This window comes from Marmota flaviventris, chromosome 3 (genome assembly GCF_047511675.1).
Source record: "Marmota flaviventris isolate mMarFla1 chromosome 3, mMarFla1.hap1, whole genome shotgun sequence".
NCBI lineage: Eukaryota > Metazoa > Chordata > Mammalia > Rodentia > Sciuridae > Marmota > Marmota flaviventris.
Window position 1 is genome coordinate 150,373,359 of NC_092500.1, and position 72,089 is coordinate 150,445,447.

The following is a 72,089-nucleotide window of genomic DNA, read 5'->3' on the forward strand; positions in this document are numbered from 1 at the left end:
TGAACTTGAGAAGAGTTTGTTTGATGAACATAGCTGCACCATTGTTTGAGGCATATATATTTATGATTGTTATGTCTTGTTGGTGTATGGCTCCCTTGAACAGTATGTAATGTCCATCTTTATCCCTTTTGATAAACTTTGGCTTGAAGTCTACTTTATTTGATATGAATATGGAAATCCCTGCTTGCTTCTGAAGTCCATGTGAGTAGTATGATTTTTTCCAACCTTTCCCCTTCAGTCTGTGTATGTCTTTTCCTATCAGATGAGTCTCCTGTAGGCAACATATTGTTGGATCTTTCTTTTTAATCCAATCTGCTAGTCTAGGTCTTTTGATTCGTGAGTTTAAGTCATTAACATTTAGGGTTACTATTGAGACATGGTTTGTATTTCCAGCCATATTTGTTTATTTCTGTTATTTAACTTGACTTGGTTTTCCTCTTTGATTGGTTTTTCCTTTAGTGTTCTACCTCCCTCTGCTTGTTTTCATTGTTGTTTTGCATTTCCTCTTCATGAAATATTTTGCCAAGTATGTTTTGTAGTGCCAGTTTTCTAGCTATAAATTCTCTTAACTTTTTGGTTTTTGTGGAAGGTTTTTATTTAATCTTCAAATCTGAAGCTTAATTTTGCTGGATACAAGATTCTTGTTTGGCACTCATTATCTTTCAGAGCTTGAAATATGTTGTTCCAGGATCTTCTAGCTTTCAGGGTCTGTGTTGAAAAATCTGCCATTATCCTAATTGGTTTACCCCTATATATAATCTGATTCCTTTCTCTTGTAGCTTTTAAAATTCTCTTCTTATTCTGCATGATGGGCATTTTCATTATAATGTGCCTTGGTGTGGATCTGTTATGGTTTTGTACATTTCACATCCTGTAAGCCTCCTGTATTTTGTTTTCCAATTCATTCTTCATGTTTGGAAATTTTTCTGATATGAATACCATTGAATAGATTCTTCATTCTTTTGGTTTGGAACTCTGTGCCTTCCTTTACCCCAATAACTCTTAAGTTTGGTCGTTTTATACTATCCCATATTTTTAAATGTTCTTCTCATGGTTTCTTTCCATCTTCACTATGTGGTCTACATTCTTTTCAAGATTATATATTTTGTTTTCATTGTCAGAGGTCATGTCTTCCAAGTGGTCTAATCTGTTAGTAATGCTTTCAATTGAACTTTTAATTTAGTTTATTGTTTCTTTCATTTCAAGAATTTCTATTTAGAACCTCTATCTCCCTGTTGAAGTAGTCTTTTGCTTCCTGTATTTGCTTGTGTAGTTCTTTATTTAAATAATCTTTTGCTTCCTGTATTTGCTCTCTTATATCATTCTTTAATTCAGAGAACATTTTAATTATGTACATCCTGAAATCCTTCTCTGTAATTTCTTCTGCTGTGCTGGCCATGGATTCTAATAATGTAGTATCTTGATTTATTTGAGGCACTTTATTCCTTTGTCTATTCATCTTGTTTGTGTGTCTTTTCTTCTAGCTCTGTGGATCTGAGGTGTTACCATTTTATCCTATAGGCTTATAGAGCCCCTGCAGGGTTCCAATAAATTTCCTTTGAGGGGAAGAAGAATGTTAACAGATCCTAATAAAAACAATGTACAACTTTAAGCCAAAGAGTAATCTATGAAGATATTTACAGTTTGGTTACAATATACAAAAATGGTGAGTGCAATTATTATCTACAATATAATCAGTAGGTTTGCAAAAGAGCTTACAGTTTCTGATGGTGGACAAAGAACAGGGGTGAGGTGTAGGATGAAATGTTGAGGGGGTAGAAGAGGAGGATATAGAGTTGTTGTATCTTAGGAAGTGTGAAAGAGGAATCTAAAGAAGAAGGTTAGTAGCAGGAGAAGAGAGAGGAAATAACTTTGTGTAGACAAGTAAGTGCGAAGACAGTGGAGTACATAAAACAAACATACATAAACATTAAGGAAAAAAAAAGTTAAAAATGTGAAAATAGGAGGAAAAAAAGAATATATAAGTCAACTATAATATACCATTCAGACATCCCAGTTGTAAGTATCCTAATTCATGCAAAGTACTTGGTTTCACTTATGTTGGGGCTGTGAGGGTGGGATAATAGAGCGGGAGAAGAAAAAAAAATCTTGAAGTAAGAAAAAAAGATTGTTATGGTTGGAGATTAGTATCTTTCCTGCTTCCCTTCTCATCCAATAGGTGGGGTTGTGTGTTGTTACCTGTTATATCACCCTCAGGATGGTGAAGGTTACTAGGGTGGGAGGGTTGGTCTTGGATGCAGGGCACCTGGAAGTTGGGTATGGAACCATCTGGTCCCCAATGGGAGACTACACCCCAAGGATCTCCTTTGGGGCCTGTTCATGTGATGTGGGTGCCTGGTCTTATCTCCTTATCTCAGCTGAAGAGGAGACAGTTCCTGGTCTCTAAATTAGTCTCTAAACTGTATCTCACTCACTCTCTCCACTTTATACTTCCTAATCAGGAATATTTCTCTCTGGATGTCTTGTGGGTTGTGCTTTGGGGATTGCGTACCTGTCTTGGAGAGCTGTTTTATATTGGGCAGTCACTGTGCTGGGTTAGTGGCTGTGGGGAGTGGGGAGTTGGGAACTATGGTACCTGCTCAGCTGTTATTCCAAACTGGGAGTTGCCCCCACTAAAGATGGCAATGAAGGTGATCCAAGATGGAGGCAGCTCCATTCAGCTATAGGGTGTCACCTGGGATGCAGGGAGCTGAGCTATGGTGTTGAGTGATGTGTTCATAGATGACCTCAGTGGCGTGCAGTATTGTGGCTTTCAGCTGTCTTCAGAGCTTGTTCAATGTCACCAGGTGCAGGTAGGCTACTGTGAATAGGGGACTATGGCATTGGCTGCAGAGTCCCATGATGGAGGTGACTGGGGGAGCCCCACATTGGTAGATGGTGTCCACATGGGAATGGCAGCTGGAGTTCCTACATGTGGGTAGTGGTGGGGTGTGCAGCATCCAGAATTTCTGTGTGGATGTTTGGCCAGGAGCCCTGCTCAGATGCTAATGCGAGTGATCCATCTAGGGCAACTGGGAGTCATGCATGGGCCAGTAGTTGTGAGTCCTTGTCTGACACTAAGGCCTGTATCCCTGTGCAGACATTTAAGCTGTGATCCCTGTGCTGGAGCCGCTGGGGGGGGTGGTTCTCTATCACTCACAGAGAAGCAATATTCCCACTACTTTAGTTCCAGGTTACAGAGCAACACACAATGCTGCCTCCCTCTGGCCCACCATCTTGGATCCCCCCACAATATCTTCTTTCACTATTGAACTCATCCTGAAATTTTAAATTTTCATTTCATTTAGGTTAAAATATTTTTCAGTTGTAAAAATTTTATTTGTCTGTAAGAAATAGTTTTCTTAGAGTCACAGCCCATCCATTACTTAGTGAAATTATTCACAATTTTATGAATGGACAGTCTTCAATATTTTTCAAACATTTTATGAAGAATTTTTTTCTTAGAACATCACAATATAGAGCATTATTGAAAAAATAAAGTCTGGTAAATATATTATATGCTATATAGATTGAGTACATGTATGAGACACTACAGTTAATGTTTTTAATAAACATTCTAGTTTTCTAGTTATAATATTTTGTTTATGAGGAAATGAGAAATCTGAGGCTCAAAGATGTTATATTATGTCCTAAACTCACATATTTAATTTTTGATAGCAATAATATTTAAATTTCAGGCAAGAGGGCAATATGTTCAAAAAAAAACACAAAAATAGACAACTATATTTTTAAAAATTTATGTTTATAATTTTTCTATGGTATATTAATGCTTTTTTGGTTCAAATTTTAGTAAACATAGTTAACCTGCCAATAACAGAAATGAACAAGTAAACTTTACTTTTAAACCTATATAACTGATAACTTTGCAACTTTTATTAAATTATGGTTATTCAAATAATAGTACAGGATCTCTATTAAATAATTTAGTGAAAATGATATTAGTGAATGACTTTTCTGTGATGTTCCTATCAAGGTATTTTAACTCTGATTGGGAGCTTTGCAAGACATGACAAATTACAGTGGTATCAATGAGAAGGGATTTACTCTACTAAATTAACAAAATTCATAATATTGAATTTACAGTACTAGACATGATTTTATATAGTTTATTATTGAGTATGCTCCAGTTCACATTTCAGCTAACTTTATTTTAGGAGCTGTATGACTCACAAGCTTTTCAGCTGCTATTGGCCAGGTTAATTAAGAAATTTTATGTCCTTTAAAACCAGTTAAGAAAAATACTCCCAGAGTATGTTACTGTTTACATAACTATATAACAATTTATATGAGAACAAAATATAGTTAATACTTTTGTTAAGATGTAGGCTTAATTAAAATAAGCACTTAAAATGATAAATAATATTAATATTTGTATCATTTCTAATCATATATTCAAATTTCATTGACATTTATAAACCATGGCAATGCAGATGTTATAAGAGATATAATTTCCAAAGACACAGGAGATATTTATGTTTTAATCTTCATTTCACAAACTCATTTTTTCCATTCTAAGTTTTCTGAGGAATCTCCATACTGCTTTTTATAGTGGTTGTACCAATTTGCAGTCCCATCAGCAATGTATGAGTGTACCTTTTCCCCCCATACCATCGCCAACATTGTTCCCTGTATTCTTGATGATTGCCTTTCTGAATGGAGTGAGATGAAATCTTAGTGTAGTTTTGATTTGTATTTCTCTAATTGCTAGAGATCTTAAACACTTTTAGCCCATTTGTTGATTGGGTGATTTATTTTTTTGGTGTTAAGTTTTTTGAGTTCTTTATATATCCCAGAGATTAATGTTTTATCAGAAGTGCATGTGGTAAATATTTTCTCCCAATCTGTAGGCTCTCTCCTCATATTATTAATTGTTTCCTTTGCTGAGGAGAGGCTTTTTAATTTAAATCTATCACATTTCTTGATTCTTGATTTTACTTCTTGTGCTTTAGGGGTCTTGCTAAGGAAGTCAGATCTTTGGCTGACATGGTGAATATTTAGGCCTAATTTTTCTTCTATTAGTCTCTGTTATAGGGCCTAAATCTTTCATCCACCATGAGTTGATTTTTGTGCAGGGTGAGAGATAGAGATTTAATTTCATTTTGCTAAATGTGGATTTCCAGTTTTGCCAGCACCATTTGCTGAATACGCTATCTTTTCTCCAGTAAATGTTTTTGGCACCTTTCTCTAATATGAGATAATTGTATTTGTGTGGGTTTGTCTCTGTGTCTTCTATTCTGTTTCTTTCATCTACATGTCTATTTTGGTGTCAATACCATGCCATTTTTGTTACTATAGCTCTATAGTATAGTTTAAGGACTGGTATTCCTTGCTTGTATAATTATATCAAAATAGATCTACTATGCATAACTAAAAAGTAGCAATAAAAAATTCAGAATAACTTTTGGAAGTAGTATGTCTATCACCAACGTGAACTTTAACCCTAACCCTAACCTCTCAGTGTTTCTCACTATCATTATTCTTTTGATCCCACATTGTCACGAAAATCATTTCTCCCCAAACTTGCCTCCCAGAAAACTTAGTTCATGGACTTTAAAAATGTATCTCAATTCATTTTGTTTAATTCCATTCAAATCTACTTCTGAATTGGAAACCCTTTTAGGTCACAGCATTTTATTCAGTTTTGTATGTGTTGTATTAGCTATAGTTATTGTTAACTGGTGTTTTTTTTTTTTAAGATATTTTAGGACTAGAACAAAGAAAAATAAATGCAGTAAGAGCAATTAGTTTAGGAAGACCTAAGTAAATGTGAAGTATTTTACAAACTAATAGGATTGGAGGTCATAGTATTATTTAGAGATATATAACGGAAGTAAAGTTGTTAGAACTTGACAACCAACTGAGATAAAGGAATAAAACCTGTTTGATGTCTTGGCTATAGCAGAACCAAATGAAAGGTGTAGATCATTGTTTTTTTTGGGACAAAGAACATTAAGGGTTTTGGGATACGTTTGGAAATAAGTAGAAAAGACACACTGAATTAAATTATTCATTTTTTTTCAGTGTATTTCATTAGGATCTTTCAGATTCTGAGGAACAGAAGTAAACTTTGGAAGGCTTAGGTGTTATGATTTTATTCTAAGGATGTGATAGGAGTCAAGGAAAACTGTCTATAGGGCCACATGGGCACCCAGTCTCTTTCTCTCAATAGCAAGTCTTTGCTCTTCCCATTAATGCTATTACACTTCTGTAATAACTCCATTATTTTTTGCCATTGCTTACACTGTTCTTGCCACTACTGAATTCCTTTCTCTTCTTTTGTCCATTGTTTCTGTGTAATTTCATGGTTTATGAATGCTCATGATTTTTGCTATTGATTCTACAATCTCAGGATAACTTCCTTTGGCCTGTACTCTGGTGAGTCTTTAGAGCTGGTTCTTGTCCCAACTATTGACTTATTCTTTGATTCATTCAGCAATAATTTTCTAGCTTTCTTTCATTCCACAAATATTAAGGCTCAGTCATTTTTGTTGGATTTTACACAAACATTGTTCTTCATGAATAAACATTTATGTTTCAGAAATACCTTTAGTTATGTAGGACAATATGATTTTTGAAATCTCCAATTTTCTAAAATTTGTATGGTAGCATAAAATGGTTTTATTGAGGTGGGGTGTGGGAATGGGAATCTTCCTTTAAAAAAATATCTATTGAGAGCCTGCTGTATGCCAACCTATAAAGAACTGAGATACAGGAACAAGAAAATGTGAATTTACAATTGGTTAGGCAAGTCAGAAATATAAGTAATTATACTACAGTAACGAAAATTCTAAAATCAATTTACAAACTAACATCTCAGAAAGTACAAAAGAAGGAGTGATTATGTGCATACAGGGAAAAGGCAGCAATTACCAAAGTGGTGATATTTGAGCTTCTGCTAGTGAATAGAAGGAAGGAGGGACATTAGCGGCAAAGGCAACATCTGTTCCTGTAGATTCTTTGCAATTCTCTTTTGTTATTGCTTTTGCTGATATAAATTGTTACTTCTTTATGGGACCAATTATCCTTTCACATGATAAAGAAGAAAGCAGTTTTAGAGATAAATAATATTAAAATGACAGATAAATGTCATAACCTTATATGCCACTTTTAAAGTATTCATTATATTCTGAAGAAGATGTAGTTATTGTAGGTGGCAAAAACACACAATTTCTCCAGATGGAAATATCAGTTAACTATATCATTTTAACATACTCATAAGCAGCTGAAAATTTAAGCTTCTTGACCACTTCCTAGTGTTACACCAGTAAATATGAAGAGAAATAATTTTTTTCATAGATGTTGCTATTCTAGGACATGTATAAACTCTAGTGAATTTATAAATTTTAGAAGAATATTCATAATTTGAAACCATTCTGTGGGTCCAGTTGACCAGGTTATAAAAGTGTTATTTCTGGAGTCTACTATTTCCAAAGTCTCCTTTTATAAAATTTAGGACTTGTCAGTTATTTGTCTTGTTAAAATTTGATAAAGTGGGGAAAAATCATTATTGAGGGCTTCTTTACAAAGTGGATTTATGTTAAGATTAGTATCTTAAATAATAGAGTTGAGCATAGGATAAACCATTGTCTACAAAAAACCAAATCTGATTCAAGAAGGAATTTTACAAGGAACATAAGAGTCTTTTAAAAGTTCCATGACAGTTAAGTGAAGAACTTCAATATTCCCTGAGAGCTTCCTGTTTCTTCTCTTCTGAGACAAGTTTTCAAATAATCCAGCTGTTCTCCCTCCTATCACATAAATGTCACATAAGTTTCAGAAATGAGAGGAGGCCTATTAGAAACATTTACTGAAGCCTTTGCCATATGTGATCTTGTATTGCAAGGAAAAATGTCTTTTATATCTTCTGGGATCCTAGACTTCCATCTGGATTCTTCATGTTTAGCTGTGCTAGAATTTTAGTGTCTAGAAGAAAAATTTTCCTATTTAACATTGAAAGAAACCACTATGAATGAGAAGCCAGTATTATTAAAGGTAAAACTAACTCTCATAACACATGAACCACAAATTATCATTAATTTAAAATGAGAAGTATGTTTCACATATACACGAACTCCAAATGAATGCACGATGGCCAGCAACTCTCCTTTTGCAGTGATTCTAGGATCCAGGCTTCCTTAAAATTTTGGCAACACCATATTCAACTAGTAGCTTCCTGGGTAGTCATGCTTGTTGCATAAGCCAGTGAAGGGGAGACACCATGGAGACTCAGATAAGAGATTTTTTAAAAATTCATTCTAGAAGTAATGCATATATATCATTTTCTCCCACATTCTATTGGCTAGAATTCAGTAACATGACCACTTGACACTGTGAAAGAAGCTGGGGAAAATATCATGAAACTATGTACTTTGAAAGAGGAAATGGAGGGGATCCAACATGGCGGCGAGAGGGGAGGCACCGCTTTCAGTACCTCCTCAACAACGGGGTCAGAGAGACGCATGGATACGCTTAGATTCGACCTGCTGAGAAACTCCTAGCAAAATTCCACTAAAGAGAGACCGGCCGGGAATCGGTAGGATTTTTGGAGGTGACAGTTTGCGCTAGACAAGTGAATCTCCCCCACACAGCGCAGAGGTCCAGACCCGCCAGCCGCTGCCCGCGCGACTTGGCGACTGTCGGCTGCCTGCACGCGGCCCCCGCGTCAGGGCGGATAGCCTCCGAGGCACAGCACAGCAGGAGAGGTGCAGGGACTCTAGGAAGAGGTCTCTCGCCAAGCCTTCGTGAAATAGCGAACCGGGAGCTGAAACCAACCAGAGACAGACCAGTCCCACCCCTCCCTTCGGACACTCCGGCAAGGAGCCTGGGGCCCGCCATAGCAGAGGTGACATCACCAGAGTTCCGCCAACAGAATTCATTCCCAGGGGAATCCACGTTAGCAGGTGTGTGACTCCCACCCCCTCCAGATACAAGCAGCCAGGAAACCTCGGGAATCTCCCCGGGGGCGTGTCTGTAGGGAAGCAGAGGGGATTCCAGATCCCCACCTCCCCTTAACACCAGCGGCAACACCCAAGATCTTAGCCGCCAGTTTCTGGGGGCGTGCCCACCAAAGGGGTCCGGAAAAATTAAACTGTTGGTTCCCAGATCACCCCACCACAGCACTGGGGCTTAGATGAATGACAGAGAGGGTGTTCATCGTTCGGGATATAGGACACGCGGTGGGGCTGCAAGTGTAATCAGATCCTTGGGGAACCGCCTCTGGTGAACAGGATCTGGCTGGCTGGCTGGGAGGAGGAACAGGGGGAGGGGCCGGATAAGTGAAAGGGCTCTGGACTAACAGGATTGAGAGACTCCCAGGAGCCACCCTACAGGGATTTCTGTCAGCACATAGAGGGCAGAAGCTCGGCTCAGAGGGCACAGCTCCGCCTATTGGAAGAGAAGAAAATGGGATTCAGCCATAGAACAGGGGATGCCAGCATGGCAGAGATCTGATGTCATTGGAGAGCGGCCTAGGAGAGAACTTCATCGGTGCCAGCGGCGACGGAATCAGTTGGTCCCCTGGTAGGGAGGGTGAGTCACAGATACCCGAGTCTCTCTCGCTTTGTCGTCGAGCCAGAGGGGAGGAGCGGGGCCACCGCCCGCGCCCGCAAGGTAGGCAGACCTACGACCAACCTGCAGATCAGGCCCAGCGGTCTGCAGGCGTGGTAGGAGGGGCAGGGCAGAGCCACCGCCTGCGCCGGCAAGGTAAGCAGACCTGCGACAGACCGGCAGATCAGGCCCAGCGGCCTGCCAGCGTGGTACACACTTCACCCCAACTGGAGTAGGGGCAGGGCAGAGCCGCCTTCGCCCGTGCCCAGATCAGGCCCAGCGGCCCGCCTGTGAGGTGGTCAAGTGACCCCAATTGGAGTGGGGGCGGAGCGGAACTGACACCTGTGCCCGCAAGGTGGGCAGACCAGCGACCAACCTGCAGATCAGGCCTAGCGGTCCCCGGGCGTGGTAGGAGGGGCAGGGCAGAGCCTTCGCCCCCACCTGCAAAGTAGGCAGACCTGCGACAGAACGGCGGATCAGGCCCAGGGGTCCGCAGGCGTGGTAGACACCTCACACCAATTGGAGGAGGGGCAGAGCAGAGCCCCCACCCGCACCTGCAAGGGAGACTTTTCAACTATACAAGAGCAATATAAATATATAGGGGGGGGGAAATTTCAAAAACACAACAGTTTCACCAAGAAGAAAGAAACGCAAGCAGTATGAAAAGACAAGGAAAGAAAGGACTACAAGCAATGCAGGTCAACTCAACTTTAGAAGAGGTAACAGCTGCAGCAGATGGAATGTCAGATAAAGAATTCAGGATATATATGCTTCAGATGATCTGGAGTATCAAGGAAGACATTAGACAGCAAAATCAGACAATGAAAGATCACTTCGACAAGGAATTACACAAACAAATCCAGGAAGCAAAGGATCAACTATACAGGGAGATAGAGGTTATAAAAAACAAACAAACAGAAATCCTAGAAATGCAGGAAGCAATAAACCAACTTAAAAACTCAATTGAGAATACTACCAGCAGAGTAGAACACTTAGAAGATAGAACATCAGACAATGAAGATAAAGTATTTCAACTTGAAAAGAACATAGACAGCTCAGCAAGACTGTTAAGAAACCATGAGCAGAACATCCAAGAAATATGGGATAACATAAAGAGACCAAATTTAAGAGTCATTGGGATACAGGAAGGTATAGAACTCCATACCAAAGGAATGAGCAATTTATTCAATGAAATAATACGAGAAAACTTCCCAGACTTGAAGAATGAGACAGAATCCCAAATTGTAGAAGCCTACAGGACGCCGAATGTGCAAAATTATAAGAGATCCACACCTAGACACATTATAATGAAGATGCCCAACATACAGAATAAGGAGAGAATTTTAAAAGCTACAAGAGAAAGGAAGCAGATTACATTTAGGGGCAAGCCAATCAGGATAACAGCTGATCTTTCAACACAGACTCTGAAAGCTAGAAGATCCTGAAATAACATATTTCAAACACTGAAAGAAAATGGGTTCCAACCAAGAATTGTGTATCCAGCGAAATTAAGCTTCAGGATGGACGATGAAATTAAAACCTTCCACGACAAACAAAAGTTAAAAGAATATGCAGCTAGAAAACCATCTCTTCAAAACATCCTCGGCAAAACATTACAGGAAGAGGAAATGGAAAATAACAATGAAAACCAACAGTGGGAGGTAGGACAGTAAAGGGGGGGGGGGATAACCAAAGAGGAAAACAAACCATGTTTAGTAACATAAATAAACAAATATGGCTGGAACAACAACCCATATCTCAATAATAACCCTAAATGTTAATGGCTTAAACTCACCAATTAAGAGGCACAGGCTAGTAGAATGGATCACAAAACAAGACCCAACAATATGCTGCCTATAGGAGATGCATTTGATAGGAAAAGACATACATAGGCTGAAGGTGAAAGGTTGGGAAAAATCATATCACTCATATGGACTTTGGAAACAAGCAGGAGTGTCCATACTCATATCAAATAAAATAGATTTCAAGCCAAAGTTAATCAAAAGGGATAAAGAGGGACACTACATACTGCTTAAGGGAACCATACACCAACAAGACATAACAATCATAAATATATATGCCCCAAACAATGGTGCAGCTATGTTCATCAAACAAACTCTTCTCAAGTTCAAGAGTCTAATAGACCACCATACAATAATCATGGGAGACTTCAACACACCTCTCTCGCCACTGGACAGATCTTCCAAACAAAAGTTGAATAAGGAAACTATAGAACTCAATAACACAATTAATAACCTAGACTTAATTGACATATATAGAATATACCACCCAACATCAAGCAGTTACACTTTTTTCTCAGCAGCACATGGATCCTTCTCAAAAATAGATCATATATTATGTCACAGGGCAACTCTTAGACAATATAAAGGAGTAGAGATAATACCATGCATCCTATCTGATCATAATGGAATGAAACTGAAAATCAACGATAAAAGAAGGAAAGAAAAAGCATACATCACTTGGAGAATGAACAATAGGTTACTGAATGATCAATGGGTTATAGAAGACATCAAGGAGGAAATTAAAAAATTCTTAGAGATTAATGAAAACACAGACACAACATATCGGAATCTATGGGACACATTGAAAGCAGTTCTAAGAGGAAAATTCATTGCTTGGAGTTCATTCCTTAAAAAAAGAAAAAACCAACAAATAAATGATCTCATACTTCATCTCAAAATCCTAGAAAAAGAAGAGCAAAACAACAGCAAAAGAAGTAGAAGGCAAGAAATAATTAAAATCAGAGCTGAAATTAATGAAATCGAAACAAAAGAAACAATTGAAAAAATTGACAAAATTAAAAGTTGCTTCTTTGAAAAAATAAACAAAATCGACAGACCCTTAGCCATGCTAGCGAAGAGAAGAAGAGAGAGAACTCAAATTACTAGCATACGGGATGAAAAAGGCAATATCACAACAGACACTTCAGAAATACAGAAGATAATCAAAAATTATTTTGAATCCTTATACTCCAATAAATTAGAAGATAGTGAAGGCATAGATAAATTTCTTAAGTCATATGATCTGCCTAGATTGAGTCAGGAGGATATAGACAACCTAAACAGACCAATATCAATCGAGGAAATAGAAGAAACCATCAAAAGACTACCAACTAAGAAAAGCCCAGGACCGGAATGGTATACAGCAGAATTTTACAAAACCTTTAAAGAGGAACTAACACCAATACTTTTCAAGCTACTTCAGGAAATAGAAAAAGAGGGAGAACTTCCAAATTCATTCTACGAGGCCAACATCACCCTGATACCTAAACCAGACAAAGACACTTCAAAGAAAGAAAACTTCAGACCAATATCTCTAATGAATCTAGATGCAAAAATCCTCAATAAAATTCTGGCGAATCGGATACAAAAACTTATCAAAAAAATTGTGCACCATGATCAAGTAGGATTCATCCCTGGGATGCAAGACTGGTTCAATATACGGAAATCAATAAATGTTATTCACCACATCAATAGACTTAAAAATAAGAACCATATGATCATCTCGATAGATGCGGAAAAAGCATTCGACAAAGTACAGCATCCCTTTATGTTCAAAACTCTAGAAAAACTAGGGATAACAGGAACATACCTCAATATTGTAAAAGCAATCTATGCTAAGCCTCAGGCTAGCATCATTCTGAATGGAGAAAAATTGAAGGCATTCCCTCTAAAATCTGGAACAAGACAGGGATGCCCTCTTTCACCACTTCTGTTCAACATAGTTCTCGAAACGCTGGCCAGAGCAATTAGACAGACGAAAGAAATTAAAGGCATAAAAATAGGAAAAGAAGAACTTAAATTATCACTATTTGCAGACGATATGATTCTATACCTAGCAGACCCAAAAGGCTCTACAAAGAAACTATTAGAGCTAATAAATGAATTCAGCAAAGTGGCAGGATATAAAATCAACACGCATAAATCAAAGGCATTCCTGTATATCAGCGACAAATCCTCTGAAATGGAAATGAGGACAACCACTCCATTCACAATATCTTCAAAAAAAATAAAATACTTGGGAATCAACCTAACAAAAGAGGTGAAAGACTTATACAATGAAAACTACAGAACCCTAAAGAGAGAAATAGATGAAGATCTTAGAAGATGGAAAAATATACCCTGTTCATGGATAGGCAGAACTAACATCATCAAAATGGCGATATTGCCAAAAGTTCTCTATAGGTTTAATGCAATGCCAATCAAAATCCCAACAGCATTTCTTGTAGAAATAGAGAAAGCAATCATGAAATTCATATGGAAAAATAAAAGACCCAGAATAGCAAAAACAATGCTAAGCAGGAAGTGTGAATCAGGCGGTATAGCGATACCAGACTTCAAACTATATTACAGAGCAATAGTAACAAAAACAGCATGGTACTGGTACCAAAACAGGCGGCTGGACCAATGGTACAGAATAGAGAACACAGAAACCAATCCACAAAACTACAACTATCTTATATTTGATAAAGGGGCTAAAAGCATGCAATGGAGGAAGGATAGCATCTTCAACAAATGGTGCTGGGAAAACTGGAAATCCATATGCAACAAAATGAAACTGAATCCCTTTCTCTCGCCATGCACAAAAGTAAATTCAAAATGGATCAAGGAGCTTGATATCAAATCAGAGACACGCCGTCTGATAGAAGAAAAAGTTGGCTACGATCTACATACTGTGGGGTCGGGCTCCAAATTCCTCAATAGGACACCCATAGCACAAAAGTTAATAACTAGAATCAACAAATGGGACTTACTCAAACTAAAAAGTTTTTTCTCAGCTAAAGAAACAATAAGAGAGGTAAATAGAGAGCCTACATCCTGGGAACAAATCTTTACTCCTCACACTTCAGATAGAGCCCTAATATCCAGAGTATACAAAGAACTCCAAAAATTAGACAATAAGATAACAAACAACCCGATCAACAAATGGGCCAAGGACCTGAACAGACACTTCTCAGAGGAGGACATACAATCAATCAACAAGTACATGAAAAAATGCTCACCATCTCTAGCCGTCAGAGAAATGCAAATCAAAACCACCCTAAGATACCATCTCACTCCAGTAAGATTGGCAGCCATTATGAAGTCAAACAACAACAAGTGCTGGCGAGGATGTGGGGAAAAGGGTACACTTGTACATTGCTGGTGGGACTGCAAATTGGTGCAGCCAATTTGGAAAGCAGTATGGAGATTTCTTGGAAAGCTGGGAATGGAGCCACCATTTGACCCAGCTATTCCCCTTCTTGGTCTATTCCCTAAAGACCTAAAAAGAGCATGCTACAGGGACACTGCTACATCGATGTTCATAGCAGCTCAATTCACAATAGCAAGACTGTGGAACCAACCCAGATGCCCTTCAATAGACGAATGGATTAAAAAAATGTGGCATTTATACATATGGAGTATTACTCTGCATTAAAAAATGACAAAGTCATAGAATTTGCAGGGAAATGGATGGCACTAGAGCAGATTATGCTAAGTGAAGCTAGCCAATCCCTAAAAAACAAATGCCAAATGTCTTCTTTGATATAAGGAGAGTAACTAAGAACAGAGTAGGGACGAAGAGCATGAGAAGAAGATTAACATTAAACAGAGATGAGAGGTGGGAGGGAAAGGGAGAGAAAAGGGAAATTGCATGGAAATGGAAGGAGACCCTCAGGGTTATACAAAAGAACATACAAGAGGAAATGAGGGGAAAGGGAAAAATAATACAAGGGGGAGAAATGAAGGTCAGTAGAGGGGGTAGAGAGAGAAGAGGGGAGGGGAGGGGAGGGGAGGGGGGATAGTATAGGATAGGAAAGGTAGCAGAACACAACAGTCACTAGTATGGCAATATGTAAATCAATGGATGTGTAATTGATGTTATTCTGCAATCTGTATATGGGCTAAAAATGGGAGTTCATAACCCACTTGAAGCAAAGTGTGAAAGATGATATATCAAGAACTATGTAATGTTTAGAACAACCAACAATAAAAAAAATGAAATAAAATAAATAAATAAATAACCACTTTATTGATATATATTGACATAAATTTCACCCTTCTAAAGTGGATAAATTAGTATTATATATAAGCATATGCACAGTTGTGTAGCCATGATTACTATCTGTTATCTTTTTTTACAATATTCCCTTCATCCTGAAAAAAAATTCCATTATTCTTCACTATCCTATTTCCCCATCTCCTAACAACCAATAAACTTTCAGTGTAATTTAAAAAAAAAAAAGAAAAGAAAGAGGAAATGGATTTGGTGATCATTTTTCTAGTATTTTTCATAGTTTCCTGTTAGGTTCTTTACTGTTTAAATAATTTTACTAATGTACAACCAAAAAATCATTTGGAAAAAAATCTTTATATCTCCTTGCACTTTAGATTAACTTTTAAAGTTTTAAAAATGTCATTTCCTTAGTTTTATTGAAAACAATGAGTTGGAACAACTTTAGTTTCAAAGGGTATAATTCCCATGAATAGTCATTCACCTTCTCAACCCATACGATTATTTTAAGTAAAATTAATGATGGGTGAGAGATTCACTCATCTATTAATTCATTAGTTCATTGTTTCAGCAAATATTTATTGAATAAGTGCCTACTTTGCATCATGACTTATTCTGGAATATTTAGACATATAAGTGACAACAGGAGATAAAGACCTATTCCTCACTGAATTTACATTAAGCTGGAAGAGACAGAGAGTTAAAAGAACAAAAAAAAAGTTCTAATGAATGAAATAGTTATAAGTTGTAAAGGAAAATACATGAAATAGAAAAAGGAAAAATAGAAAAGGATGGAGTTCAAGAATGTACTTTTTGATGGGGGATAGTTATATTTTTAGACTCATACATTTTATGGAACAGTTACTTAAAGGAGAGACTTCTTGGGGAAGAGAGTTCCAAAATCAGAGATCAGTTTATGGAAAGCCCTTGAAGTGTGATCCAGGCTGGAATGTTTGACAAATGGCAACAAAGCAATGTGGTTGGAGAAGAGTAGAAAAATAGAGATAGTAAGAGAAGAAGGAGATCGGAGAATAAATGGTAGAGATGTTTTGAAAGAGATTGAGAAACCAAAATGCAAATTATTTCTTTAAAACTAGGTCTTTCAAAATGAAATAATTACATCATAGAGATTGCTATGAATTGGATATGAGATACCCTCCAAAAGCTCCTGTATTAATGCAGGAATATTTGGAGGTGAAATGATTGGATTGTGAATGCCTGTAACATAATCAAACCATCCTAGTTTGAATGGGTGATAATCATAGGCAAGTGGGGCATGGCTGGAGGAGGAAGATCACTGAGGGGATGCTCAGGAAGAGTGCATCTTCCCTATTGCACCTACCCCTCCCACTCAACTCTTGCTTCTACCAAGAGCTGAGCACTTTTCTTCAGCATTCTTCACCCATGATGTGGTACCTCACTTTGGACCCAGAGCATTGGAGCCAATCATGTATGGACTGAGACCTCTGAAACCATAAGCCTCAAATAAACATTTCTCCTTTAATTAGTTCTTGTCAGGTATTTTAGTCACAGCTCTGAAAAAAACTAGAACAGAGACAGCTATGCTCCCATGCTTATTTCAAGACTATTCACAAGAGCCAAGATATGGAATCAGCAAAGGTGTGTATCAATAGATATAAATAAGAAGAAAATATATAATGGAACACTGCTTAGCCATACAAAGTTTGACATCCTGTCATCTGTAGCATCATGGATGGACCTGGAGATCATAGTGTTAAGTGAAATAAGCTAGGTACTTGAAGACAACTATCATATGATTTGACTCATATGTAGAATTTTAAAAAACTGAACTCATAAAAGTAGAGGACAGAATAGTGGTTATCAGTAGTTGAGGATGGTAGGAGGGAGTCGAGGGTCAAGAGAGATTGCTTAAAGTCAATAAGTCACAGTTAGATAGAAGAAAGTACCAGTGTCCTTTTACTCCAAGGTAGATTATAGTTAACAATATTGTATTATATAACTCAAGAGACAGAAGAAAGGATTTCAAGGTTCTCATCACAAAGATAAATGATTGAGATGATGAATAACATAAGTTTTCTGAGTTAATCAATGCACAATGTTTAAATGTAAATGTGAGGGGGGGAAACCCCATATCTTTCATAGTAGTTGAATAAACTCTGTATCATAGAGGTAATTTAAATAAAATTGAATATTGTCTTTAATTGAACCATCTCTATGTTTAGCATGTTTAAGAAATAAATATGTTAGTGCATTATTCACCTTCTTCTTTTGATATGTGTATTTCATTCTCAGGGAAGATGACTAGTGTTTACAATCTTTGAATGATTCTATGGAGAAGTGATGAACAGAGCTTCAGATCTAGTGTCTGGAAGTCAGTCTCAGTTCTTCTTTCCTAACCTAGACTTCAACAGGCTCCCCTGTATTTGTAGTTTTAGGGAGGTAGGAAAGGATATCTACTCTTCTGATCCTTTGCTAGTGATAGATAGCCTCTGTTTGGAACTTTATAAGAATCTAAGCCTGGAGTTTACTGATAAAGGTGAGCCTAGGAGGAGTTTATTTTTTTACTCTTGCTTATAAATTTGAGGGGAGAATCCTCAGATATTCTCCTTTTGATTCAAATCTGTTTTCATGCTGACCCTCTTACTACCTACCATCAATCTTTCTGTCTCTAAATGGAGAAAGAAAAGGAGGAGGAGTGGGAGGAAGGGAAGAAAGGGAAGGAGAAAAAGGGGCAGGAGTAGAATGATGCTTTAAAACAATCAGTGTCACTTTTCTCATGTCTTCTAAGCTCAGAGCAAAGAAATGAGTATACAGATGTTCTTACAATACCCTGAACAGACTAGTAAAACCTGAATAAACATGGTATCGCTTGAACCAGAAAATTCCCAAGTTAGACACTTTTTGTAAATGACAAGTTTAGTTTAGCATACAGAATCAAAATAGAATTCCTTACAGATATATTTTGAACTTTAGAATGTTTTCCACATGGATAAATAAAATTTTAACATAGCTGCAGGATACATTGAAAAGAAATGAACTTGTGATTTGGTCATTGAGCTCAATGTAGAGAGAAAATATTAATTTGGGGGATGTAGCTGGTTTAAAGGTTAGGGAAATTGTATTGGGTCTTCAATAATCTGTTTTTCCTTTCTTTATTTATCAGGCAAGTTGTGATTTGGTCAGTTAAATGCAGTAATAAATTCCTGCAAATCTTTGTATCTCTAATATTTGCCTTGACTCTGGCATATTGTATGTGAATTTAAACTTCCAGTTAATATTGTGCTATTTAGATTCCAGCCTCACTGTATTTTCTTTTGATTTGCAATAGAAAGTTTAGCATAATTTTTTTTTCTGTGAAGTACTATTTTTAACATGTTGCACAGATGATTTTCCTGTGCTTAATTCACCCCTTCTCCTGAAAGATATCCTTTTTAATAGTGATGATAGCCAAATACATTTCCATGAAATATTTTGTTAATCTGTCCTCATTTGTTTTTATTAGAATGGTTTTTGTTTTTCATTCTTTTGCATTTCCCTTCAGGACTGTATCTGCTTTCATAATTTTATTAACTTTATTTTCATTGTTGAAAGATTTGACTCATTCAGGTAAGATATATTTTCAAGGTTTTTTTCTTGAATGTAATATTTCAGATTAGTAAAATTACCTCAAAGTGAATCAATATTATGGGCAAAGAGATTTCCAAAATAACCCTAGAGACAATATATCACTCCAAAAATTTAAAATTAATGCCATTTATCTTTACTGACAGAGCAGTTGTGGGAAAACCTAAAAGGGTAAATAATAGTTTGAAATGACTATATTAGAAATACCCTGTCATTATGACTAATGTACAGATTCCTGTTCAGTACATATGGGATCATCCTGAAGGAAGGTAACATTTCCAGTGGAATTCTGACAATTTAAACAATTATACTGTATGAGAAAGGTTAAGGGAACTTATGAGTTTTAATTTTTAGGGAATTTGATTTCATTGTTGGCAGGGAGTTAAATATAGGACCAATTATAAAGTTGGTTTTCTTATGATAAAGTTTTGATATTAGGGTTGTAACTAACAACTTATTTTCTTCCTTCATCCACTAGCTTAAGTATGTCTTGAATGCTGACATACTGTTTGAGTGAACCTTTCAAACAAGGTAGAAGTTTGATTAGTGTAATTATTCTAAAGACATTTTTATATTTATTCATATTTCCTCAGTATTGATCAACTATATTTTCTCTATAGGATACTTTAATTTGAATTAATTTGTATATGTGTATATGTATACTTATTTGTATGTATGTATATAAAGATATGTAAGTGCATACATTTTATTGGTTAATTTACATGTACATAGAAATATACATAGGAAAAAATTTAACGTCAGGGTCTGGGGTTGCGGCTTATGGTAAAGCGCTTGCCTTGCACGTGTGAGGTAGTAGGTTCAATCAGCACCACATAAAAATAAAATAAAGGTATTGTGTTCACCTACAACTAAAAAAGTACTTTAAAATTTAATTTCAAAATCTTTTTACTATTCAAATCTATTGAAAAGAAATAGTACCATTAAATTTTATTGAAGTAAGTTTGAAAAGGAACTAGTGGCTTAATAGTTTCCAGAAACCATTCTATACTAATGCACAAACTGAAAGAAACACCAAATACATTCTGTAATGGAAGATAAAAGTGAGCAAAAGGTTTGTGTCCTAAAAAAGATAAATGTTAGAGTAAAGCAAAATTTTTTGCAGATGTAGATGTTATGCCAGAAAAAGGAAGGTGAATTGTGTAGAGAAACTCTCTAGGGAGAAATAGAATCCTTGTGAAAGAAACTGAAGCATGAAACAAAGTCAATAGGTTAATAAAATTTGAATATTTATGAATTGCTACTCTATTGAGATAAATTTGAGTAGGAAGTTGCCACAGTGATCCCTTTTTCTTTATTGTTTCATCAAATTTTATCTTGAAATAGAGATTCCCAAGAAAGTGCAAAGATGGTCTAGAGAGGTTCCTGGTTGCTCTTCAACCAGTTTCTCCCAATGGTTATATCTTACATAACTATAGTGCACCATAAATCCCAGAATATTGATATTGGTACATTGTGTGCATATAGTTTTATTTCATTTTATCACATGTAAGTTTGTGTATACACCATCTTAGTAAAGATACACAACTATTCTATCACAAAATTTCCCTTATGAACCCCTTCACAGTCACACTTAGCCCCTTTCCCCTTCAACCATCACCCCTTCCCCCTGACTACTATTTTATTTTCCATCTGTATAATTTTGTCACTGAGAATGTTATATAAGTTGAATAATACAGTATGTGATGTTTGAGATTCTCCTTTTTTCTCCATTCATCATTATGTCATTGCCATTCAAATTATTGCATATATTAATACTTTTTAACTATTTCATAGTATCCCATAGTATGCATGTATCACAGTATGACATTCACCTATTATAGGCATTTTTGATGGTTCCATTTTTGAATATTACAAAGAAAGCTTCTTTGAACAATTGTGTGCAAACTTTTATGGGAATATATATTTTGATTTCTCTATAATAAGTACTTTTCTTTATATCCTTTTGCCTTTTTCCATTGTTAGTATAAATATCTTACGTATTTCTGCACATCATTGAGACTCATGCCAATCAGAGTTATAAATTTTCTTTCAATCACTAGAAAAAACAAAGGTTAAAACTAAAAATGAGAGTAGAGAAAAGCATGGTGGTTACTAGAGCCTAGAAGGATGTGGAGTAGGAGTGTGGATGGGATAGATGTTAGTAAGTACATGGATACAGTTGAATATGAGGAATGACTTCTCATGTTCTGTAGCACAGTAGGATAACGTATGATTGACAACAACTTAATCAAGTATTTCATAATGGCTAGAAGAAAGGGCTTTGAATGTTTCCAACACAAAGAAGTGACAAATGTCCAAAGTGATGAATACTCCAGTTTCCTCCATCTAATGATTACACACTATACATGTATTGAAATATCACACTAACATAAATATGTACAATTACTATGTCAATTAAAAGTCTTTTAAAGGCTGGAGTTGAGTCTCAGTGATGGAGTGCCTCCTAGCTTGCATGAGGTACTGGGTTCAATCCTCAGCATCACATAAATATAAAAAGTAAAGATATTAGTCCACCTAAAACTAAAAAAATAAATAAGTTTAAAGAAGTGTTTTAAAACAGGCAAGTTTATTGCATTTGCCTATAATTTTACCGTTTCTGTTGTTCTTTATTCCTTATATCCTATGATTTATTTCTTTAGTGTTTATGTTCTATTGCAAGAAATTCCTTAGCCATTCTTTAAGGATCGTCCACCTGGCAACAAATAACTATAAGCTTTTCTTCATCTGAGAATCTCTTTATTTCCCCCTAATTTCTGAAGGATAATTTTGCTTGATGTGGAATTTCACTTTCTTAAAACATGTCATGTCACTTCCTCCTGACATCCATGGTTTCTGAGGAGCAATCTACTATCATTCGAGTTTTTGTCTCAATTGTTTGCTGGTATTTTTTACGTGGGAACAAGGAGAAAGTATCACAGAGAAAAATAATTGAGGCCTGGAAGAGTGAAATATAGAAGGAGGGAAAGCCAATTCCAGGATACATTTTTGTTTGCTAATTCCTGTGGGTAAGTGGAATTCAATATTAGCTTCCTTAGGAGTTTTGTAGAATGTCAACTTGAGGAATGAAGGGTGGGTCCTTTATCCACTGACTTTTGTCTCTCATTGGCCACAAAACTGCTCCAGCAGTTCTTATGTGTCTCATAATTTCAGATTGATACATGCATGAGTACCAAGACGTTTCATGCCCAAGGTAGATAGCGAGGCATACTCAAAATAACCACTGTGACATACAAGAAGCTGTTTCCTACTGTGATAATTGGAGTAAAGTCCAGACTTGGAAAATATGTGGCTGGGCAGAGGATATCTTCAACTTAGATCTTTATTCACTTAAGGGATCCTATGATTGCCAATTCCTTCAAACTAATTTGGCTACTGGGAATTTTTCCAATGATTATAATGCATTTCTCTCTCAGTTTTTATGGGGGATTGTTTTCAGGACCACTCCTCCTAATTCCCACAGATACCAAAATACAAGTATATGCAAGTCCCTTATATCAAATGGCGTAGTATTTATATATTATATATGAACATCCTCTTGTATGCTTTAAGTTATCTCTAGATTCCTTCCAATACCTAATAGAAAGTAAATTCTATGCAAGTTGTTATGTTATATTGTTTAGGGAATAATCACAAGAAAAATATTTGTAGATATTCAATTCAGAAGCAGTCATAATAGGCCTAACTACATTTGCAATCTGGGATTGGCTGTATTCAGAGATGAAGAACCACCAACACAGAGAGCTTACTGTACTATGGTAATCATTCCTCAGATCACAGTTATCCTTGCTGCTCTCTCCTTTCAAAGAATTTTCATATTTTAATCATGCCCTGCAAGAGGACAATTTAGTTTAGGTATCCTTGGATCCCGACACCCTTCATCTGGTTAAGTTTCTGGTGATTCACCCTCTTTCTGGGTCAGGCTGCTTCCTTTTATTCACAAAGCAAATATCTCATTTCATTTTCTTCCTGGAAAGTTTCAGCTTCCTTCTTGTGTAGATTCTATAAGATGAAAGACTTAAAAATCACTTTTGTATTCATACAAGTCTTACAAAGTAGTGAGACTAAATTCCAAATTAATAACTCAATGTATTTGAACAATTGCTCAGGAATAACTTTTTTTTCTTTGGAAATGTTGAGTTTTAATTCTGTGGAAATACTTCTCTTTTTAATACTTCTATTTCTCTTTTTAATGTGTGGAGTTCATGTTGTAGGAATTATACTTGTGACTATTTATTTATCAAGGATTTAGTTCTTCCACATCTGGAAAGATCCAAATAATCTATTGGCAAGTGATTTTTCTCTTGAGGCCATTTTCAGTATTGAACAACTGGCTAAGATTTATGATAGATGAATTATTAGATCATAGCTAGAGTGAATATTGTAATGTGCTATTTTTAGAAGTAACATCATTAAAATGTAACTATGATTGAATTCTTTTGTTGGCTATCATTTTTTTTTCATAGATTTATTTAGGCAAGAAAATATCTCTCAACTTTCTTTTCAATACATGAAGGTGACTGGTAATCTGATTTGTCAAAGATTGTTTTGGTTTATTCTGATCTCAGTATAATAATTAATAGGTTTTCCTTTCACATAAGTCACATGGTCATCCAAATCATCATCATTCTTGACTATTGAATCCAAGTCTTTGTCCTATTAGAATTTTAAGTGTTTTGTATGTTTTTGTAGAGATCTAAATTGTTTATAAAACAGAGTTTGAATGCAAGATGTCTTTGAGAATTTTTCTCAGTTTTGTTTGCCAGGATTTTTCTGGCTTCCTAAAAGTCTTTATCAAACCAGGAGTACAGATGGTCAGTTCTTTGGTTGCACAGAGACAGGAGTCAAAGCTTGTTTCTGTATGACTACAATCTGTCAAAACTTAACCAGAACAGGAAGCTTTCCCAAAAGACTGCACGAACAGAATGTTACCAATTCTTAAACTCTCCAAAGATTACACCATATGATAGAATTCTGTTCACTTAAATATAATTTTCCCTATAATATCACAATTTTAGTTATGTATACAGCATAATACTGGTAAGAAAGCTTAAAAAGGAAATGATCATTCTCATTCTAGTTCTCAAACACAGGAATGTACTCATTTGTGTCTAATAAGGAAAGTTGACTCCTTATTTAGAGATACAATTGAAGATTTCCTTAGATATTAATCAAGATTATTGCCTGCCTCAGTCCGGCTGCAGCAGAATAATCAGGGGGGTGACGAACAACTTGTGTAGATTGATACAGCAGGAGTGGGAGCCGTTTATTGCAGGACAGGAGCAGTATTTATACATTCCACACAGCTTATCTAATTAGCATAAACTAGATACATCAGTCAACCAATAAGGAATCTCCACACTTAATGGCTCATGGTGTTACTTCACAAACCACTCCCTCTGGCATTTTGCCAGGCACCATCCAGACTTGTTTACAGACTAACATTTCTCTGGCAAAATGCCAGGAGCCATCCTGACTTGTTTACAGACTCTAACAATTGCCTGTATGCATATATATTTTTATGATGAAACTTATGTAGGTTTTATAAACAGGCTAAATAGTGAATTTGGTAAATGTCATCAGAAAAGGAATAGGAAGAAATGGACTAAATTTATTCGCTTTGAAATACCTTAAATCCATTATTTTCTAAAAAAAAATATTTTTTTTAAGTATTCAATGCACACCCTCATATGGATTTGAATCCAGAAGCACTTACATTAAAGTTTTGACATCAGGTAAGAGGAGAACATTTTGTGGTCAATATTTAAGTGTTTTGTATTTTAGTTAGGGCTGAATTGCAAAGGGTATTTTGATATGTGAGCATTTTACACAAACACAAACTCTATTCTGGAAAGGGATCCAAATCCAAGCAACTTTAAGTTTAGTTTTCTTAATAATACACTTTTTGCCACTGTATTCCATTTGAAGCTTTGTCTTTATAGAAAGTGTATCACTTTAGGGCTGGGGATGTGGCTCAAGCGGTAACGCACTCGCCTGGCATGCATGGGGCGCTAGGTTCGATCCTCAGCACCACATAAAATAAAATAAAAGATGTTGTGTCTGCCGAAAACTGAAAAATAAATATTAAAAATTTCTCTCTCTCTCTCTCCTCTCTCTCTAAAAAAAAGAAAGTGTATCACTTTAGTTAAATTCAACATAGCAAGCTGAGTGTCTAATATTTATACCTAAAACCATTTATCTATAAAATGAAACACAGAATTTAAATTGAGAATTAAGTATACAGGATCATCATACAGGAGAACACTATAACAAATTACTCTCTCTATAGTACCGATATCTTTCATTCTTTCCTTTTTAAAGACTTATCTCCTATTAGAACATGCTTTGTGCTGGATACATTGAATTTTAACTTAGGAATGTATTAGGGAATTCAGAGAATCCAGTAAAAGAAAACAATATGTTTGTCCTGTAAGGCTCCTGAAGTACTTTGGAGACTTGGAGAACTGCCAACTTGGGAGAAATTTGAACAGTTAGTTTCTGGAGCAGTGATTGTATTTTGGACCATCAATTGCCACAGAGAGTATGACTGGAAATAATGCATTTGTTTTAGAATAGCCAGGGGATAATGGATGGGTTGAGGAAGAGAAAGGGGACAGCTAGCCTCTGGTGCTGTCATTACTTTGCTCCATAATGAAGTCCTCCTTGCTGAGCATCACTGTCATTTCAAATATCCTGCCAGGCATTAGAATCTCTCTTGTCACTCTACTGACACAGCAGTTCATAGTCATTGTTTAGAGGCTTTCTTGTGCCAATCTTTATTTGGTGCAAAGTAAAATTGAGATGACTCTATAGGGATGGAGAATTACTTTTTTATCCCTGCCTGTAACATGGAGCAATTTTATTTGTATCCTTCCTGTTTTAAAGATTTTAGAAAAATTATTCTTAATTTAAAATTTTTATTCTTCCATCCCTCTCTTCCTTCCTCTGTCCCTCCCTCTACCTCTCTACCTCTCTACCTCTGATATACCTGCATCCATCCAGTGGGCTGGTTTTCATGATGTTTGAGATAACAGCTATGACAGAACTACTGCTCTCTCTATATTTCCTTTGTTCCTGGGCTAAATTTATAAAACTTCACTACTTTCTTTAGGATGATGATAATATCTGTTGAGTGATTATTCTATAAAAAGATATCTTTGGATAGTTGTATATTAATTAAATCATTTTGCTCTCACATTGCTCTCAGTTAGAAACTGATATTATTCTGGTTTTTACAGGTGCTGAAATTGAGATAAAGAAAGATTAAGTACATGCTAATGTCACTCAGGACAGAGCCATGATGTAATCTTCTCCAAGAACCACTCAACTCTGATGTGAATAGAATTTAGGCTTTGTTGTACATAAACATATCAGGATATGTTTTAAAATCTCTGATCCCAAACTATGATTTAAAAAAAAAGATGGAGTTATGGATTAGGAAAGAACTGCATCTCACTAGGAATCTCTGATCATAGTTGTTAACATAAAGATATAACAGATTTTAGCAACATGAAAACTAAGTGCTTTAGGGAAATATAGAATAATTACTCTATTTTTAAATTTCATTTTAACTCTCTCAGTCTGACATTTAGAGTCCAATTAATTATCCTTACTCAGAATTTTTGTTCAAATTTGTTGATATCATTAAAATATTTCAAATATAAGCAGTTATAAGGAACTTCAAGAATTTTATGTAATTATTTAAAAATCTCAAGAAAGAATCTATATGGTCATTTGATGTCCATGTGCTTTTGAAAAAAATCTAATAGTTTTTTGCTCTAGAAAAGAAGGATCCATTTCATTTCATGCCACTGTAGATTCCTCCCCTAAAGTATAAGCATATGATAGTTATGTTATTTTATCTTTATTACATAATTTTTGAAAACACATTTTATTCTGGTTATTTTAGAACATATCTATTTCTTCATTCTCATTGTACCCTTCTGAAATTCTCTCTTCTTCCAAAACTATCTCCTTGATTCTGTTATTCCTTTATTTTCACAAAAGCAAGTCGATAAAATGTATACTGTTTGTAACTACCCTATATCCATGCTTCATGTATAGATTGATCTTAAAAGTGGGAAAAAATAAAGTATTATCTATATGACTGACTTTTAAAATATTGCTTTCTTCAGAGCTAAGTAATGGTACATGTTTTCTTCCTTTTAAGTCTCATGTCTTCACTACTGGGCTACATGGATCAAGGTCAAAATAGTCTTCTTATATTCATTCAAATTATCATCATAAAATTATATTTTAATTATATTAGTACCATGAGTTTCTTATATGGCTTTTATTTTTCTTTGAGTTTCACATGGTGACTTGCTTATATTTTATCATTATACTATTTCTTAGTATAAGAAGTATTGTCTTTTGGAGTTTTCCTTCACATACCTATTTCTTTTTAAAATTTTACTTCCTTGGGATTCCTATTTATAAACTGGGAAAATAAGATTCTTGCTGGTTATTGTATGAATGCTATCCTGGAGCTTTCTACCACTTGCTCTTCTTTCCTTAATATTATATCCTTTTCATCTTTGGTTTTCTCATCATTTTTGCTGAAGTATATTTTAAATTATTTATAGCAAGAGTTAAATTTTATTATTGTGTGTTTGAAATGCTTGTGCTTTGCTTTCACATTTGATTAGAATTCTGGCAGCCCATAGGATGGATGTTCAATTAAAATTCAGTTACCCTTGGAACTTTGAAGGGAATTGCCCACTGTTGCTGATGACAAGTTTAATGGCAGTTGACATCTTGAGTTTGCAGTTGAGTGGTTTTCTCTTTCTATAGGCTTCTAGTCTCTTCTCTACTAATCTGGTTCTAAAATTTCATGATAACATATGTAGGTTTGGATCTTCTATCCATATCTACCTTTGAGTTTAAAGTATCTTCCACTTTAAAGTTCTTTTTTTCAGCCCTGATAATTTTTTTCTTAGTTTTTGAAGTTAAATTCTTCTTTATTTTTTTTTCTCCTTACCAAAATGTTAGCAAATCTGGATGTTTTTCCTCAAATTTATTTTTTAATCCTCTCTCTGATCCAAATTTATTTTTAGTTTTTTTAAGTCATGCTTTAATTTCCAAAAGGGCCATTGATTCTTTTATAAATTTGGATTTGGGCTTATGTTTAATATTACCACCAACCAAATTTACCATGCATAGGAAGTTCTTTTCACGTATGTTAAGTCCAAGGACATTTGCAAATATGTGGTCATTAGGCATCTGTCTTGTGGTTGCCATTTTTGACACAGGTCTCATGATCCAGCACCATGGTTGAAGATGACTACTTGAATTTCAGACATGACTACTGTGTTCATACTAGAGTTAACAGGACAGGAAGAGAAAACTCATTCAACCTTTCATTTAAGAAACTCTTTGAAAATTCTATTTAACAGTCTCAGTTACATATTGTTTCCAGAATAGAGTATCATAACTTCCCATTAGTTTCAGGGAAAGATAGTAAGTGTAAATAGTTGTGAAAAATGTGTCCAGCTAAAACTCAGATTTTTGTTGCTAAAGAAGTGGAAGATAAACATTGAAACTCAGTAATCTATCACATTCTGTTTATCACATTCTCTTTTGCTTTGCTTTCACAACATCCTGTGGATTAAATGTTTTCTGTGAAGTCTTTGAAAATACTGATATGAATATTTAAAATATTTCCTGTCTTTCATAAGTCATTATTTTTTTATTTGGGGGCTAGTTGGGACTACTAACTTACATATAGGTCTTTTTCTTATAGTTGGATTTCTTAATATAAATTTTGGAGATTTTTTGATACAATATTTGAGAGTGAAGAACTTGTTTGATGATTATAAGGCTCTTGTTTAGTTTTTCTGTCAGTTTATAATGTGGATCTGTTTTCCCAATAGACCTCTGTAGGGGGTGGGAGTCCACCAGTTGGGCTAGCAGGCTTAAACATGTGACTCCACTTATTTTCTAGTCACCAAATGTCCCTGTTATAACTTTGAGAACTTGATTATCAGTGCCAACTCAAATTCTGTGCCCACAATTCCTTAAAAACCTAAATATTCTCCCTTCTCCAGTTCACTGATACCAAGGAAAATGACTAGAAAAAAAAATCCCCTTTGGGATTAGACTAGGATTTTACTACTGTATATACTTGCCATGACATTTTAGGGTCCTTCCTTATAGGAATCAAACTGTTCTTTCAATTATAGAGTTTCAAGTCTCAGAACTAGCTTGGGAAACAGAGGAAGGGTGTGGCTTTTGTTGGGGTGCCTGTCCATATATCCTCCTGGTCATTAACTCTTTTCATCTTTTGATTATTTTAAATTGAACAATACTTGTTGTTTCCCATCTCTCTTGCCAATGGGGACACTGTGTTCTATTAACTAACATTATAGCTTTCTAAGCATTTCCAGCTACTCAAGTCTTTCTACTATTGAGATAATTGCATCCATCTTGCCACTGATGGTGAAGTGCTGACCCCCTATTATTCCACTATCCTATCATCTCCACTGTCATTTAGAACTCATTTCTGTGATAGCATCTCCTTTTGTCTGTCTTCGGCTAGAGAAGACAGCCATCACATAGCTTCTGAGCAATGTTAGTAGCCTTTTCACTAGAGCAGTTCATATGCTATGGTAAATGGAGAGTCTTTTACATCCTGTCAGGAAACACAGATGGCTAGTCAGTTTTGCAGCCTTGTGTAATATATCAATGTGCCTACTTGAGCCTTTTAGTTTCTTTCAACCCTATCTTCCATGTGAGTTTTGGCATTTTATTTAATTTACTTTGGGACATGACTTTTTTCAAGTTTTTAAGAGCCATCCTAATAGTGTGATAGCTCCATTTCCTGAAATCTGTCAGAGAATTAAATTCGGTATCATAGAATACAGAATTTGCCTCATAATTACAGACTCCCATTTTCCCAAGTTCTGTATCATTTTTCCTTTATCCAACACCCTCAGGATCTTTTTCATGGTAGACTATGCCACTGCATCCAGTCATATTCCTTAGCTGTGCTGTGATGGTGTTTGACCTTTATTGTAAGAGAGATGAGAATAGACCCTGATGAGAGGAATTTTGTCTCATAAGGTGTCTAATTGATCTTATGGTGCCTCTGAATGATCTTTAAGCAAGAAGAGACTCCTATTTTCTAATTAGAATTGGGATCCTCTTCTAGATCAGTGGAATTAAGAGCCTCTGGAGTTCAAGGATTTCAACTACATCTACCAAAATTTTAAAATCTCAAGTCTGACAATCCCATTCATTCCCTATTAGGAATCTGACTTTGGCATATGAGACTCACTAGAACTAATTACTTTTGTAGGCCAGGATTACTTTATAAATGGTCTGTGACAGTTTCATGCTATCTCTGGCAATACCTGAAGTTACAGCACTGACTCTTGGCCAGATGAGAGTAGTAGGTAAATTAATGATTTATAGCATGCTGTTCAAATTTTGGAACTCCACTGTTAGGACCCAGTGTTATGTTTTGGATATGAGGTGTCCCCTAAAAGCTCATGTGTGAGACAATCCAAGAATGTCCAGAGGTAAAATGCTTAGATTATGAGAACTGTTACCTAGTCAGTGGATTAATCCATGTAATGGATTAATGATTTCAATGAATTAATGGCTGATAATTTGTAGGGGAGTAAAGTGTGGGTAGAGGAAATAAAGTGGGACTTTAGAGATGTCAATGTGGTAGTGGCAGGATACAAGAAAAATGCCCCCTGGAATACAAGCTGGGGAGATGAGTCATCAGGTCCCTATTTACCTTAAGTCCTTTTACATGCCAGTTCTTGTCACTGGGCTTATCCCATGACAACTCCCGATACTGAGGACTTATTGCCATGGCAGCTCCTACCACAAATTCTGTCTTCTAATTAGGTGAGAATAAGTAACTAATGGAAACAGTTCAAGGTCTTCAATCAGGTGTTCAGTGTTCAGGGAAGGGGACAAGGTACAATTCAGCTTATAAGACAAGACTTGCCCAGACAAAGGGGCCTTTATCCACTCTCTCCTGCTAGGCCCATTCCACTCTATTTTACAGATTGAAATTTCACTTTCGCTTTCAGTAAATCTCCACTCTGCCTACTTCTTGGTAAGTTCTTTCTTTGGGATGCCAAGAACCTGAACCCCAACTAGTCACCCCACTAGTATCAAGTAGGTCACTAGGGATGGGTCCTTGGAGGCTATATTATCCCTGGCTTCTTGCACTGAAGCTCTGCTTCCTGAGTGTCATATCATGGGCTGCTTTTCTCTGCAACACTTTTCTGCCATGATGTTCTGTCTCACCTGGACCTCGAACATTGGAATTGTCCATCCATAAACTGAAAGTCTGCAACCATGAGCCAAAATTAACTTTTCCTCCTCTAAGTTGTTCTTGTTGGATATATTGGTTGCAAAGACTCAAAGCTGACTAACAAGCCTAGGCTGGTTTGTTTGGTGATGGCTCATATCTAACTTAATACCTGCTTTGGATAAAACTATAAAGGAACAGAGAACCCTGCTGGGAACTTCTGTGATATTCTCCCCAAATCAAATTTATTAGCACACATCTTGGAAGTTCAGTTCAGAGACAAAATATGCCTTGGTGTGAATAAGAAGGATCCTAACTACTTACGCCTGGAAATTTCTCAGACTCTGATGCTTATTGCATTCTTTGCCTTTATTAAAACTTTTACATGAATATGCCCTATGGAACCTTATGAGTCCTCTTTCAATTATCAGAACTTGTTGTAAAATTTGCAATGTTTAACATTTTCTGAATTTTCTACTCTTATGATTTACTTTTGAGCCCAATCCTTTATTCCATCTGCTCTCCATTTGCAGATCAGGGATTTGCTAAATGCTGCCAAGGAGGGCCTTTGGTTTTTAAATACTGTCCCTAATTGGTGATTAATTATTCTAGGCCTGTCATTGTTTCTCTTCACTGAATTGATGACACTCAGTTACAGGCACCCAATTTAATAATCTATTTCCTCATACTTTTCTTTTTCCCCTCCTTTCCTTCCTTCCTTCCTTCCTTCCTTCCTTCCTTCCTTCCTTCCTTCCTTCCTTCCTTCCTTTATTGGCAGTATAAGCCCATGGTCTCACACAGGCTACTTAGGAAAATGCCCTACCACTGAGCTATATGCCCTACTCAGACTTCCTAAATGCAGAAATATTGCATAAGCCAATGTGCACCCTTTCATCCTACTTAACTAATGAGTGTTTAACAATTGCACTGTTCTAGTATGTCATTGGCTATACGTTGTCGTTGTATACTTCCTATAAAAGAGTCCCTATTTCCAGATTACTATTGACTTATTCATATCCAGAATGTCTTACTAAAAATCAACTTCCTTATGAGAGACATTACTACGAACCAATTAATAGTAGATATTTATAAAAGTTTGAAGATGAGTGTATTCTCTGTAAAAATGGATATGTGTGTACCACAGTTTCATTAAATTTGTTCTTTTTTCTCACCTATTAGTATATGTTTAATGGTCCTCTTAATATACTTTTAGGAGGGAAGTAAGGCAAATATATGTGATAGATTTTATCTATAATTGGAAGTCATTTTCTTTACCCTTTGCTTAATATGATTTGTTCTGAAAAATCATTATTCTGCATTCTAATTTCATGTATTATCCTTAGGAAGGAAAATTTCAGATAAAGTTGGCAACACCAGAGTTTCTTCAAATACTCATTCATTCAGTTGGAAATCAGTATAACTTATGACCTGAAAACACAAATTGCTAAATAAAATTTTTAATTTACTACAACAGTACTATAAAATTATTCAAATATAAATTAGTTTACATTAGACTTAAAGCCTTTCTGAGATTAGGATTTTTTTTCCCTTTTGAAAGAATTAGAGAAAATATTGAGCCCTTTAGGCATTTTTTCCCACATATATATTGGTGCATTATAGTTGTACATAGTGATGGGATTTTTGTTAAATATTCTTATGTGCCCACAATATACAACATAACAACATAATTTGGCCAATATCACCTCCCAGGACTTCCGCCTTCCTTCCCACTTTCCACCCCTTTGACCTTTTACTCGACTGATCTCAGTTTGATTTTCATGAGATCCACCCCCATCTTTTTTTCCCCCCTCTAGTCTCAGCACATAAAAGAAAACATATGACCATTAACCTTCTTAGTTTGACTGATTTTGCTTACCACTTTAGACATTTTAATATTAATTTTAACTAATTACCTTGTTTATTAAAGAATCTAGAAAAAGGAGTCAACTACTAAAAGGTGAAGACATTGAAGAAGGGTCAAAGTAGGTTAAGGTTTGTAAGTAACTCTGGTCCACTTTAGTGGGGCGCATACCCAGTGCCACCTCTAGATGTCCTGGGAGTTCTGTTTATGAGGAACCTTACAAATAATGGCCCTGAGAAGTCTTAAAATGTGGAATCTATTCAAAAGATCAATTCAAAACCATATGACATTATCTTGTGGCAATATACTACACAATGAAAGTAGTCTATCGAAATATTTGGAAATGTATATAAAAATGTGTGATTCATCATCATACACACAGAATCCTAAAATTACTAAAATGCCAGTGGTAGATGAATAAATGAATTATAGTTTATAATGATAGAATAATATGCAGGTATGAAATATACTGTAGAAGAAATTGTTTAACATATTACTTATTTTTAAAGGTATGGAAATATTCATTTACATTCACCTTTGAAATATATTCTTTGCAGGTTCATATTTAACCTTAACATTCATTTTTCAATTTCCTTAACTCTTTTTACCATCATGTTTTGCTATATGCATTAAATATTGCCATCACATCCACTAGTATTTTGTTAAGGTTTAACCAAAATTTTGTTTTTCAATTTTTTTATAAAATCATCAATGTGCTCATACACAAACTATTTACCTGATAAAAGTACCTCTTATTTGAAATAAATGTTCAACAAGGCCAGTCATGTTAACTATTTGATTTGAAACACATGAAAAAGGCAGCTTTTGCCAATGACTAGGAGCAGGGTGAAGAGGGAAACACATTTTATTTTAAGCTTCTGTAAATATTCTGTAAGTCATGTAATAAAGGAAACAATAAAAATTCACATTTAGAACAATTCATCTGAATCCTTTCAAGTTCCATTCTTTCATAAGAGCCAGGTAACAGCTGTTTTTTATGTATCTTCCAAATGAGTAACAGTTGAGGGTAAATATTGAAATTTTCCTTAAATTAAAAATAATGGGGATTTCTTGCTTTTAATAAAATGACTGTGTTAACTGTTATTATTTTTCATAATTTTATAAGATTATCATCCTCATATTTTATATCATTATATGTTAAACTTTATATGGGATTCTATATCTGTATGTAGGTAATAGAACCTAATATTAGAGTTTTCAAATAATGTTATAAGTTTGTAAAAATGAAGTGGAAAAATTTGAGGGTCATTGACCCCTTCCAGTTCTTTCTCAGATTATATAGACCTACATTTTCCATTACTTCTAATCTTTAATTAAAACCTTGCTTACAGGTAAGAAAAATTAGTCAGCATTGTTTTGAGAACGCTTTACCTTCTTTATTTTTTCTGGATTCATATACAGTGTAAGGATTCTAGTTTATGTATGGAAAATGGCAAGTGCAACTTAGTGATTTTTTTCAATGCCTGGGGGTTCTGTTTGTGAGGACAAATACACTTATAATACTTGTGTGAAATTCCACTGATCATCATCCAAATGCTGAGAATTCCAGCAATTTCAAATCAAGCTAGTTATTCCCCTAAGTCTCTGTAACATGTAATTTTCTATTTGAATATACAAGACAGTAGTTTCTAGTGATTATTTTTTTTTTCATTTGGAGGGTCTTATTTATATTTCATCTTAGTTGTATGTTGATCTGGTTTGAAAAATCATCTGGGTTTTAACTTTAAAATTAAGTCATCAGATGCAAGATGTGCGAAACAGTCCAATTGTGCCATTTTCAAAATATGGCACAGTGTCCAGACAATAGTTGGCAGCCAATAAATATTTGTGAAATGAATACATGAAGGGAAAATAATCTGAGAAGAAGATAATATTTTTAAATTTTTTTTCATCAGTTATTGCCTATATTTTATTTTCTGAAAGGATGTAGAAAATATGTGTTCAATATAGTTATATTTTGACTTTACTTTGTATAAGTTCATTTATCTATGAGAAATTTTGGAAAATATGATTTTAAATTTTTTTAAAATTTACATAGACAATTTAAATAAACTCTTGGAAATTTATTTATGTAATCTGTAATGTATTTATTCAAGGCATATATTATCTATTGTGTGTACACTATATTAGACATTAGGGTATGTAACTGTAAACAAGGGAACTACAGATCCTGATCTAAGAGAACTCTGGAGTATTTACTGAAGATAGATACAAATGAACCCAGAAAATAAAACATTATAAGTGAAATGTGATACTAAAGAAATGTGTGTATTTTAAGAACAGATAGCAGGGGGTCCTAATCTAATGTCTATGTGACATTTAGATTGAGATTAAAGAATGAGTTGAGATTGTTATAGTTAAAGCTTCCTCCCCAAGGGTTTCACAAACTGACTTCCAGACCACCACTTAATCAAATCAAGCCTTTATTGGAGCACACTAGTGGTGACTGATCAGAACATAAAGGTGTTCCCCTGATCAGCCCTGAACAATTGCAAGGGCGCTCCTTATAAGCCTGAAAACCACAAAAGGGATATTCGGGGGTCTAGCCAATGCAAGCAAGCCAGGTTACAGAAGAGAGAGAGTACGGTCAAGCAGAGGGAAGCCTAACCAATCACAGCCCAATCACCCCAGTTACAGAAACAGAGCCCCATTACCCTAGTTACAGAAACAATGCCCCATTAGGTAGTTCTGTGTTCTTAAAGGTTTCTATAGTAAAAGGAAAAGAACATCTAGCGCTGATCATGACTCTTCTGCTTGGCATGGTTGTTTTACAGAATGGAGTCACAAAACAAAATGGAGTTACATTTGCTTTTACTATCACAAGATGATAATATAACAAGGAAAAAGAGGAGAAAAAAATACATATTTCAGGTTGAAGCAATAGCACAGGCAGCTAAGTGAATTGTTATTATATGCCAAACTAGCAAAATGTTTCCCCATAAGAAGATCTTACACTAAAGAGCTTGGTGAGAAGCGATGAGAAAAAGGGCCTAGTCAAGGAATTAAAATTAATTTTTCTTATGTTTCCCCCCTTTATTAGAAGGTTTTTTAGTCAGATTTGCATTGCTGTAACCAAAGACTTGACAAAAACAATGTAAAGGAGGAAAAGTTTATTTTGGCTCATGGTTTCAGAGTTTCAGTCCATGGTAGGCCAACTCCATAGGTCAGAAGCCATGTTAAAGCAGAATAGCATGGTGGAAGGGCTTGGCAGAGGAAGGCAGTTCAGGAAATGACAGAAAGAGAGCTTTACTCATCAGGGACAAAATATAAACCCAAGTACCCCTCCCTGCAATGACCTATTTCCTCCAGCCACAAGCTACCTGCTTATAGTTCTACCCAGTTAATCCATGTCAATGGATTAATGATCTCATTAGGTTAAGGTTCTCATAATACAATTATTCCACATCTGAACATTCTTGCATTATTTCACACATAAGCTTTTGAGGGACACTTCATTCGTATCTAACCTATAAGAGAAGACAAGGAAATGACACAAACATGAAGAAATACATTTTTCAGACTGTAGAAGATTTAAAAACCATATCAGGGGACTTAGACATTAACCTGGGGACTTCTTTATGAAGTGAAGGCAAGATCATCTAATGGGAGTATATAAGAGATATAAGGAAAGGATGAAAGTTTTAAAAGAGAAGAAAATATGAAATATATCAGTGTGTTCTCGTTGATTCTAATTTTCCATTGTTAAAAAGTAGAATGTCAAAATCTCCTACTGTTTTTGTATTTCTCTCATTTCTACCTTCAAATATGTTAACTTTTGCTTTATATACTCAAGTGTTCCAATGTTGAGTTCATATGCACTTCAAATTGTTATATACTCTGATGAATTGACCCTTCATTATACAATGACCTTCTCTGTCTCTTGTGATAGTCTTTAAGGCCATTTTGTCTTATGTAAGTATATCTACCCTCAGCCCCCACCTTCTTTATGTTTCCATTTGCAAGACATATTTTTTTTTCTATCTTTCCATTTTCCATCTATGTGTGTCCTTCAAGATGAAATGATCTCTTGTAGGCATTATGTAGGTAGTTGGGTCTTGTATTTTTATCTCCTAAGCCATTCTACATCATTTTATTAGAGTATGTAATCTCATATTTAATGTAATTATTGATTGGTAAGAATTTATCGTCATATTCATTAATTGATTTCTGACACTTTTGTGGGTCCTTTCTTCCTTCCTTTCTGTTTTTCTTTTGCCATGTAATGATTTTTTTTGATCTATCTGTTGATGCAGCGAATTATGGTAGTGCTAGCGTATCTTTGCTGGTGTGTCACCAGTGATGCAATTTTTCCTAGAAGCCGTCTATTGACTTGGTGTCATGACATTTCTGTATCCTCCTCCCTTCTACTAGTGATGGTCTAAATTTGGGGGCCAACAGAGGTGAGGCAAAGAACCTCACCCCCCACTGTTGCATAGGCCTATCCACAAGTATGGCTATATGCTGGACCGGTAGTCAGTGACGGGTATGATCCAATTGGTGTATATATATATTACTTTGTGATTCATCCCTTGGTCCACTAGCTGTGGTAATTACAGATATATATATATATATATATATATATATATATATATATATATATATAGAGAGAGAGAGAGAGAGAGAGAGAGAGAGAGAGAGAGAAGTTTTCTTCTTCTAGACAATAAAAAATGTCAAAACATTTCACATTATCCAGACATTCACAATATGGAATTAATTAGGAAAGTGTATGAATAGCATTTGGATAAGGATTTTTGTTCTGCTCTTTGGTTGCATCTAGGATATGGACATTGTAAAGAAATATCTTTATCCAAACGCATACAAATAATGGGTTAATGGTTTATGGTGTGAGATATTAAAATTCTTTAAAACATCACAAATGATGGATTGAAGGCTTATAGTATGAGATATTAAATATCTCTAAAACAAGCAGCTAATTTTCTTATCTTCCTATAGAGTTTTAGTCTTCAGAAATTTTTTTTAAAAGTAGTTGTGTATATGCAGAGTATTTTTGCTTTTCTTGAAGAAGTTCAAGTATGAGAACTAGTTCTCTGCAACTCGGAGTTTACTTTGTGATTCATCCCTTGGTCCACTGGCTGTGGTAATTACAGGTACATTTTTTTTAAATGAAAACATATAGCAGTCTTCCATATGCTTTCTATGAATTAGACTATGAATTAGTACCTTTAAGGATGGGGTGGCATAAATCTGGCTAGACTTGCAATCTGTTTTAATCAAGGAAACAGGAACAATCAAAACAGCTTCTAGGTTAAAATCTGTATCTCCTAAAATGCCATACATTATAGCCAAAAGAGATAATGAATATACGAATTTTAAAATAAAGTGTTAATAGAATTATTTTGGCTGTTCATTGTCATAAATTTCACATCTGGATGGGGAAGGTTGAATTCCAATGAGAAAAATGTTCCTCCCGTTTGGCCTAAGTTTCTTTAGAAGACTTAAGGAAGATGAATACTAAGGAAATAATTTACAAACTGATATTTTTTAGCTGAATCGAATCTAACTTTTTCATCACCCTGTTTCTGATTGTGTGTTTTAAGAAATCTCAGCAATAATTTAATAATGAAAAAAGATTTCTTTCATTTACCTTCATGTAGAAACAGTTTATTATAATATAAAACAGCTCTCAATTACAATTAGCAATATAAACCCATTCTTTCTCCCCTGCTTTAATAAATGGTGTGTGTGTGTGTGTATGACCAAGAATATTAAAAATAACAAAGCAGTTTAGTGAATAAGTTTTATTCCCATATGTGTGCATATATGCTTATAGTGTACTGTGGCTCAGGATCCTTTCTCAGTTATGTTTCAAGTGATTTTTGAGATTCATTAATAGAAGCACTTATACTAAGTATAGTGGTGTTGACCTTCTATGTTAGCACATAATTAGTTCTAAGGCATTTCCTACCCCTTGGATGGTTTATGCTTTACAGAGTTCAATCAAATTTTTATTACATTGATACCATGTATATTTATATTAATGTTCAAACTTCACCCCAGATTTCCCAGGTGATTGCCCCAGTAGTGGGCAGCCCATCATACACTAAGAAGTACTCTGTTGTTCCAAAATTGACCAGTTCAACTGCTGACAGTACAATAGTTAGTGAGAGATTTTTTAAATTTCTCTGGTAATTGTGTCCATTGTAGGTATTCAGGTCTTCATTTTATATCTCAGAATAGAATTAGAGTTTTCTTTGTATTCCATTAGAAATAGAGCCATTAAAGTAGATGAATTTTTTGTAGTTTATTTTAAAAGTAAAACAAGTTAATTCAATCTAATTCATTGACTTAAGCTTGATTAAATGTAATAGAAAAGGTTATGACTGACCATATTGATTTATTTTTAAACTCCAGCAGAGTTGCTTTGTGTTCCTAAGAGATATCCTAAAGGAACACGAACTCATTCCACTCATTCACAGAATTGTTGGGCTTGAGGTAAAATTATCTTAAAAAAATTAATAGATCCCTTCATGGATGTTTTTCTTCCTTAGAGAAAAACCTTGACTATTCCATAATGATTACAGAAAACAAAGTATTATGCCAGGGAGTTTAAGGCCATGGACTAAGTCCCATGACAGATTTAAAATAATTTTTATTTCATGATCATGAACTACACCCCAGATTTACCAGCTATGTCTGAAAAATTCTTATTGCTTTGAATTTTAGAAAGAAACAATTTAGATAGAGAAGCACAGGTTGAGCATAAAGATAATCACATTATTATTTTTATCAAACATTTAAGATTATTCATGCTAGTAATGATTATGTGCTAGTGATGAGAGAAAGAAAGAAGCTAATATCACAGTGACCTATCTCATCAAAATTACAGTGGGTTTATTTGGTTCTGTGTACCAGAATGTAAAAGATATACTTCACAAATTTTCTAGTGGTAAAGAGAAAACAACTTATTTAGGTATTACCTGGGGCATTACACAATGTTCAGATGGTAGGAACAACATGGGAAGAGTTTCAGGAGAAATAAGGGATGGAGCAGTTTATAGGAGAGATGATGCACAGGGTTTTAAAGGTAGGAAAGGAAAGTGTATGTTTGTTGAAACCCTGACCCAAGGTGTTTTGATTTAGGAAAGAGTAGATGGAAGCCATTATGAAGTCAAACAACAACAAGTGCTGGCGAGGATGTGGGGAAAAGGGTACTCTTCTACATTGCTGGTGGGACTGCAAATTGGTGCAGCCAATTTGGAAAGCAGTATGGAGATTCCTGGGAAAGCTGGGAATGGAACCACCATTTGACCCAGCTATTGCCCTTCTTGGACTATTCCCTGAAGACCTTAAAAGAGCGTACTACAGGGATACTGCCACATCGACGATGTTCATAGCAGCACAATTCACAATAAGGAGACTTTGGAACCAACCCAGATGCCCTTCAATAGATGAATGGATAAAAAAAAAAAATGTGGCATTTATACACAATGGAGTATTACGCAGCACAAAAAAATGACAAAATCATGGAATTTGCAGGGAAATGGATGGCATTAGAGCAGATTATGCTAAGTGAAGCTAGCCAATCCCTAAAAAACAAATGCCAAATGTCTTCTTTGATATAATGAGAGCAACTAAGAACAGAACAGGGAGGAAGAGCAGGAGGAAAAGATTAACATTAAACAGAGACATGAGGTGGGAGGGAAAGGGAGAGAAAAGGGAAATTGCATGGAAATGGAAGGAGACCCTCACTGTTATACAAAATTACATATAAGAGGTTGTGAGGGGAATGGGAAAAAAAACAAGGAGAGAAATGAATTACAGTAGATGGGATAGAGAGAGAAGATGGGAGGGGAGGGGAGGGGGGATAGTAGAGGATAGGAAAGGTAGCAGAATACAACAATTACTAATATGGCATTATGTAAAAATGTGGATGTGTAACCGATGTGATTCTGCAATCTGTATTTGGCGTAAAAATGGGAGTTCATAACCCACTTGAATTTAATGTATGAAATATGATATGTCAAGAGCTTTGTAATGTTTTGAACAACCAATTAAAAAAAAAGAGTAGATGGAGGGAAGCTGTGCTTGGGAAGATTTAAGTATGTTTCCTTTGCATTTTTGAAAGTTAAGAATATTGTTATGAAAACTTATTTTTTTGAGACTAGGGACAATTAAGACTTTTAAATAGATGATTAGATGTGTGAAACACTGTTTAGGAAATTCAAGATTTGCAAAGTGAAATACAAAATTACCATTCATAATGTAGATCAAACTGTCTAATTTCCCCACCAAAACCCCTGTGATACTTTCCCACTTCAACTATACTCAAATTGAAACTTCTCCCTAATATATAAGTTCTTACAGAGCTGGTTGTTCTGTATCACCAAATTCTTATTTTTTCTAAATATATTTTTAACTTTTAATTGACATAGTAGTTGCACATATTTAGGGCCACAGTGTGATATTATAATACTTGTTTTTACCATGTAATATGGTCAGGGTAATCAGTAAATTTATCACTTCAGAAATTACCATTTGTGTTGGGAACATTCAAAATCTTCTCTATTAGCTATTTTAAAATATACAATTAATTACTGTCAACCAAAATTATTGTACGTGATCTGGAACAGTAGCAGTTATTCCAACTATTCAACTGAACCCCTGTGACCATTAGCCATCCTATGTATATATTATCTAATTATCTAATTTTATCTGCCTTTAACATCAGTCACTCTCTGCAACATCACTTTGAGATTTTATATTGATTTATTTGTTTGTTTGGGGTCCACCTCCTCTTTGTAAGCTCCATAAGAAATGGGATTTCTATGTAGCTTTATTTGTGGTTTCATACCTAGTGCCTAAATAATGCCTTCCATACATGCTCAATAAATACTGGTTAAGTGAATAAATGAATTGGAATGGATTGAGTTTGGAATTCAACACCTAAAGTTTCCCACATTATAGACAAAGCAGTGCCCTAATATATAAATAAAGACTGGAAATTTACAAAATCCATATTGACAGTGTTTGTAGTACTATAACAAAATTATTTGATGACCCAGACAACCACCTGCCTATTGTGCATACAAATGAAAATAATGGATTTAGTGTGCACAGGCTCCTTTGAGAGAAAATGTATATACAATGAAGGCAGTAGTTTTTGTCATGGAATTATTCATAAACTTATTTACAAGTATTTGAAGTTGGATAAACTGTCTTAAATACTCCCTGATCTTTATAATTGGGGTAACTAAGTGTTTGAAAATCAAAGAGTACTTTGAAGTATAATGGAGGGAAAAGTACATTTTAGAAAAAAATTATAAAATCTTAAGAGGGAATTGGAATACTTTAATTTTTTATACTCTTTTCATTGCTGACACATTTAATTACATAGGTAAAGCCTATCTTTGTACTCTGTGTGCAATACAGTTTAGTGGGATACGAGTCTGAGGCTCGATTTGCCGTTATAGCTGCTTTTACCAAACTTGAGAAACAAGACTGATATAATCTGGACTGGTGGTATTTCAAAGCCTAGAGCAAATATTTTAAGAACGCTTCAGGTAATTCAGAAACTGATTCAAACTCTATAGTAATTTTTGAGATTATCATGAGATTCCCTGGCATTAGAAGAGAAGAAAAAGAGAAGGAGCATTGTTTATTTTGAGTCACTAACCTTTGAGAACTCGCTAAGAATGACTCGTGGGCAGCTGTATGAACATAGACTGTTCTTGCTGCCACAAACACCAACTTGAATGAGATGTGACACAATTGGATCCCACCACGTCTTAGCTTTCAACAGCAGAAAGAAAGGCTACCCACAAGGACAAGCCAGACAGAAATAGGGAAGGGAACAAAACAAAACAAAAGAAAAACAGAAAATCTTACTAAAAAAGGCCACGTCTGGTGTTCTGGCTTTGCCTTTACTTCTCAAAATACCTACCAACAACTGAATGTGCACTCTTATTTCCATGCTGTAAGATTAAATGCAAAGATTGGCATTTTCAAGTGCTAAGGGTCAAATATCATAGTTCTGAATGAGCCATTCCATGAAAACATGTGGGAGTGGTTGTGGTCTTAGTTTTAGTCTTTGATGTGATTCAAAGGAAAACATGAAAAGTACTGATTTGATTTATATTAGTAATCTGTGACATGTGTAAATCAGAATTCATGTGATCTAAAATGAGTCTGGTATCCTCAGACACACTACCCTTCAACCTCAACTCCATTAATGACACTATGCCAGGTAATGCTCACTTGTTTGCGGTTGCTATTATGCAATCCTATTGCTTTTCCTCTGATTCTGCAAAGGATGACATTGATTAGAGCACCTCTTGTGTTCACTAGAAGCCTAGTTAAGTCAGGGAGGAGATGGATTCAAAGAACTCTCAGTGTCCCACATTTTGGTGCAACTGCTGGACCAAAGTTCTTGTGGTTGATCGGGTTTTATCATCAGTTCGTGATAGTCAGCTCTGGAGGGAAAAGTCTCAGAACTCTCCATAGTATATTTCAACAATTTATTTTTAAAGTAATTTTGAAATGAGAAATTAATCTATAGAAGTAGGAAATATCAGAAAGCATCTGACCAGGTTTTCTCTTTGTCCTATGCATAAGCAGTACAATTTACCTCATGATGTTTTTTTAGTTACTGGGGCCTGAAGTGTTGACACATCTCATGTGGTATATTTGACTCTAAAATATTAGTCTGACATTAAAAACAACAAAAACCAAAATAAAGTAATTCCATAAGGTACACTCAGGGAGAGACTTTATTATATAGGTGAGTGAAGACTTCAGCGTCCTTCAATGCTCTGATAACCAAATATATATAATTCAGAATTTCATTTAAGTCTTTGTCTTGATTGATAATATGTTAATAATTCCAGTAACCTCAAGAAAGAAAGGAAAATATTAATACTCTGTTATATCTCAACATTTTCACTGTATGTGATTACTAGTCCTATTTTGTCACAAAATTCCATAAGTACAAATAAGATATCCTAAAATATCAGGGGGAGTGACACCCAATTTTTTACCAGCATCTCAGTGTCACTTCAAATTGTTGCTGTGTTTCATGAAATAATAACTACTTAGTGTCTCATTAGTTCAATACCAATTACATTGAAATTTAAAATTAGAGCATGGAGAGTAAGTGAACGTGCTTATAAGTGTGAGAAAAGTTTTGTTGAACTGATGTACAAATTTATGCATATTGCACTTTGCACAAGAGCCCTGGACTGAACAGGGGGGTAGAAAATAAATCAGTCTTACTTCTCTGATCAGTCCATGTCTCTTGCATAGGGTTTCATTCAACAAAGATAAGATGGTTTGTTCCAATATATCCAGTACCTTTTGGCCAGTTGTGGTCCTGCATTTAGGTTGTGGTATTAGAATCATTTCTAAGAACAAGCATTCTGGAAGATTCAGGTCAAAAAATTTTTAAAATCTTTGTTTAAGTCAGTCATACGGATGATTTGAATTTGTCAGATAATAATAATGATTTTGAAAATTTCTTTTTAGATTATGAAATTAATTCCTTCCAAAGGATGCTGAGATGACAATTTATCACACTTTTTTATAAAAAATAATAGCACCAGACATTTTTCACTTTTTATTCTAATAGCTTTTACAATAGTAGTACACAATGTATGTCAAAGTTTACTTCGTGATTTGCATATTTCTAATGTTCACCTAAATCTACAAGTATAAAAGATAATGTATTCTTTTATTCTTAAAATAGATAAAACTCTTGTTTTCAGGTTATAGAGATACATGAACAATGAATACTTTCAATTTATCATTGGAGATGCTTCATTCATAGTTTATGAGATATATAAAATAGAAAAAAATATTTCTATTTTACTTTGATATTATGAAATTTTGCAAGTAGTTTTTTATATATACACAGAATGAAATTAACTTTAACAAAACTATACCACTTCTATTACTAAATAATTTTAAACTTTTATAATTTCATCCTTATATTTATTTCAGAATTATTGAGTATACTTGTGTACTTGCAATGAATATTTTTGTTATAGCATGATAGAAGGTAAAAAAAACACAAATGTGATAGACCTTTACAATGTATTTAACAAATCTCTAAATATGTCTTTGAGTTTGGACTTGCAAAGGAAAGGATATATAAACATTTAGACACACATACATAAATGCATAAATACAGGCATATAGAAATCATAATAACTTTATATGGCTTTTAATTGGAATTAATTTTGGAGTAGGAGAGTTGAATATGTAAAAACTTCCTGATTCCCAAAGCAATTAAAAAATATTTTCAAGTTTCATGGAGGCATCTTGTGTAGAAGAAATATTCTAAAAATCATCAATAAATTTTAAAAATTAGGTAGAAAATATTTTTGTATGAAACAAAAATCATGTCATAAAATTTAACAGCCAGATAAGCTTTGGCAGGACTTACTGTAGAATGGCACTGTAGGGAAATTGAACTGACACCACAAATATGTTTGCAGGGTATTATTTTGTTCCAGTGTTATGTAAATTCTGCAAATCTAAAACAGAAAGTTTATGTAACTGATGCCAAGTCAATCTCCATGTGCTCCATTCCTGTTACTTGGGAAATGATGTACTTTCTGCCTAATGATGCTGAAAATCGCTCCAAGGACACAAAGCCAAATATGCAAGAGACTGGTTGCTTGGTGTAATTTGGAAAGCATTAGTTACTTCTGATGTGTGGCATGAACTTTGTTTAAAGGGCTAGTAACTGTGTATGACTTGTGGAGTATAATCTTAAAATTTTTTAGCACAAGAATACAGCTCTCATCAGTGATTTGGAATGTAAGCAACTTTTAAACAAACTCTAGTTGGTATGGTTGTGAAATAAGTACTACTTAAATAAGTCCTATAACAAGCATTTGACAGGTATAACAGGTGACTTAGGACGATAAACAAGCCAGTGTTATTTTTAATCTATGCACTGGAGAACTTGTTTTTCAGTTTTAACACAAAAAGAAACACTTCACAGTAGTAACTTAAGAGTGTTCTTTCAAATTTAATATATAGCTTCACTTCATAAGCCTTAATGTAATCCTTACATTGTATTTAAGAGTGTCATTTTTGCCTTAGAGTAGAAAAGCTGATTTAGAGATTTTAACCATGTTACTAATCAATATACACACTGCGTCAGAAATCATCCAAATAATCACACTGAAATTTTGGCAGATTTTCTAAGAGAATGGTTTTTCCTTTCTAGAAAGATGCAAAACTAAAAATTACTCAATAATCCTTTTAGCAATCCAAGCAACTTCTTAATGGTTTAGCCATTACTGTATATTATAGACATTGACTGAAGAATTTATGCAATTAAATTTATTGGTTATACTGATGATGGACTTGGTATTAGCATATTTATCCTGTCATTAGGTGTCTCTTAAGAAGGGAGAAATAACCAATTTTGTTAATCTTAACAATATTGGGTTTAATCTTTATGAGGTTTTTTTACTTTCTAACAATAGGAAATTTGACTACCTGTTGTTATAAATATGGACATCTATCTTTTCGGGTAATTGTAGAATGAAAACACATATCAGATGTGTCGAATTGTAGACATTTTTAAGCAAACGGAAGATTTTTTTTCTGTAGATTAATAAGAAACTGATGGAGAATGTATGCATACTTATAGTTTAGTTTTCTATTAATTACTTCCATAAGGTAGTATATTTCTGTCTTTATTGTTTCTATTTTTCACATTTTGTATATGAAGGCCTAAGTCATTTTTATATTTACCAATTACAATGTTAGAATAATCCCAGATTATTTTCTGATGCAATTTATGTGGGTATACTTATTTAATATATTCTGTAGAGAATTAAATAGTGATTTGTTCAGATGCAATCAATGTATCCTCTTAATTAAAAAGTAAACTCATGTCTTTTTATATCTTATCAAACTTCACATTAAACCTCAAGGACAGTAAATCTGTACTTAATTAAAACCATAAAAACTTTATGCTGCTGCAGAAATCTTAACAAAAGTTTGACAACACTTATGGAGTATTGCTTGTAAGATACAAAAATATCTTACAGGACATTTTAAAAATGTTAAATATTCTTGAATTAAACTTGTTCACCAGAGAACCAGAAAATCAAGCTCTTATACTAGTGCTTTGGCTCCTAATCAAGAAAGTTTTTTTTTCTTTTTAACACAAAATTTCACATTGCTATTGTACCACACAAAATTATTAAACAAGTGAAGATTTACAGAGATGGTAGAAGACCAATTAGAAAAGTTGGCAGAGATCAATATAAAAAAGAAATCTTTTGATTGGTATAACATACAAATGGTTACAAAATTCCCTAATAAAATATTGTTGAATCCATATCAGAAATTAAGATTAATGAAGTAAGATTTATTTTAAATTCCTTAAAAGTATAATTTTAGGGTGCCTAGTAATAGAAGCTAATAACTATGGAATAATTTTTTAAAGATACAGAATGAAAGGAGTCATTATTAAAGAGAAGGAAAAGATATACATTATTAAAGATATTAGAAAAAAAGGAGATAGGTCTTAGAATTAAGAAGATGTTCAGTAAAGAGGCTAGGTGCAAAATTTATATACCTAAATAAGCAGTTATTTTGAATTCTAGAAAATGATGAATTTTTTTTCTCACTACAAAATATAAAATACATGAAAATTAAGTAATAAGTCTCTTAAATTTTAATATAAGCACCATTATTCTAGTTTATTGACTACACAGAATACTATAGTTCTTCATGAGAAAATTAAGTATTCAAAAGACATAAATTCCAATGAATCAAATGTATGAATTGCCAAGATCATTGTAATGTCATGGTTAGCTAATAAAAAAATAAAATAAAAAAGAAAAATAAAGTAAAAAAAAAAGACATAAACCCATAACCTTCTGATTTTATAGTATTAAACCATTAAATAAATTAATCTGCATTAAAATGAAGACAAATATAATTCTGTTTTCTGAAGACACTACTGTTTTCTCAAATGAAGAGGGTTTAATTTTTTTTTCCATTGAGACTTCATTTTATTGCCAATTGATCTTGGCCTAAAGAGTTACGTTCACATTTTCCTGGCTAGATTGTGAAGATTTAATGTCAGTATTCTATTATCATTCCAGTTTCATGATCCCATTTTGTAAAGAAATAATTTTAATCATTTAACATTTAAATATTAACTCTTGGGGAAAATCTGCTATAACTTATATTATTCAAAAATGGAAGGTCTAATTTTTTCATCCATTTTTAATGTATTTGCATAGGAGGAATATGATAAGTATGTGTATGTGTGTGGGTGAGAGGTAGTTGTAGGATTTCAATTTTATAAATAATATCAGCATATAGAATATGATTTCTGCTAATATTGTATTAGATTCTTTGTTTTTAGCACAATAAAACATTACCCCCAAATTTTGTCTATTCCTCTATCTACTAATATAATCTACACATACAAAAAAAAAAGGAAAAAACAATATAGAAGTAGCTGTTTCAAATTCTTCTTCCTGATATAAACCTTCTACTGACCTTGTGAAGTAAAGATATGTGCAAACAGGATGCAACATATGAATCTGTGGGGTAAGGATTTTTTTAGTAATTTTATCAATTAATATTTACTCATTATGGCTGATATGTGATTTTAAGACCTCACTAAGTTGCTTAGGACTTCACTAAATTGCAGAGTATGTCTTTGAACTTGAAAACTTATAGCCTCAGCCCTCTGAGCCTCTAAGATTATAGGCATGTGCTCCCATTTCTGGCTTGTTACTTTATTTTAATGCTGTTTATTTTCTTGAATTAGGATCAGCTTGTTATTCATGATACAAAATCATAAGTATATTGAACTATTTTATATTGAAACAGTTGTTACTAATACACAATCCATTGTACTGTATAGATAATAAATCATATTTAATCCTTGCACTGTAATTATTGAAAAATATATAGAAAATTTCAAGTGAGTAGAAGTCAAATAATGTATTTACTTAAGGTAGGAATTTCTCTCTTTTTTTGCCAAAGTTTTGAAATTAACAGTGAATTCTAATTTTGAATTACTTTTCCTTTTTTCCTATAGGAATTACTTTATATAGTAATATTAATATGACATATATCTAAGATTTAAAACTTGAAAAATCCCATATGGGGGTTGTGGCACACATCTGTGAACCCAGCAACTCAGGAGACCTAGGGAGGAGGATCATAAGTTTGAGGTCAACCTTTGGAAACCCAGTGAGGAAGCAAGTTAGACCTTGGCTCAAAATAAAAGGGGGCTGGGTATGTGGTTCTATGCTTAACCATTCCTGGGTTCACTCACTGCTTTAAAAAAATGAAAAAATGCATTTCTGGATGTCCTGATGTATATCTACATTATTACCAGAATGAAGAATATAATTTTATTCTGTTACATAATACAAACTTGCTTGTTACTTCTGGGTTTTGTTCATGATACTGAACTTTCCATGATAGTATATATCTGTATTTTCACTCTAGCTGGGTAAAAATCTATGGAAATATTGATTAGTTGATTAATTAATCTACTAAGTAATTAATTTTGTAGTCCTGGAGATCAATTCAGGGCCTCATGCATACTAGACAAGTACTCTTCCACTGAACTATATCCTCAGTCCCTTATGTATGTTTTTTTAGAGATAACACTATCCTTCTTGCTTAATCCCCTCCACCAGTGGGGCAGACACCCGCCAGAGCCTAGCCTCTGGTGCAGGACTGCCCCTTCCAACCAGCAGATTACCACAAACCCAGTGGCCCAGATCCACCCACACCTGCCTGTGTGGGACGCAGGCTCACAGTAGGCCCAGATCCACCCCTCCACCAGCAGGCACCTGCCAGAGCCTGGCCTCCAGCACAGGACTGCCTCTTCTGACCAGCAGACTACCATGGGAGTCCAGGCCTGGCCCAGATCTGTCCAGACCAAAGTACAGAGGACCCAGGTCCAGGGTATGTCTGAGTTTGCCCTTCCCCCTACCTGGGAGCCTAAGCCTAACCCACTTCCATCTTGGGACACTGCAGTCATGGTCATAGTCTTCCCCACACAGTAGCCCCTAACTTTTTGACAACAGACAGGACCTAGAACAGCTGCATCTCAGAGCAGGCAACCCAAAGGGAGTGTGAGGCCTACTCTTTTAGTCCCATCTCTGTAAGACATTGCTTCCATTTTGGGGAACCTTAACTATTATCTCAAGTTACCTCTGCTTTTGCCACTACCAACTTTAGATGCAGTAGCATACATTGAGGGACACGAGTAGGGCCTGGAAGCCCGACATCAAGGTGAGGGAAAACATGGGTACTACAAGAATATAGGGAAGAAATTGTAATATCTCAGATGCACACTGCAAGAAAGGAAGACACATAGACAACATGAAAAAACAAGGAAGGAAAGTGCCCCAAACAAACCAGGACAGTATAATAGCAGAACCCATGGACAGCGAAGTTGAGGAAACATCAGAGAATGAGTTCAGAAGGTTCATAATTAAAATGATCTGTGAATTAAAGAATGACTTAAATGAACAAATACAGGCAAAATTTGATTGCTCCAACAAAGATAAGAGAGCAAATACAGGTAGCAAAAAATTACTTCAAAAGAGAGAGATTGAAAAAAAAGTCAGAAATCCTTGAAATGAAGGATACAATAAATCAAGTAAAAGTTCCACCAGAAAACTTCTAGGACTAGTAAATGAATTCAGCAAAGTAGCAGATATAAAACAAAACCCATAAATCAAAGGCATTTCTGTATATCAGTGACAAATCCTCAGAAAGGGAAATGAAGAAAACTACCCCATTTACAACAGCCTCAAAAAAAAAAAAAAAACAAAAAAAAAAAAAACAAAAAAAAAACCTTGGGAATCAACAAAAGAGGTGAAAGATCTATATAATGAAAATTGCAGAACCCTAAAGAAAAAAGTCAAAAAAAGACCTTAGAAGATGGAAATACCTACCATGCTCTTGGATAGGCAGAATTAATATTATCAAAATGACCATACTACCAAAAGCACTATACAGATTCAATGCAATTTTGATCAAAATCCCAATGACATTCTCATAGAAATAGAAAAAGCACTCATGAAATTCATCTGGGAAACTAAGAGACCCAGAATAGCTAAAGCAATCCTTAGCAGGAAGAATGAAGCAGGTGGCATCAGTACACCAGAACTTAAACTATATTACAGAGCAAAAGTAACAAAAAACAGCATGGTATTGGCATCAAAACAGAAAGGTAGACCAGTGGTACAGAATAGAGGACACAGAGACTAACCCACAGAATTATAATTATCTTATGTTAGACAAAGGTGCCAAAAATATGAATTGGAGAAAAGATATTCTTTTAAACAAATGATGCTGGGAAAACTGGAAATTTATATGCAACAAAGTTAAATTAAACTCCTATCTCTCACCATGCACAAATCCCAACTCAAAATGGATCAAGGACTTAGGAATACAACCAGATACTTTTTTGTCTGTTTTTAATGCCAGTGTCATTACATTTTTGTTGTTGTTATTATAGTGCTGTAGTATAATTTGAAGTCAGGTATTGTGATGCCTCCAGCCTTGCTTTTTTGGCTTAGAATTACTTTGGTTATCCTAGGTTTTTTATTGTTAAGAAATGAATTTTAGGACTCTTTTTTGTTGTTGTTGTCCAAACCATAACACAATTTGATATGAGTTTTGTGCAGAGAGAGAGAGATAGAGTTTAAATTTTATTCTACTACATATGGATTTCCAGTTTTCCCATAACATTTGTTGAAGAGGCTATGTTTCTCCAATGTATGTTTTTGGCACCTCTGTGGGTTTCTCTCTGTGTCCATTGGTCTTCTTGGCAATACCATACTGGTTTTGTTACTATATCTCTATAATGGACTTTGAGAATTATACCAAATATGTACTTAGCTGTTCACAGTGGTCAAACACAAAATTCAAATGTTCACAATTAGAATAAGAGCAAAGTGATTTTCATTTCTATCAGTGAGTCATGCATTCTTCTTGCTAACATTGAATGACAATCACATAACATAAAGTCCTGGGCTAGACGAATTGATATGAGCAATGCAAAAGACATTCTATCTTTGGCTAGCTAAGCCTTGGCCTGTTTCTGTATAGGACACATAAAACTATTCCTTTAATGAGGCAGAGCCTAAGTTACTGCCTGGATGCAAATCTCTGCCTTCACAGTTGACTAGAAGGCTATTTGCAGGCTACTCTCTATTTTGTATACATTAATGAACAATTTAGATGCAATTCATTACTTAGCCACTGTTATGACAAAATTAAAAATCTCAAAGTTCAACTCAGAATATTTATGTGGATTAACCATACTATAGTATGTGGATGACCATATGACCATACTACCAATTTTAGTGCATTGCTATCACATAATACCTTTTATAGTCCATAATTTCCCTCTTGCTTATCCCAGTCCTTGAAACTAATATAAAGGGTGTTCTTAAAAATTTATTTACATGAATTTTTAAAAACTTAACTGATACATATATTATACATACATGTATTACAACTGATACACATATATTAATGGGGTACCATGTGATGTCTTGATATATGTACATACTGTATAATATTTAAATAAGATTAAACATATCTATATCCTCATTTATAATTTCTTTATGTTGAAAATACTTGAAGCCCTTTCTTCTATTTTTTTGAAATATATAAGACATAATTGTAATCTATAGTCACTTCTCTGTACAATAGAACAATAGAGCTTCTTATTTTTACCTAACTGTAACTTAGTACCTGTTGATACAAAATCATTTTTTAAAACAAAAGGAAAGAAATAGTGTTTCATAGTAGTTTGATAAATACATTCACGTTTCAATGTATCTTATTAGTTGTATAAATTGTTACTAATAGTGATACCTATATACTGTCCATTCTTTTAGCAATATTGAGTATTTTAAATTGTCATGTATTAATAGGTATTTCAATAGAGAATAGATAATGTCAGTTGGAAATGAAATAGAAGAACTGAGACTTAAGACAATCAGTCAAATAGGATGACTATATAAATTCTTAGGTTTTCTTCATTCTGTATATTTCATCTTTCAAAACAAATGCACATAAACATACACATTAAATATATAAAACTCAAAAAACAAATAATGAAAGTTTCCCAACTCCGTTGAAGACATAGAATCCTGAACATGGAGAAGAAACATGTAAAGTGCCAAAGTAAATCCTTATATAATTTTTGAGAATTAGCAATCATATTGTGTCACTTAAAAAAATCTATGGTCATTTTGCATGTTACAACAGTTGAGGTTGTAATAATTTTTACATGTATCAAGTAAAACATATATCAGATGTTTTAATTTTTGCTGATGTAGATATATCAAGATTTCTATGACAGTTAATCTTATGTAGCTATTAGGAAGGGTTAGTATCTGTACATGTAAAATGTAATATGTAGTCAGCAACCTAATATGAAGAAAGGGAAGACCATGGAAGCATTACACATTTTATTGATAATGTAGAGCAACAGGAGACATATTTTTGACAAGTTGGAGCTTGGGATATAAAAATTACATAATATTCATTTTTAAATAAAAACAAGTATTTGGCTCAAAAACTTTAAAATGAAATCTACATTGAGTTTAAACCTGACAAATAATGGATGAAGGCAAATTTTCTAAATTGGATAATCCAGCTTGTGTGTGTAAATAAATACACAATTCAAGTTAACATTTTCAGAAGTTAATGTCCTAATGTAAATATGTATCTTATTCTCTCTTTCCTAAGATATGTAATGATTACTTTTCCCAATCAGTTTTTCAAGTGGGTAGAATTAGTTCTGAGCAATGGTTCATAGGTTGAAGTAAATTGTAATATATCAAAGCTGTAGTATTTACCATTTCATACCTCATTCTCTGTCACCATTATCAGCAAAACATATCAAGATAATCCCCCTATCATCTTATATTAGTAAATGGTCAAGATAAAGTAAACCCCTCTAATGACTCATGTTAGACTTATATAATAAGAAATAAAAATAGGACTGTGTTATTTTAATCTAATAAGATTTGGTGGTGTCTTCTTAGCATAGCAAACCCTAGCCCGTACTGCCTGATCTAGCAAACTAAATTATGTACAGTACCTATTAATTTTAAATTGGTAATGTAAATACTTTTAGGAAAGAATATAAAAATACTTATCTTTTAGGAATATTTTCAATAATTTTGATCTATCAAGAGTAGGCAAATGTTAATAGATATCTAAATGCCTAAAATTAGATAGCTATGAGTTATTACTAAATTAGTAATTTATATTACATATTTTCTTATTGATAAGACTATAAATGTAGTCTTTGATAAGACTATCATATTACTTCCTTTTTATCTGCTGGGTGACAGCCATGACATTTATTAATGGATAATTAAAATGGATTATTTTGAAGAACTAAATGGAACCACCTATACTCACCATCCTTTAGAGGGCAGCATGTTAAGAACTGTCTCAGAAGTAACATTACTAACTGCAGAAGAAATAACAACTGAAGAAAGTAAGGCAAGCACCTTAATAACTTATTATTACTAAAGCTCATGAAATAGAAAACCATATAGAATTAAATCATATTCAAATTTTCTTGTATTTACATATTAAACTTATTTTAATTTTCAAATATGAATTTATTAATTTATACGCTTTTATTAAAACAAAGCAGCACAAAGTACTGTGCTAATTTGGGAACTATATGCCACATATAGCAAAGGTTATGAATTTAAGTAAAAATGTTTATTAAAAATAAGTATTCTTTTTTATTTGGGCTGAAATATGAAGTGATTATAATTATCTCTAAAAACCAACAAAGTCTAAGAGAATTGACTCAGGATGAAGTTTCTTTCATTTCATATTCTCCATATTTTAAACTCTTACTGATGGTTATTTTCCAAAAGCCCATTAGTATCCTAGAGAACATTTTGCAAATGGATTTTATAATTTAGGTCTGTGTTTCAGAAATGGACTATTTAATGGAGAAATGAAGTATTTAAGATCATTACATGAACTATGAGCTGTTGTCCTCCAGATTACTGAATATTAAAAGTTTTAGGTTAGAGGTGGACTCTGGTATTCACAACAAGGCATTTTTTGTTCCAATATTAAATTATACAGCTCCATTCAAATGAAAGGATAAGCCAGAAAAATTGGATAGATGATTATTATTATTATTATTATTATTATTATTATTATTATTATTCATTGTCTTTTATGTACCACAGAACTAATGAATTCATTCAGTGACAAGTTCACTCATACTTTCTTCTATTTATTATTATTTATTCAATAAGCAAGTATCACCTGACTAAGTAGTAAAAACCAGATAATATCCCAGGTACAAGTGATGCAGAAAAAATAATGCAGTTCTTGTCCTGAAGGCACTTACTCTTTGGAAAGTCTGTAAATAAATAGTAAATGTCAATGTGGATGAGAGCAAGGACTCTGGATTCATATGGACATGTGGCATTTAAATTCTTCTTTGATTGACCAACTACCAGTTATATGACTTTAGGGTAAAAATGTTCCTTGTCAATAAAATGTAGATTGCAAGATAGCCTTTTGTTTGTACTTATCATAATTGATGTTTATCAGAATTATTGAGTACTTGAATTTGATATGTAGTCATTATTATATTTGTACTTTGTAAAAGGGAATTGTTACAAAAAAGGGACTGATGAGGGACAATTGATGTAGCTTGAAGCTAGGGATACATACACCAGGTGCATACAAAACCAACAGCTGGGTGAAAGCTCAAAGCACAAGGAAAATTAAGATAACTAAGCTGTGAAGAGGAGCCAGAAGAAATGGCATATGCAAAGGTAAAGAAAAGAAAGCTTGTGGGTGTTTAATGAGCTGAAAGTAATTGGTATGTTCAGTTGGATGTTCTTGGGAAACTAGTGGGAAATAAGGCTGGAGAAATGATAACCAGTTGGATTTTATTGTGAGTTCATTGGATTCCATGTGATTTATTATTTATTCTGAAGGTGAGAGCCTTTCAACTAATATAGGGAAGTAATTCAATGTGCAATCTTTGCTACATACTGCTAGTAGGATAAAACCCTCTTAGTGGACCACAGGTGTTGAAATAATTTAGTTTTTATTTAAATAGTACTTCAGTATCAGACAGTGTATTCACACATGGAGAACCTGTATTAATATATGCATAATTAAGAATATTCTATTCACTCTAGGAAAAAAAGGAGTGTTTATAATACACTTTAAAATATGCAATATTTATTCAGTCAATATTTATTGAAGACTTGTTATATGGCAGGGGTTAATCTCTTTCTTTTTTTGAAAAAACTTAGAATCTGAGGGGTAAAACAGAAGAATGTAATAAATGTTTCATGTTAGGTATGCTCTTATAAGTTTATGAAAAAATTTGTAGCTTAGGAAAAAGAGTGACTAAAATCTCTTAGGAAAAACCAGTGACAGGAAGACTAATGTTATAGTTTGGATACAGTGTTCACCCAAGACTAATGTGTTGAATATTTGATCCCCAATGCAGCAATGTTCAGAGGTTGAGATGTGAGGAAGTGAGATGGTGAGGGTTCAGATCTCATTTGTGGATTAATCCATTGACAGCCGAATGGACTACTAGGAGAATAGAAACTGTAGGTTTGGGGACCAGGTTGAAAAAAGTAGGTCCCAAAGAGCATGACCTGAAAATATATTTCTTGTCCTTGGTCCCTTCTGTCTCTGTTTCCCAGCTGCCATGAACTGAACAACTTTCCTCTGTTATGCCCTTTTCACCATGATGTTTTGCTTCCCCTTAGGCCAAAAGCAATGAAACCAGCCAACTATGGACTGCAACCTCTGAAACTGTGAACAAAAATAAATGTTCCCTCCTTTAAGCTGTTTATTTTAGGTATTTTGGTTACATCCATAGAAAGCTCACTAACACAACCAGTAAGGAATTAATAACAATAATTTGGGCTGGATGAGGACACTTGAATCGTAACAATGGTAATGTACATGTGGATAAGGTACAGATACAAGATATATTCAGGGTGGACCTGGTGACTTACTGGAGATGAGAACAGAAGAAGGACTCCAAAATTAATCAGAGGATTTCAGTATGAGCAACTGGAAATGAATATTTAAAACTAGAGAACTAAACAAAAAACTCATTTAATACTTCAAATGATTCAGTCACTTGGTGTCATACCCACCATTGATCCCTCTTTTCTCTTCATTCTAAATTATATAATTGGGCTTTACTTTGGAACCTGATGTACATATGAGAGGTTTTCACCTCAGCATCTGCATTACCCTTGATTTGAGAAATCTGTGTAGTCTGAAGACCACAATTCCCATAAGGGTTAATATAATAATATGTTAGGTGATTTAAGTATTTGTTCCCAAAGTTTTCTTTGTCATCTATAGGACATTTAATTACTATGAAACTCAATAAAATGTCAGATTTACTGAGCAACTTATCGAGGCCCTAAGCAATAAAATATAAATAAATAATTAATTAAAGTAAAATAAAATACCAGATTTATCTATAAAAATGGTATTGAATGCACACACAGAATACACACACACACACACACACACACACACACACGATCCACACAACTATTAGAAAGGACCAAAAGTGTTTTGATAGTTTAAGGGTCTAGGACCAGAGATGTAAGATAACTTTCTCTCATGAATGTGGAAAGTGCCTTAAAGTGGATGTTCTCCACTAGAGATTTTGATGATTCTGTCTGCCATCAGAGTTACCACTGTTGCTGCTGAATGGTCACTTTATATGGCAATTTCTCTTTTTATGTTGAAAGTTTATCTCAAAGATGAATGGGCAATGACATCTCTTCCCAACTGTAAGTGTATAAGCTCAGTGTGAACAGCTGTTAGAACAATTGTGGGTGAAAATTTTGCTCTATAGAAAACAACCTTGATGAACATACATGGTCACATTGCTTTCAGGACTAATGCCCATCTGTTGGACTGGCTGAGTGCCTGGATGGTCAGATTCTAGGACATATAATGCCTCACTCAACAAGTTCTACTTCCTTTCCCATGATGGCACTGCCCCCTGGATGTTGTATGTTCCTTTACCACAGATAAGCTGCAAATAGCTGCATGAGATTTAAATCCTATATGTCATAAATTCATCCAAAAAAATTTCAAAATTTTGTGGAATTTGTATATTGAAAGCCTGAGTATATTAAGTCTGTTATTGGTTTGTGTGTTTCTGTTTATTATCTCAATAGATAGAGGGTCAGCATAGAATGTCATGATCACATACATGAATTGCTGCATGTTGATGTATATTTGGTTTTCATAAAGAATACTTTCATTTCAGTTTTCCTTTCTGCACAAAGAAAACCAAGTAAAATGCAATATGAGTTTGAAAAAAATCTGATTTTAATTTATTTTATTTTTAATTTCTGTCTCTTTATTCCTTTATTTCTCCCTTTCCTCAGCCTTTCTTGGCTTTCTGATTGACTTTTTCATATTATTTTAGTTTACTTTTTCCCATACATGATGCTGAATTTGGCCATTCTTTGTAGGTCCCTGACCTTTTTCAATTTGCCCTCAAGTCTGAAATCTCTCCAAATAATATATTTATATAATTATTTCCTTCTTTCTTAGTTTAGCTTTCCAGTTTGCCCTGTCACCAATCCCCATTCATCTTCCAGATTTTGAATGCTTCACATTCTTTACCCCAAAGAAGTCTCTTTGTAGTTGATCACTTTCTACTAACTATGAGGCACCATGGTATATTATCCTCTAATTCTTTCTTTTACTCTTCCAAAGAGCAGGTTTTCATTTGACACTCAGAGAGAGAAAGGGGCTCAAAGGAAACATACTATTAAGCAGGTAAATTCCTTTTGAAGACATAGAAACACATCAAAATCCTTTCTATAAACCTGTGTAGCCGGGAGGCTAGTCTGTAAGTCATTGTCATCTAAGGACTGTGAACACTCACAGGAACCTCCAGGCCAGAGAAGCTCCTGCTTAAAAGATAATGTAACATGCATGACAGTGTGACTGTAGGTTGGGTTTTCTTCCTGTTCTTTCCTTCTTCCTGGTCTTCCTGCTCTTGAAGCCCATAACCAGAGCAATTAAATTAATACAGAGGGAGCATTCAAGGGACAGTGAAGGAAAATATGGACCAAAATATATTATCTTCCTACCTTGCCCAAGTAGTAGGTTTCAATCATTCTGGCTCCATGGGAGTGTTTGTAGGATGTATGATTCTTTACTTTGTGTGTGTGTGTGTGTGTGTGTGTGTGTTTATTTTAATTAAAGAAATAAGTATTAAATAGTTTATTATATTTTTTGTTTTAATAAGTATTTATTGAGTGATATACTTGTGACAGATAATGTTCCAACCATTGGGAAAATATGAATAAAATTAGAGAATAGGTAACAGAAAATGTGACTAAAGTTATACCTCTACTTATCCAGTATATTGGGTTTAATAAAACCCATAATCCCTAAGTATTGGACATGTTATTATATTCAGAAATAATCAAAGTCTTTTAAAAATAAAGATACTTGTCACATATAACAAATTAGAATAAAAAAATAGAAAAACATAAAATTCACACCTTTTAACCTCAAAAAAATAAAGATACTTAATATTTGTGAGGATTATTGGTAATGCTCTGTGTTAAGTGATTTACAAAACTAATCTGAGAACAGCACAGTGAAATAGACTGCTATTTAAAAATGCCATTTTTAATGAAGCTGAAGCTCAGGAGCAAGTAGTGGCTTACTCAAAGCTAGGAAGAGGAAATGAGAGGTCAGTTGAGAAATCAGTCTTGACATTGCAGCCACATAAACACCTATACTTTTGTTTTGATAATAAGGAGAACATTTAGACTGTCAAACCAGGTACAGAAAAATACTAGTTCTTGCAATTGTGCATATATTGTGAAAAGTTCAGTGTCAATCATTATCACATTAGGGCTTGGGAATGTGATTGAATGGTAGAACATTCGCCTAGTATGCATGAGGCCCTGGGTTTAATCCCAGTACTGCTAAAAACAAACAAAAAATCAAATAAACCATTATTATTTTAATGTGTAATGGTCTTTTGAGTACACTCTTCAAAATGCTGACTTCTTTAATCCTTAACTTGGAAATTATTGCAGAGGTCTTTCCTCCCATTAGAAGTGCTCTCTCTGAAAACAATCTAAACCAAACCAAACCAAAACAAAACCTTATATTGTTTCTCCCATCAGCATTCTGTGATTATACATTTTATGGAAAAGTCAGAAGCATTTTATTTTATTATACTTTCTTATTTATTTAATTTAGTCTAATTTAATTTAAAGTTGTAGTGCTAGGGATGGAACTCAAGGCCTTGTGCATGGTAGGCAAGTACTCTACCACTGAGCTACACCCCCAGCCTATTAGAATAATTTAAAACGTTTTTGGAGAAGAATTTCTTCAAGAAATCTTCAACTCAGAGCTGAGTTCCTACTAGCTCAGAAAGATTTAGAATTCTATCCAGAACCTACCAGCATAAAGCTGAACCCTGTGATAATTCTTGTAAAATTGCATTAAATGCTATATCTGAGATTTTTTTCTAGAATCTATTTCCTAAAGTTCTTCTTCATTCCTTATTGTCTAACCTAATGACCTAATACCTTTTCATTGATTTAAAGCAATCCATACCTATACATTACCAAAGCAAATTCTTGCTTAAAATTCCCAAGATTTATGCTTTATTGATGAAAACTAAGACAAGTTAGACAAATTTGTTTTTAATCATCAGCAATTTGTCATTATTTTATTGACAATGAGCACACCAACTCAATCAAAGTTAAAAAAATATTAGATAGTATCATTAACTTGGCCCAGATAATACAAAACATTTTGTATTTTGTCCACACTTAAGAGAATTTATAGTTTTCCATTCAGGAGCATCATTTAGCCCGTCTTGAAATTAATTTTAACTTAGCATTTGATTTTTATTTATTTTCATAAAATCTTGATGTATAGAATACTTAGAGATATAGTTCATTCATTTAGTTATCATCACACATACCAATTTTATTAAATATATTAAAGAGAGAATTATTTCAAGGACTATGGATTATGTTTAGAATCCCAGAATTTGTTAAGAGGCCTATTGTAGAGGCTATAAGTTAGAGAACTTTGATCTACAGGGACCAATCTGCCTATATTATTTATTATTCAAAATAAGTCATATAAGTCTTACATCAACTATTTTATAGAACATGGTAAAACACAAATATATAGTTATTAATTTATATAGATTTACATAAAAGCCCAAACTTTCATATTTTTTAAAGTTAGTGTCAAAGAACTTAGGTCTAAATATTTTACATATAAGAGAATAACACATTACTTGAAATGCATTGTAAAACTCTCTTTATATAAAGTGTACTCAAATTAAATGTAGAGCAATATCCTTCTGCTTCTATTATGAAGATCTCAAAATATGTTATAATTTTATTTTTATTAAAGGAAATCTAATAATTTCCTTTATTATAATTATATAAATTTTAACATGTGCATATGTGTGCATTCACAATATATGATAATAAATGCATATAATATATGTGCAATAAGTATGAAATTATGTTATTTTCATTCTGTGTCTTAATATTGATGTGAATTCACTGGTCTTTGATAATTCTGAAAGTTATAATAACTGGAAAAACTATTTTCAGAGTATTAGTACTTGTAAAGTGGTATAAAATTTGATGTATGTTAATTTACTCTTCTCAGAGGTCTAATGATTTAAATAACATTTCTTTAGCCTTCAAATAAAGTTAACTTTTAAAACAATATTTTTTTTACCTTATGACCCCCATCCCTTCAAATTTACAATGTTTATATAGTGTTTTCTCTATTTTTGATAAATCAGAAGTTAGTTGGTTTGCTTTAACATATGCCACATAAAACTGGTTAGCCCCATGTACACAGGCTATAAGTTTCTTAGACAGTAGCTTATAAAAAGAACAAAATTAGTTTGAAAGGAGGGGTCACTTAGAGAATATGAGAACATTAAAAAGCCCCTCTTAAAGGGTGAATGATGGATTATATTGTTACTATGTGGGTGACAGCTGGGGGAGGTTGACAATGTGAAGATGAGAAGTAGGATCAAGCCAAGAGGTAATGTTGTTTATTTGGAATGTAAAATTGGAAGCTGTCTCTAAACACCTGATAGATAAATCAACATGGAAAGTTTCTTTCTAAGAATATAAAAGTTAGAGCAAGGAACTTTAATGAGAGGAAATGCCAGTGGTTTTTCCAGATAATAAAACCTTCTGTTAAATTTCACTACACTTACTTTAGTCTAATTACAGAAATTAGGACACAAGATACACTCTCATTCTGAGTTACTTCTGAAAACAGATTTATGAAAGTGTTCTAAAAAACTATTAAGCATAAGTTGATATAAAAATGTAACAGTCTTCTATCAAACTTGATATTAAAGAAATTTGTAATATAGCAGGTAATGCTATTATTAAAAAATATTTAAAAGCATTATATCATTGTTGTCTGCACTTTAAAATCAGCTTAAGAGGTAGTAAGCAAAAGAAATTCCATCTTTCACATGTTTTTATGACTAAAGCTTTATTTTGGAGAATTTATTTATCATATCAGAGGTTTCTAGACAAGGTACATTTTTAAAAATTTCAAAAAATTGTTGTGAAAATAGGTAGATTATTAAGGTATTTGATATTTATAAACTTTTAAGCAAAGATAAACTGGACCTTTTAAGTTTTTTTTTTACTTCCAAGAGCTCAAACCAAAATAACAACAATAATAATCTAGAGAAGGGCTGGGGATGTGGCTCAAGTGGTAGCGCGCTTGCCTGGCATGCATCCGGGTTCGATCCTCAGCACCACATACAAACAAAGATGTTGTGTCTGCTGAAAACTAAAAAATAAATATTAAAAAATTCTCTCTCTAGCTCGCTCTCTCTCTTTAAAAAAAATAATAATCTAGAGAAATAATCCACCATTACCACCGTGAGAAAGTAGGATGTATCTAACCTGTTGTTATGGTTTAGATAATGAGGTGTCCCTGAAGAGCTTGTGTGTAAGACAATTCAAGAAAGAGGTGAAATGATTGGGCTATATGCCTTAACCTAATCATTACATTAATTCCTTCCTAGGAATTAAAAGAGTGGTGACTGCAGGCAGGTAGGGTGTGGCTGGAGGAGGTGGGTCAATGGGGCATACCCTTGGGATTTATGTTTTTTCCATGAAGGGCTCTCTCTCCACCCCCTTCCCCTACACCTTCCCAGTGCCATGTTCCCAGTTGCTTGCCTCCAGCACACTTTTTAACCATGACTTTCTGCCTCACCTCAAGCCCCAAGGAATATCTATGGACCGAGACTTCTGAAACCATAAGACCCCATAATAAATTTCCTCCTCTGATTGTTCTTGTCAGGTTTTTTGGTCACAACAGAAAAAAAAAATCTGTATAAAACACCTGGGCATAAGCTCAGTAAGTTACAAAGTTAGTTTGTGAAATGTTTCAACATCTGTGTTAATATTTTGGAGATTGCCTCATTCTGCCTCTAAATCATTTGTTTCAAATGTGTGATACACTCAGAGGAGCTTTGTGATGTCCATGGAATTTTGAGTGTATTTTATTATACAATTTAGCATTGGGGGAATTAAGGAATATCTCATGTATGTGCCTTACCAATTGTTTTAATAACAAAATATTTTCCTCTATAATTTTTATTTGAGGTCTTATTTATTTGTTTTATAAGCAATAATAGGTTGGCAGAAGTCTATAAAATATCCTGTAAATAAATCCAATTAAATTATCCATGTTATCTCTAACACATTGCTTCCATAAGTAGAGGAAGAGTGTGGCATTGAGGAAAGTGTACGGACTTTGCTTTGGATTTAGAAAATTCTCAGCTTGAAAGCAGACAAATTAATGTGTATAGAGATTCAATGTTTTCAAATGTAAAATGTGTATATGAGTACTTTCTTCATGGTTTGTTTTACATGAATTAAGTGAGATAACATATTATAATCCTTAGCATACAAAATGTGCTTAAAAATTAGTAGTGAACACTATTACTTTTTAAACCTATATCATTCAAGATAAAGCAGAGCTTGATTTTTGATTATATATTGCTGCCTGTCTTTGTAATCCTGGAGGCTAAGCATTTTTGTAAAATATTAACTATCCCCAAAACCTAAGCCATAAAATCTGGATTTATTTTATGTAGGAGTCTTTTATGTACTCAAGCATGAAAGTGAAAAGTGCTTTGATGGCCTTTTTCCATTTAATGCCTTAGATGTAGAAAACCAAAAAGATTCACAACTGTATTATGTTAATGATCATAGTTTCAAAATGCCCTAGACCCGAGATAAATATCCTGTGATGTCCATAACCATTTTGTGATTCATTATTCATAACCAAAGGACTTCCCTGGCATTTATGTACTCTGTTAAACCACCCATATCTGTGCCAAAATATATTTAAATTTTTTTTAAAAGCATTGACAGGTATGATTTAAACCAATCAGAACAAAGCCTTTTAAAATTACGACCCAAAGCATGTCAGAAAACTCAGTTCTCAGCACAGGCTGTTATTCAATAATGTAGAAACTAACCTCTTATTGCACATTAATTAGGTCTAAAATTATGAACCAAGCCTCCATGTATATCTTTATCTTAACAATGCAAAGTAATGTTAGTTGAAAAATTATTTTAATATGCATAACAGTTCAATATATTTAAGCATGGCATAAATGTCCCTTAGCTGTCTTTTATTCTGATAGACATTATCATATAGTTACATGTAGCAGGTGATGAACTGTAATAACCTGATGCTTTAACCTGGAAAGGATTGCATTGTAAGCATCTATAAAGGGAAACATACCTTACTTTAGGTTTCTGGGGAGGCAGGAGATTTTGATGCTCTCTGTCAAGGCCTTCTTTTGAAGGAGAGAGAAGAGGCCAGTGTACACAAGAGTTTTGGAAGGAAGCACAATTGCATCCACAAGGAGACATTTTTAGGATATTAGTTAGCCTTTTAGTTCTTGAAGTCATGCGATCCTTTGAATTATTAAAATACAAATAATACCAGAGGGCTAGCACATAAATCTATTTTCAGACTAAAAGTGGATATGACACTGAAGCAGCAAGCTGATCAGAAATGTGCATTGCCAAACAGTAAGAGTAAGACAGATGTATTACTAATTGACTTCTCAAATTTTTCATCTGCCCAATTTTGTCCCAACTCTCCCTCTGTTAGATAAAAGAAAAGGAAAAATTTCACCTCATATATGATGACTGTATAGCAGCCTCACCACCACTGAAGTGGATTGAAAATAGTGTCAACATTGTGATATTATCAGAACTATGATTAATTTCTAATTTTTCTTGGAAAATATTGTAGAATCACTACAAATGGGGCTATAAAAAGTTTGTGTATTATCAAAACTAAACTTGACTAGAATCTTATCCAGCTAAATATCTTAGATAAATCCTAACCATTTAATAACAACAGCCTGTCTCCTACAGAAGTACCTCTAGAAGTGTGAGAAACATTTCAAACTGAAAACAATGGACTGTCCCTCCATATGATAAGGACAAACTACAATTAAGGATTAATTACCAGGATATGAAAGATGCAGATATTAATATCTTACAAGCAAAATATATAAAAGCTTTAAACAGAATTAAAGTTTAAGGGACATATATCGTCATGACAGAACATTGCTGGTTCATAAAAGTATAAAGGAAGTGATGCCTGGAGAAGTTGTCTGAGATTATGAAATGAAACTGAGGAGGTTTTTGCAGGAAACATGCTTTCTTATCCTTTGTAACAGAGAATTGTCATGGCTTTAAACCAGTACAGGTACAATTTGTAAGATAATAGTTATGACTTCTGTTAACATGAGAGTCATAACAGAACTTCAGTATGCTTAAGTATACAAGCTTTTGGCATGTTCATATATACATTTACACCTTGAAAATTTGCTTTACTTACATCTCTGAAATATGCAGAAACTAAGAACTATTGAACCACAGGTCTATAAAGCTCAAGCTCCCAAATAGTAAGATAAGCCTAGCTACCTGCCAAAATTATCTAAAGAGTTTGTTAATGAAATACGATTATTTTGCAGTTCAAAGAAAGGACCCACTAATTTGTTTCCCAAGAGTTTTGATGCAACCAGGATTTGGGACTACTAAATTGGTTTTTTCAAAAATGGCTGGCTAGAGTGAGCTTTAGGGGCAGTTAGGTCTCTACCATTCTCTGGCTGGTTTGCCCAATTTGGCAGATGAGTCTTGCCATCCTTTGAAGGTGTGTATTGAAATGCAGAAGTGACTCAGAAGCACCAAAGACCACCTCAAATTTTTCCCATTGAGTGTTCCTTTGGAAATTATTATGGTTTGGATATGAGGTGTACCCCAAAAGAACCTGTGTTTATGTTCAGAGATGAAATTATTAAATTAATAGAGTAAATAAAGGATTAATACATTTAATAAATTAATAATTTGAAATGCTAGTATTGTGGGTGGTAACTGTAGGCAGGTGTGGTAAGATTGTTGGAGGTGGTCTCTGGGTATACCCTTGAGGATTATACCTTCTTTTTCTCCTTCCTGGCCACCATGAGGTGAGTGGTTTGCCTCTGCAGCTGCCCTTGTGCCATGATGTTCTGCCTCACCTTGGGTCAATGGAATTGAGTGACCACAGACTGAAGCTTCTGAAACCATGAGCACAAAATAAATTTTCTTCCTATGAGATGTTCTTGTCAGCTATTATGGTCCCAGTGATGAAAAGCTAACACAGAAATTGTTACCAGATAAATGGGATAGTTGCTGTGCCTAAGCTGATCATATGGTTCAGAAGATTTTAGAATTTCTTTTCAGGATAAGTTTGTAAATATAGGATAGTTAAGGCTTCGAAAATTTTAAGCAGAGTTTTATGAGTAATTCTTGTGGGAGATCAGTAGGCCAGAATGCCAGCAGAAATGTTGACAGTAAAGAAGGTGTTCATGAAGTCTCTGTTAGAAATTGGACTATAGGCCACTCATGTTACATTCTGGCAAAGAATTGTCTACATTTTCCCAAGACCTGAGACTTTCTGTGAGGTTGAATTTTAAAATGATGGACTAATTAATCCTGTAGAAATAATTTCAAGGCATCATAGCATTCAGGCAGTGGCATGGATATTTCAAGAAGCTGTTAGCCAAATCAGGAAAAGATAGCAGAGAATAAGGGTTTTAAAACCTTGTAGTTTAGCCAGAAATGTAAAACTGGGGCCAAGGAAGGTATGATTGTTGAAGAGAACGTAGCCACTAACAAGATGTTATGGACTTCATAGACAATAGAAAAGATGATTTAAGGTCATCTCCGTAATCAGCAAGACCACATTCATCACAGACTCAGGATATAGAAGTGAAAACTTATTTAAAAGACTTTGAGGTACACACTGTTTGCACAAGGGTATTCTAGAAAGCATTATATATTTGTTTAAGAATGCTCAGCTATCCTGGCACTTAGAACACTGCATCTATGGCCCAAGTGGTCCCTGATACTGCTCAGACTGGTACAGTCTTTGATGTCATCTATATGGTGCTGGTTTTGCAGAAATGCAGGATGCTGGAATTAAGGGTTCATGGGGGTTTCCACCACAATTTCAAAGAAAGGCCTGGGAAGCTAGGCAAAGTGTGGCAGAGTTGGAAGCAGGCAGCTCCTAAGAGGGTGTTGTGTGAAGTTGTGAGAAGGAAGCCAAAACAGCAGTGGAGATCCCTAAAATTAAGAGATAATTAGAACATAAGAATAATTGGACTGAAAGTAACATGAAACCTCTGCCAAGGAAAGATGCTGACCATGCATGGAGCAAGGTTGAGAGGCCATGTGAGCTATAACTGGCAAGGCCATAGGGCTGGGGCTGCCCAAGCCCTTTGGAGAACACATTACTTCACCTTATGTCCAAAATGTCGGAAGTAGAGATATAGGACTTGTTTGCCCAGATTTTTTGTCTTGCTTTGTTTCCATCCTTCTTTCCTTCTGTGCTGCTATTTTTCCCCTCTGGAATGTGAATGTAAACACTATATGCATATAGTGTTTGCTTCTAATTTTCCTTGAACTCATGACCAAGAGTTTGCCTTGAGTCAGAAAAGACTTTGGGGTTGGACTTTTGGGCGATGCTGAAACTTTTTAGACTATTGGGAATTCTAAAGAATGGACTAAATGCATTTTGCATTGTGAGATGGGCATGGAATTTGGGGGACAGGAAAGAATGCTATTGTTTAGATATAATTTTGAGGTACCCCTAAAAGCTCCTGTGTTAGTGATCAAAGATGAAATTATTAGATTATAGGAGGTGTAATCTAAGTAATGGCTTAATCCATTTGATGGACTGATAATTTGAAAAGATTACTGTTCTAGGTAGTAACTGAAGGTAGTTGTGGTGAGGTTGTTGGAGGTTGGTCTCTGGGGCATGCTCTTGGGGATTTTACCTTCTTTCTCTCCTTCCTGGCCATCATGAGGTGAGCAGCTTTCTACTAAAGTCACTTTTGTGCTAAGATGTTCTGCCTCATCTTGGGATTCAGAACAATGAAGTTGGCTGATCAGAGATTGAAATTTCTAAAACCATGAGCCCCAAATAAATTTTTCCTTTTCAAAGTTGTACTTGTTAGATGTTTTAGTCACGTGATGAAAAGGTGACTAACACAAATGTGCAGAAAACTTCACCCTGATACAATGTCTTTCATTTCCTGGTAGCTAAAGAAGTAGGAAAATCAAGTCCATGTTTGTTTGCTTTTTTTGTTTTGTTTTGTTTTTTCATATAGTTCTAGGTTCTTTGCTCCTGTTTATAGTTATGTAATATTAACTGCTTGTAAAAATAAAGAAAAGAAGAGAGCTATTTTCAAAGGTACTCCAGGGCTTAGTCAGAGTATAATGATGATTATGAATAAAAGAAGAACCTATAACTCTTCATTCTTGGTAATAAAATATGATACCATGATGATGGCTTTTCTTTTCTGTGCATTTTAAGGGTGACTGAAGAAGTTCATGTGTAAGATAATCATTCTGCATGTTGTATTAATGTTGATAATTCTTAAATAGCTAATCTAAGAAGCATGCATATAAAAATTGACTATGTGTACTCCCTCACAGAATTTCTAAGTCCAAGTTTGCATTTTACTATTTTAAAAATAAAAGACATTTAGAAATATACTGATTGATGTCAATATTACCAGGGTGTAAAAGTTAGGTCAAAATTTTCAGATTGAGTAATACAAGTGATGAAATTATTAAAGGAGGTGATGTTTGAAATAAGGAAAGATTGTACCTTCCAGGGTCCTCAATATCAAAAGAAAAGGTGATAATTTAAAAAGAGTGAAAAATTATGTGATGAATAGAAATAACAGATTTTCTCAAGTCTAGTAATCATTCCTTTTGAGTCAATAAATCAGAAAATGGTGGCTCAAAGAAATGATGATTTATTTCTCTTTCATACTACATTTTCATTCTGGGTGAGGTGACACTCCCCTCAGTACTGTCCTTACTCAGATAATATACCATTTAATTCTATGCAACATTGCTGGTGATCCTGGCAGAGTGAAAGAGAAGGGAAAGCAACTCATGCATTGATTTGTAAAGATATTTATCTTGAAATGAGAAAGAATTCAGCTCATATTTTAATAAAGTAACTTCAAGAAGGTGTAATCTGATCTATGTGCCCCAAAGCAAGTGGTACTGAATATTTGATGACCATCAATAATGACTAGTCAGTCTGCCCAAGTATTTGAGTCCCTCTCCCTCTCACAAAGACACAACCATCAATAAAACCTACATGATAGCTTCAATATCCATGCTATCCAAGTGGTGCCATGTGTCTGTTCATCTAAACATTTCTTGATTTGGAGATCTACATACAAAACAGATTATCACTCAGACCAGCCCCAACATGCCACACCAGAATAAGAATGTGTAATCGTCACCATCAGCAAAGTGGACAAATGGAAACACTGAGCAGCAGATGGCCTTTACACCTTCTAAAATCATTCTAGACAATATGGAGTCTTTAATCTGGGAAAGTGGAGAATGATTCTTGTTCAGACAGAAATTCTAGTTCCTCGAAGTTTTCTCCTCTAACTTTTCTTCATGGCCCTTGGCTACTCTTGATTATTTAGTACTAGATTTTTAAAAATTATTTTCCTTCAATTCCATATCTGAATTGAAATTGAGACTATGATGCTGTGTTCTTACTGGAGGCAAACTTCATTTTTAGTCTGCTCCTTTCTGCCTGAAAGTCAGGGTCCAAGGGTAATTTTAATTCTTGAATAGGCTTTTTTTTTTTTTTTTGGCCCATGCCCATGACTCTTTCACCAGTAAACTCTCTTAAAACCTTAGCAGATTTTAAAATGTCCATCTTAGTTATTACGTGTGCTAATAGCCACATCTAGTATTCTTTCTACAAAATATTTCTTAAATTTGCAATGTTTCTTTCCTCCTGTATCATGCTTTCTCTCTCAATTTATAGGACTGAGGCCAGTCAGGCTGAGGTGAGAGATCCACATCTTTAATCTCTTCTCCATGAGCCATTTTATCCAACTGAAAGAATTTGCTATTGGCTATTTTTATCTATTCAAAGGTTTTAATATTTTGGATAAACAGCCTTGATTTGATGTTTACCTCAAAGCTAAGTTTTAATCATCTCTTTTTGCATAAAATAAGTTTTCTTTCAAACCAACAAGGCTTCTCACAAGTCTCTCTGTATTTTGCTTATCACAGTTTTCTATTGACTTTTAAAAAATATTTTATTTTTAATAAAATGGATGGTAGCATTTAAAAAATTCTATAAGGTTATTTTGAAAGTTTTTTTAAAATTTCTTCTTTTTAGTTATACATTACAGTAGAGTCTATTTTGACATATTTATAAAAACAGGGAGTATATCTTATTCTGATTAGGATCCCAGTCTTGTGGATATACATGATGTTGAAATTTACTGTGGTGTATTCACATGCTCATACAGGAAAGTTATGTTGATTCATTCCACTGTCTTTTCTATTCCAGGATACCCCTCCTTTTCCTTCATTCCCCTTTGTCTAATCCACTGAATTTCTATTCTTTCCCTTCACCCTCCTTGTGTGTTAGTGTTCATATATCAGAGAGACCACTTTTTTGGGATTGGCTTATTTCACTTAGCATGATAGGCTTCAGATCCTCCTATTTACTGGCAAATGCCAAAATTTCATTCTTCTTTATGGCTAATACTCCATTTTGTATATATAGCACATTTTCTTTATCCATTTATCTGTTGAAGGGAAGTTAGGTTTCCATGATCATTGTAATATTAGAAGTTATTTCAAAGTATACCCTGGATTCAAATATAAGACTCCTTACCCATATGGTGTAGTAGTAACCAGATTCCTATTATTAATAAGGATCAATATCTGCTCATTTGTTCAGTGGCAAGAAGAGTTGAAAATGGCCAAGGGCAACTCTTAGCTTCTATGGTACTAGAACTTTCACCTTATGATCTTATGGAAGGCTTTATTCATTAGGACTAGTACAGAGTTGGTTTTTAATATTATAAATTTATTGAGCAAGATGAAAATTGTGGTGCAATTGATGTAGATGCATTTGTGTTTACTATGTTGTCATTTAAAATAGACTTACCTGTTCATTGGTCCAGTAGATAGTGTGGATTGTATATGTGTAAGTATGTGTTTTTGTGAGTTTGATCTCATTTTCCTAAGTGATACAATTATTCTGAATTTTATACTATGATTTGAGGACTAATTTTTTTTAGTATTCTCTATC